At 40.4% G+C, this 60,948-nt stretch overlaps 2 protein-coding genes and 1 long non-coding RNA gene across 7 annotated transcripts; all 3 read right to left on the bottom strand.

Moving 5' to 3' along the window:
• Positions 1-727: 727 nt before the first annotated feature.
• LOC146590830 (DEP domain-containing mTOR-interacting protein-like) lies at positions 728-22,713 on the bottom strand. 2 transcript variants are annotated; one of them, XM_085313898.1, is made up of 9 exons: positions 22,356-22,713; positions 13,207-13,385; positions 9,561-9,684; positions 8,055-8,233; positions 7,211-7,396; positions 5,041-5,181; positions 4,641-4,711; positions 2,197-2,301; positions 728-1,009 (listed from the first exon to the last, which is right to left on the bottom strand). In XM_085313898.1, exons 1-9 carry the CDS (start codon positions 22,439-22,441, stop codon positions 884-886), a joined length of 1,197 nt encoding a protein of 398 aa, XP_085170024.1. In that variant the 5' UTR covers positions 22,442-22,713; the 3' UTR covers positions 728-883. The 2 variants fall into 2 exon arrangements, with proteins under 2 accessions (XP_085170024.1, XP_085170023.1); XM_085313897.1 differs by lacking the exons at positions 728-1,009; positions 2,197-2,301 and adding an exon at positions 2,682-2,985 and having other exon boundaries at positions 22,356-22,503.
• A 1,433-nt stretch (positions 22,714-24,146) lies between these two features.
• LOC146590829 (uncharacterized) lies at positions 24,147-31,965 on the bottom strand. The gene is made up of 3 exons (XR_014896952.1): positions 31,886-31,965; positions 28,192-28,386; positions 24,147-24,170 (listed from the first exon to the last, which is right to left on the bottom strand). It is a non-coding gene; the product is annotated as an uncharacterized LOC146590829 (long non-coding RNA).
• A 4,156-nt stretch (positions 31,966-36,121) lies between these two features.
• On the bottom strand, positions 36,122-59,609 carry ARFGAP1 (ARF GTPase activating protein 1). Of its 4 annotated transcripts, XM_085314177.1 has the most exons (14): positions 59,534-59,609; positions 59,030-59,170; positions 56,944-57,007; positions 55,824-55,933; positions 54,203-54,374; positions 53,207-53,307; positions 52,365-52,454; positions 51,560-51,656; positions 49,505-49,561; positions 48,470-48,502; positions 45,091-45,147; positions 42,980-43,039; positions 41,238-41,314; positions 36,122-40,767 (listed from the first exon to the last, which is right to left on the bottom strand). In XM_085314177.1, exons 3-14 carry the CDS (start codon positions 57,001-57,003, stop codon positions 40,413-40,415), a joined length of 1,269 nt encoding a protein of 422 aa, XP_085170303.1. In that variant the 5' UTR covers positions 57,004-57,007; positions 59,030-59,170; positions 59,534-59,609; the 3' UTR covers positions 36,122-40,412. The 4 variants fall into 4 exon arrangements, with proteins under 4 accessions (XP_085170303.1, XP_085170304.1, XP_085170306.1 ...); XM_085314178.1 differs by lacking the exon at positions 45,091-45,147; XM_085314180.1 differs by lacking the exons at positions 42,980-43,039; positions 45,091-45,147.
• Between the last annotated feature and the right edge of the window lie 1,339 nt (positions 59,610-60,948).

Genomic DNA, 60,948 nt, shown 5'->3' with positions numbered 1-60,948 from the left:
GTTATTCTATATTTAATTCACTTGCAGGGTAGGCTGCATATGAATATTCTGTATTGCCTTTAAATGACGTGATTCTGGGAGCAGATGGCTCAGGAGGGCAAGTTTTGGGTGGCTTTCACTTGTATCTGTTTCATTCCACTTGGATTTTCCAGTATCTAGTGATGCAGTTGGGACAGACAGTATTTAGGGTCTCTGCTTTCCCCCACTGCCTGCTGTCACTAGGTTGGTAGCAGCCAAAAGTCTTCCAGACCTCTCCCTTGTTCCATGCAAAACTGGCCAATGATTTTAAGCAGTTGTTTGGCAGGGGGAAGGAGAGGGGATGACACAGATTACAATCACAGATGTCTGATCTCTTCAAGAAACTCAACTAGGAAATGTAACCACTCCTAACTGTAATTGTGGGTGAGCCAAGAGTGGACTTTCTTTACAAAAAAAGATAATTCATCATTGCATGCATTTCCTTCTTCTCTCAAGACAATTCACAGTACGACTTATTGGACCATCTCTTGGCACTCGTTGCTCACTTCCTCAATACCAAACTTCTTGGTACTTACCAGCTTGTACCGCCTGACTTGCAGCTTGGCTGAGTGAAAGAATCATTTGTTCTAAAGACTTTGTTTTGAGATGTGCTCAACTCTCTCACTGGCATTAAAAAGAAGCTGTTAGAGTTCAGACCCTCTCAAAATCAGGTAAAGCCAAATATCTCACCACCATCGACATCCAAAACTTGTCCATTAGAACATATTTATTTGAAGATATGTTAAAATGCCCGGCTAATATTTCAGAATGAAAGGTCATGCTTGGTCCCTCCCCAGAGTCCATCCTTGCTTTGCCAAGTGTCCTGCTTTTTTCTAAATAGTGATGGGATGAGAGACTCCTCCATTCATTCAATGGCTTCCATGACTTCCATGACAAGAGTTCGCGGTCCTGTCATGATGAGGCTGCTGATGGTCTGATAGTCCAAATGCAAAACGTACATGCCATTCACAGAGAAAACAAACTGACACACCTGCAAGGGAGATGAAGGGCTGGTTACCTTGAACTGATGCATGCAGGCAACTACTGCTCATGACTAACTACAGCCAGACTTTGTAAAGCAAATAACTTTCTACAAAAATCCTACAAACGAGAAAGCATTACTACTCTATGAGCAACAGTAATAATCACTGTGCTATAATCATTGTATCATAAGAAAAGGACCAAGGGGATTTAAACAGTGAGCTAGCAGAAAGTAAAAAGATTCACTTATGAACAGTGGTTCATTTCACAGATGGAAATGAGACACAGTATTAACATTTGGCAATTTGGTAGCAAATGAGATTAGTAGGGGAGAGATGAACTAGGCTCCTGAGTAAATGAAACAAATTCACCCATCTCCTTCCAAAGCTGCCTGAAGCACAGTCAAACTCTTCCTCTGAAGAAATCCATTATTTTAAATATCCAAGTGATTTTAGAGTTATACTAGCTTGTTGAAATTACTCCCTCCCTGCTAGGGTTTTTACAGTAGAACTGTGAAACTACTATTTCCTTCATTCACTCCTAAAACTAGGCCTGCAGCTCAACACACAGCCCATATATGCTTGAATAGTTGGTCTAAAATGATATTCAAGACCTCAGCTCATTTCAACTGAGCTGGAAATACTGGAGATTACTAGAGGAATCAAATCGAGAGGAAATTATTGATCCAAAGTTATTCAGCTTTCCTGAACATAAAGAACAGTTCTGCACAGAGCAATGTTGTTAATAGTAGGCAAATACAAAATACATTACCATCGCAGAAGCAGTAAGAACAAATAATTCATGATAAAGATCTGCTCCTTTCCTGCTTTACTTCAGTTATATATAGTTACTAGAGCTGAACTGGGAATTCCCTGCTTTCAGTACCTAAAATAGTTTCGACAGCTCTAAAGTTTGCCACAGGACAGCTTAGTTTTGACTATTTTAGCTGCCCAGTCTCTGAACTGCTCGGGCAAAAGTCAAACCCCGCCCATGGAACAGAAACACACAGTACACTGCCTGCAGGACAGCATGTCTTCACCCTGCCTCTCACAATGTTATCGAAGTTTCCTGAACTAACACAAGCAGATTTTTCTCTGTTGCAGGTGGCAGGATTAGCACAGAGGATGCTTTCAACTTGAAAAGCTCAAGTAGAACGTAAATCTTCTCTCATTTTAAGTTACCATGATCAAGAAGTACCTTCATCCCTGCAGCAGCAGCAGGTCCTCCTGGGTCCACAGCTTGGATATGGCAAGGTCTTCCTCCTCGGACCACAAACCCCCAGCCCACAGCATCCCCCACAATCTACAAGCAGAATAAAATGGCTTTAAAAACAAAGGAATGGGCTTTGTTTTCTTCACGTGGAAGAGGTTCTGCTGTACTGAAGCTAAGGTTAACTGATCAGCTTAAACACTTCCACAAGTGAATGGCTCACCTTACCACAGAGCAATGACATGCTACCAAATTCCAATTGTAGTACCTGGATAGATGAGATGTAACAGTTCTAGTGGTGTGGAGAATTCTCCTCAAGATCCTAGTCTCTGTGATGAGTGGGAGAGAAAAAAGGGTTTACCTCAAGGCTCCTCTGACCATTAAGAAAAAAAAGGACCTTTATGTCCTGCTTCCAGCTCTGTTAGCAATAGTCAGTGTCACCCAACAGTTCTTTCTCAGCCTCTCAGGTGGAGGAAGACATACTTGGGCACTAGTGAGCTTTCCATCTCCAGTAATCTCCAGTTACAAATCTCTTGACAGTTCTCAGCATGGCAACTAGGCTCTAATTCCTCCCGGGAATCTTGTCTTCAAGGAGAGTTCTTCTGTCTCTGCTTTTATTCTGGTGGACCTTTTCATTCACCTGTGTCAATGTGGTGTTTCAGAGAGCATCCTTGGCAATTAAACATCCCTTCCATTTTCTCGTGTGTGTCATGCTCAGCTGTAGATAGTTCTTGCTTTCATTTTTTGAGGTTGTGAAACTTTTCAAACAGGCAACATCTGCAAATCCAACCATGTCAACCATTGCTTTCCCCTTCTGGATTGTTTATTTCTCTATCTGCAAGTATCATTAACACTTCTCCTTGCTTTGTTCAGTGTCTTGCTACGTTTGGGCAAAATATATATTTTTAAGAAATATTTAATCCTCCACTTACCATATAATCCTACACTACCATCATTTGGAAGAGTACGATGGAATATTCCTAGGCTGTATGTCATATGAGATGCAGAATTACTTGCTATCTGAAAAGCTGTTTTCTGGTTAATATGCCATGCCAGTAAGTATAGAAGAATGAAGCATAAGCAACATGAAGTTAAATGCAGGACATGTACTAAGAACATGTTGAGGACATTTCTAGAGAACACACACAGAGTGTTTGCCTTTTTACTGGCACAGGACAGCATTTCCAGGATAGAATTATCTACTCCTTCAACTTTTCCCACTCTGTTCTCAGCTTGTCAGAGCAGTTTACTGTAATATGTTGTCCATCTGATGTGACTTAAAGAGAAAACAAATTCTCAAAGCACTCTGTGTATTACCCATATAAACAAACAAAAGCAACTGCACAGCTAAGCGGAAGGAAATGAGCCATGAAAAGCACAGCCTGGCAGAGTTGAAGGGCAAGGCAAGAGCATTCTGCAGGAGAATGAATGGCATGTCCTCATACATCTCACACCCATCATCTGCTCGTTTTTCCCATCATCAGTTTCTACGGCAGAGTTAATCTGGGGACCTGATCCACAGCCCTTCCCTTCTATAACCTCACTTGGATCAAACTAGGAAGGCAAGACAGCCATCACACTCCCTAAGTTGGCTTTACAGAATTTCCCCTAATGGAGCTAGATAGGAAAGGTCCGAGAAGTAGGAAGTGTGTCAATTCTCGACAAGTGATCATTTACACAAAAATAAACAAGCATAACAGGACCTACAGGGCAGCACACATGAGCTCTGCTTTGACTGACTGCAACTATCAGGTTCTATATCTCTATAAATAATTCGAAGAACAAAAGCCCAAAACTAAGGTTTTCGTTAGCATCCTGGAGATTTTGCAGTGTATTTATTTTGTTCACACACACACACACACACACACACACAAAAAAAAAAGTAAGATATAGCCATTATGAGAAAGAGCAGAGTGGCCCTCAAATGTTCCCCATTCACTTCTGTTCCATACAACCATTTTCCACACAACTCTACGTTTTCATAAACCTAGTGACACCTTCCACATCTAGTCTGTAGCATGAAGCCAAAAAAATGCATAAGACAGTGCAGAAAGGTGACATCTTTGTGACTGAGAGAATAAGGGATATCAAAGTCTCAACTGTCACAAGGTTTGACTGAATCTTCAGTTTGCATGGAGCTGGGTGAAATATAAATGGGACTTTTCCTGCCCAGGAAACAATTCCTTTCCTGATTCTACCTCTTTAATATACACCACACTAAAACAGAGGCTGCAGAGAGTGAACACCAGTTTCACTCTCAAGAATATCTGAAGACATCAACCCGCTGAAACTCGCAATGTTAGTGTGATGATGTGACATGCAATCAAAGTTTCAACGAACAGAGGTCACAGTAGCAGATACAAAGCTATCAAAGAGTGGTCAGAGAGTTCAGTACTATTAGATTAGCAATACTGCTCATACTGATCACTTACAGTTAGTGTTTTCTTGATGTAGGGGGCCCCAGGGGACAGAAGCTCTTCATTGGTAACTGGTCTCTTTAACACTAGAGAGGAAGGTGACAGATCCTATCAGAATCAAGGGTTTCATACAGTAAAGTGCTTAATAGGAAGCATGGGGATTACGATAGGCTGAGGAACAGATGTTAGAAGCAGCTACAATTACTACACACAGAAATCTTTGAATTCATCTCAATTTTTTTCCAAGATAATTACACAACTTTTCAAATCAAGCCCCAGAGGAGAGGCTGACCCTCCCCTCTTGCATACTACCAAGTAAATGGTGGATAGGTTTGTAGTTAAGGCCAGAGCCAGCCCATACCCTAGGGATGTAGATATATCTTACACAATAACATGGCAATGCAAAAGCTCTGACCTGATTTTGGGTTGCACTCAGCCACAGGAGGAAAAACCAATGTAGGAGTAGCACTGAAGTAGGGATTGGAGTTTCCAGCCAGGGAAGTGACGCTGCTCCTTCGAACTGCTGAGACAATTTTAATCTCCTTGGTGGGCTGGACTGAAAGAGACAAAAAAAAAAATCTAAGAAAGGAATAAAGTAGCCTAACACAATAGAATTACTCCATCAGTCTGGCCCACATCTGAAGGGTAAACACACACTGAAGGTGGCAGTTGAACACAGACAGCATAAAACCAGCTTTAAAGAAGAGATTTCCGAGGTAAAAAACAATGTAGTGTGGCATAGTGGAATTCTAAATACAAAATTGCTGTCATGTTTTGAGGTTAGAGGAGTTTTGCATATATTAGAAAATGGTCTGTGTCTGCTGAAATTGTTCTTTGCTGTCCTTGGAAAGACAAGAATCAGATTTTCTAGCTCTTAAAGGCAGACACACACCCCTATACACGCACATCCCTATATTTGTTCATTTTCAGTTTCCTCTCCTGCTTATTTCTGCCTAAGTGTTGATTTTTTTTTTCTCATTTAAAAGCTGAACTGGAGGCATTCCCATGCCAGTCTGGCATTACTGTCTCCTGACAGCCCACATCAGTCTATGGGAATTTGAGGTATGTGGGACAACTGGATCAGGACCAAGAGTCGAGATAAAGTCCTGCTTCAAAATACAAATTCCTTCACCTCCTGGAAAAGAAATAATCATAGAATTAATAAGTTTGGAAGGGATCTCTGGAGATCATCTAGTGCAACCTCCCTGCTCAGCACGGTCACCTAAAGCATGTTGGACAGGGTTGCATCCGGGCAGGCCTTGAAGATCTCCAGAGAAGGAGACTCCACAACCTCTCTGGGCAACCTGGTCCAGTGCTCTGTCACTCTCACAGGGAAGAAATTCCCCCTCGCGTTCAGGCAGAACTTCCTGTGTTTCAATTTCTGCCCATTGCCTCTTGTCCTGTCACACAGGACAACTGAAAAGAGTTTGGTCCTGTCCCCCTGACACCCTCCCTTCAGGTACTTGTACAAATTGATAAGATCCCCCCCTCAAGTCTTCTCTTCCCCAGGCTGAAGAGGCCCAGCTCTCGCAGCACTTCCTCATAGGGCGGATGCTCCAGCCCTCTGATCATCTTCGCAGCCCTACGCTGGACTCTCTCCAGTAGCTTCATGCCTCTCTTGTACTAGGGAGCCCAGAACTGGACACAGTACTTGAGATGAGGCCTCACCAGGGCTGAGGAGAGGGACAGGATCACCTCCCTTGACCTGCTGGCAACACTCTTCCTACTGCACCCCAGGACACCATTGGCCTTCCTGGCCACAAGGGCACATTGCTGGCTCATGGTCAACTTGTCATCCACCAGCACTCCCAGCTGCTTCTCTGCAGAGCTGCTCTCCAGCAGGTCAGCCCCCAGCTTGTCCTGGTACCTAGGGTTATTTTTCYCTAGGTGCAGGACTCTGCACTTGCCCTTGTTGAACCTCATAAGGTTCCTCTCTGCCCAACTCTCCAGCCTGTCCAGGTCTCTCTGAATGGCAGCACAGCCCTCAGGTGTGTCAGCCACTCCTCCCAGCTTGGTATCATCAGCAAACTTGCTGAGGAAGCACTCCATCCCCTCATCCTGGTCATTGATGAATAAGATGAACAGGATGGGACCCAGGACTGAGGCCTGGGGGACACCACTAGCCACAGACCTCCAACTGGACTCCACGCCATTAGTGACGACTCTGAGCCCTGCCTTTCAGCCAGTTCTCAATCCACCTCACTGTCTACTCATCTAAGCCACACTTCCTGAGCGCATCTAGGAGGATGTTATGGGAGACAGTGTCAAAAGCCTTGCTGAAGTCACGGTACACAACATCCACTGCTCTCCCCTCATCCACCCAGCCAGTCATTCCATCATATCATTTATATATGGCAGGGAGCTTATAACTATTAGAAATAGTAATACTAGAGACCTGAGAAGTTATTTTCCTGAGATGGGCAACTGAGGAAGAAACTACCACTGCATCATAATATCCACCACAAACCAATCCTTGGGATGAGTAGTTACTTCGTAGTATGCCTAAAATAGGCATTCTAGGCTCCGTTTTACTCTGGTCACGACAGGCTTGCTTTCGCACCCTTCCACAAATATACCCACGTTACCGGAAAGAAAGCTGGTGTTGCCTTGGTCTGGGTTGAGCTTGCGAAGACAGAAGGGACTGTCCGGGCTCTCGGACAGAGCACGAGAAGAGTTCTCATTGAGTAACTCTGTGAGACGACGCCTCCGGCGGAAGTTGATCCAGAATTGATAGAGGATGTTACTGTCAAAGAAGTGATGTCTGTTGGACACTGGGAGAGAACAGAAGAGGGGAGAGAGGCTGAGGATGTGTAAAAAAAAAATATATATTTTATATATATATATATATATATATATTCAGCAAATACACTGAGGGACCCAAATTAATTATTTTTAATGCCTTTATGCTGTATTTTAATCTTTCTGATTGTTTGAGGATGCCAGTCCCTTTGCTCTCCACAGGGAAATTGGAACAGCAAGCCAGGCTTTTCAGAGATACCATCTCCCAGAGGCAGGCCACTTTGAGTCACAGTCCTCAACTTGTGCCATACCCAAGGCAATACCTTTTGTACTGAAAATCCAATTCCTGCAGAAGGTTATCTCCAGCAAAGCAGAACTGAACATCACATCTTCACAAACAGCCTTCAAAACTAAGGGAGGATTCCCCCAGCCTGAGGCTTTGAAGAACTGCAGAGAAATAACTTCATCTCAAATTTCATCTCAAAGCCTTTGTAGGCGATGTCAGATTGCTCCCATTTCAAAGGTCACAAACTCCAAACATAGAACTAAATGGACCCATTACCATCTCCAAGTGGGCACTTGACCAGCACTTGTTGGATGACATGAATGAGGATTTGTTCCTAGCAAAGGCTTGGTAGCTATGCTCATCTTTTACTTTCCTTCTCTGCATCAGCTTGAACCTTCACTCACCATGCTGAATGATCCCATGCTCCAGAAGTGCACGGCCCAGCTCCACAGCTTCCTTTCGGTTTGCTGTTTCTCCTTCCTGAATGAGCCAGTCAATCATTTCACAGCCCAAGAATGTCCTCTGGTACTTCACAGAGTTTTCCTCTCTCACCTTCAGAATTGAATCTTCAAGACTGATCAGCCTGGTACAGAGGTGAAACATGGCTCCAGTGACCCTTAGAAACCCTGTCTACTTACACAAGGAGCTCAGCGGGAGCTGAAACCAGCCAAAACAAGACCAAGAGAAGCAGGCAAACTGTTCCAGACAAAATATTTCTGTCTAGAATCAGGGGGAAGGGAGGGGAAAATGCACAGATGCACGTTTCTATGCTAATCAGGTAGTTTTGTATATCTTTATCACAAAGGAGGAAGCAATTTCAGCAAAATCAGTTCAGCTGGAACCTCAATTAAAGACTGCAGGTGAAAAGCCAAATAAGCAACTAAATGTATGTCTAAATGTCAGATAATTCAAATTGATGGAGAAGATGCATTTCAGTAAGGATAAGCACATTGTTTGCTACATATGTGAAAGCTAAATCCAGTACATCCACGAGAGGGTGCAGCAACCTCAGTCATGAGAAGAGCCAAATGCTCTTCTCCACTGCCCAATTTCTTCTGCCATAGCTGTGCAAAAGCAAAATACAAATGATGCACTTCTGCCAGAATGGTAGGGAGACAGCAAAAATCACCCATCTGTTTGCCTGAAGAAGGAATTCTCCCTCAGTACTAATTTGTGAATCTGACTTCCAGTCTGTTAAGGATCAAGAAAATATTAGGAGGCTGTTAAAGAAGACAGGTCCAGAGAGAGCTTTGAAGTTGAACTCAGTCTAAGGAAAGGACTTATCAGGTGTGTTAGGATCATCTGGATTTAGAATCAGAATCGATCAAGAAGAATAAAACATTTCTCATTAATGCCTAGGTACACAGAAATTTCTTTAGTGTACAAGAATTGATATTTCCACTGGAAATTTTGCAGATAGACTAAGTGAAGCATAGGGATCCAGGTCCAGAAGGACCTTGAAAATCCTATATCCTGCTGATTTCAGTGGGATATAACTCCTAGAGTGCTGGTGGAAAATTCACTCAGCCAGGGAGTTTGCGGGAGAGGTAAGAACACACTAGATGTGCTTGTCCCAACCAGCACTTTAACTGCGAACGAGATCACAGTACTTCCTTGTACTAAATCCCGGAACTAGCAGTTGCGCAGGAGCCCTTTAAAATATCAGTGAGTTCAGATTCCAGCTTTTCTCCCTCTCTAAGCTCCAAAAAGCCCTATTTTTCTGTTGCTGTGACAAGACTTAGGAAACAGTATATCCTGATGCTAAAGCATGAGGTATAAAACGAAAGGAAGAAAGAGGCTGGCTGTAGTGGTGATTCTCAGGTGCAAAGCATCAGCAGCAAGTGGAACCAGCAGACTGCACTTCCAAAGCCTTTGCTAAGAATTATTTTGCAATGAAAGGACTCACATACTTCTCATAAAGACTCTGTCCTCTCATGAACACCTTCACATCCTTATTGAGAGGGAAGGTCCCATCATCCTTGCGGAAACGGTACAGCAGCTTGGCATCCTTGTAGTCTGAGTGCTCGTCGCAAACTGAAAGGAGTCCAGAGCAGGCACATCAGTAATATACGGTGCAAACATCACAGCCTAGATTTCAGCCCATAACAGGCAGACAACAGAGCTACACAGAGCACAGACTCATCAGTTTTAGTTATCTCTAAGTTAAAATCTACGGAGGCTTGTGTGTGATGCCCTTCTCTAGGCCTCTCGCACCATGCTGCTGAAGCCATCTGTGCATGAACCAGTCCACACTGGAACTAGCATTTGAGCCTTCGGTGCCCAAATTAGGTGCTTACAAATGCCTGCAGCCCAGCTGGTGGGAGAAATCACTCCCACTGTATAGAATTCCTTAGGGAAGCTTGAATCCGAGTCTACCCTTTGATCCATTAAAATTTTTTTTTTTTAATATTTTTTTAGTCTAGACAAAAAGGAAACAAACAGAACTGCCACTGCCATGCATAAGCAAACTTCAGGGGGTGGACCTCCAACAGGGCATCCAAAACCCCATTAGATCACCGTTGTCCTTGTTGAAAATACTTGTATATAAAATGTCATAATGACATCAACTTTTCCACATTGTTTTGTGCCAATCTTGCCTAATTTATTTGTATGGCAGGCTGATCTCTAGAGAGAGATTGTTTTAAAGCTAGATGCATACAACTGGAATAATTCAATCAATATGAAAAGCCTAATTTTTACAATTATCTTGGGAATGAGAGCACAGTCTATGGATGCATGGCTGTTAAGTATATGCAATATTTCACGGGCAAATATTTGAGATACAGTTTTGAGATTAAACTTGTCTGCAATAGATTCTTAGACTAAACCTCCCCTAAAAATCATAGTCCAGTTATCAAATGGGTCTTGCCTTTCTTCAGGTTCACCTACTTGAAGTGAGAAAAGTGCTATTTCCTGCTTAGTTTCAGGGGTTAAAAAAGAGTAAAGTAAGAATATGCCCAGAAAACAAAAAAAAATAGTCAAAGAGGGGGAAAAAGAGAGATTTCCTCACTAAAATACTGTGCATTTAAAAAAAAGACAAAAGACATTCTTGTGATAATTTTAAGTAATAGCTGTTCATTTCTTCTGAACCGAATGACACTGCAAAGCTTCATTTACTTTTTGGTAACCAGCTCAATGTCCGTAACTATCAGATTATCTGGAGTTCAAAATTCTTCCTGAACACTCCTCATAGTGCCAAATCAGGACATTGAAAAACACAGGACTCATCAGACAATCATGTAGCTTCAGACCATTGCTTTAAAAGGTGAAAGTTTTCATGTTCTTAACTGAAAGGAATAATGAATCAGATGCCATTTACAGTTGGTTGATTGTTGGGAACTGAGCAGAGTACCTTACAGGACTGAGTCCTTGGAAAGCCAAACGATTTTTGTTACTTGAAGACCAATTTCAACATGTTTCCAGCATGTTAATAGAGTAACAGCTCAAACCACATCAGATCATTAAGAATCAGCACAGACAATGATTTTCGTGAGATAATTAGTGCCTTCTAGATCCCAGCAAAGAAGAGTGCAAACACTTTAGACAGCCAATTGCAAAGCACTTAGCACAGTGCTGTGGTTAGCAGGCAGGCCTGTTACCATAGAATTAATGAAAATTAATGGTCATAAGACAAGTTAGAAAGTCAGCTTCTGTGTTCTGCAAGGAATTATCACAGAAATAGGAGGGACGTGCCCATGATAAGCAATCAAAACAGCACTGGTACTCAGTGCTGCATAGGTTTAATCAACTAATGGATTTATTTGAACCTAACAGCCTAGCTGTGAAGAAATCACTGAAAAAGATGGAAAAATAATCAGTTTTAAGAGTTAATGGTTAACCAAGAACTAACTGCTTCAGCTTTATTCTTTTGCGATAAAGCACAGCAGCAAAGCTTATTTTTATTCAAGGTACCTTAATGTAAAAGGCATTAATCTCAGCAAGCAGCAGATGGCAACTGAGAATGTTTGCATTGCAGTGGGCAAAGACAGCTATTTCTGGGCTCTGTAGAAGGGGGAGGAAAATCAGATTGAATGTCATCTGCTTATATCTCCTCAGCTGCATCCTCTTGCAATAAACTACCAACTCCAGCTTACCACATTTCTTGTCCTGAAGACTTGGAAGCAGGTTTGCAAGAGAGCTCAGCCAAGGAGAGTAAGCAGGTTTCTTCTCCAAGCTCAGCCACTCCTAGTCACAAACCTTCCCAGGGAGGGCAATGGTCTCCCAGATCTGTTGGAAAGACTAGGACTTCATTCTTCCTTAATGGGAGCCTACTTGGGCCTGAAATCCCAGGGAGAGGAAGTTCTTCACAGATTTGAAGTACTCCTACTTCCTGTCCTAAACATACAGTTCCTTATCAGCAAGCACTAAAGCACGTTAGAGTCTTTATGTTTTAGATAACTATTCAACAATCCTTTTGGTCATTTACTCTCCATATAAACTTAGAGTAACATAAAGCTTCCCTTCCAACAGTACCCAGAAAAGCTGGGTCCCCCACCATGCCACTGACATGTAGTTCTTTAAGGTAAAGGCCTTTCTATGCACAGCAAACAAAAACAAAACAAAAAAAACCAGAAAATTATTTTCTTCTTTTATTAGCAAAAATGTTTTTGTGCAAAGCCCTGATATGTCTACAGAAAACCATAATTCAGATAAAACTGTAGAAATCTTCATTGAAACTGAAAACCTTCCTATTTAAGAACCTTTGCTCTTGGCCTGTCAGTGGGAGATGTGTTGTCAAAGGCAGAAAAGGTCAAGGCAGGGAAACAGTCCCAGACTTGGTTAAACACCTGGTCTTCTAAGCACGGCCCTGTATGGATATGGACAACTGTCATGCAATAAATGGTGTTTTCTCCATATCAGCATCACACAGGAATCGAGAGAACAGGAAGACTTCAGCAGAGGCTGTCTGAATCTGACTCAAAAAGTCTTTAAAATGGCATCACACACAATTTCTAAGGGAGACATTCCTGCAGGATACTTTGGCCTCAAGTCTAAAAGGATTGGATTACCTTTTGCACTGATTGGCATGGATTCCACACCCCTACTTCTCCCACCCCAACATATACTGAGAAACCAGGGGCGCTGTGCAGATATGGTAAAAAATAAACTTTGATGCACACACGAAGTATCCACTATCATTCAGCTTCCATTTCTGCATGATGCAAACATGGGCTAAGACAAGCATCTGCAAAAATATCCACCACTCTATTTAGGTGGCTGCATTTGCTGTAGGGAATACAGGTCAGGTATTACTGAACTTGCTTTCAAATAAGAGACACTTAAGATGTCTTTTTACCAGTACACAGCCCTACTCTCTTCTCTGTGGCACAGGGAATTAAGACATCCTCCAAAGTATTACAACCTAACAGAGATTCAATTCTGCGTGGCCTCACTTGCCTGTAATCTTCTAGCTCCTCTGGGAGCCCGCACCGTGTGAGGGTCATAAAACAGGGACTTAACTGCTCCCATTTCCTGGGCTGACTGACAAACACTGTGACCAGATATTCAGGTGTCCTCTCTGGGGAGACTTAAAAAGTAGCTAAAAAATCCACAAACCATGATGGATGATGTAATGGTCCATTAGCTTCTGCATTAGGCGGATACCCGTCTCTCTGTCAGGTGCTTCTTTGTGGTCAATCAGCCAGTCTGTGAGCTCCTTTGCCACAAAGCAGTTTGGGTATGTTCGGAGGTGGTAACGTCTGTCCTTAATGAGCTTCCCATCATGGAGGCGAAGCCTAGAGTGAAAGAACACCTTTGAACATAGCTGGAGTTACAGGGACATTAGAGTCTAACAGCTCAGTATCTACCCAGCCTGGAGAAACCACTCCTGTTTTGGGACTTCTGGCAAGTGCTCAGAGACTTATAAGCTTAGCTAAACCTTTTTGCTTTGCAAAACTGCATCAGTCAATTCTAAGGAGCCTCTCTTCAAAATTCCCCTCTCTCCTACTATCACTATACAGCTTTTGTAATTGTCAGCAGCAGACTTGGTCTGAATCTTACTAAAAAAGCCTCTAAAAAAACACAGCAGCTAACTGGAGCTTGTGAAAAAGGGCCAAAAAAGGTTTTATTTTTTTAAAAAAAAATGTTATTGGCACAGTTCTCTACCTAGCTCTCTTCTCCCCATAACTATGTAAGAGTAGCTTCCCCCAGGACAAAGGCTGAAGTCTTAGTCATAGCTCAGGGTGGGAACATAAATGGGAGTATTTGTTGTTTCTGTACGTAGCCAACAAAGAGGAACATCAGGCTAATTCCATGCTGCGTTCCTGTACCCACTTATATACAGCGCACAGTATCGGACTAGTCCTGCTCACGTGTATTAGTGCTGGCCAGTGAACGCACACCAGACGTCTCGCTCACAGAAAGCATGGCCTTCAACCCCATGGCTACTCCTGACGCTTTCTGGTTCACGCTGGGATAGACTGGGACGGAGTTTATTAGAACATATCTGCAAGAGCCCTATTCCGCAAACCCTGATGACTCTGATGGGAAGATATAGCTGAATAAAGATTACTCAGGTGAGAATGGCTTTTACTTTTAAAAGGATCTTAACACGAGCAAACTGCAAAGCACAGACATCTTATGTATTCAGGCCAAAGCTCACCAAATTTGGCATGAGATCTAACTAGCAGCCAAATGTGTGCCCTGTAGTCATTACTGTTTTCAAAATACTAACCCTGGAAAATGCCCAGTGCATGCAGCAGATTCAGAGAGGAGATGTTTAATTAATATCCCCTCCCTAACTCTTTTTTTTTCCACATTTCAAATTACTCATTTCAAGTCACAGTTTTGCCTTGGGCCAGTATATTTTAAAAAGGCATTAATCACTGGATCATTTCTTTATTTAATGCTTCAGGTTCTTTTGTCCTGTCTAGTATTTTTGACAAAACTATCTGTATTGCACATCATACATGATGTTGTCTGTTGGACAATGCTTTCAGGAACCATACAAGAATTTCTAAATATCCTGAAATCTAACAGAAAACAATGGATTATTCTATATTATAGGATTAAGGAATAGTAGGTTCTCAGAAGTCATAAAGTTAAGACCCTTGGCTGGTGAAGAATATTTTTTCACTGATCATTGCAAATAATGTTCCAGTTATTATGAGCAAATATAATTCTTAACAAAGATTTTCAAGGACATATGTATATTGCTGTATGTATGACCTTCCAGGTAACATACAAAAAAAAAAAAGATCACATTAGAATTTTTCAGTGCAGAGAAATAAGGAAAGCAATTTGAAAAACTAAACCAAAAATTTCAGGTACACCCAGTTCCTGAGCATCTTTAGAAAGAGACATCCTGCTTTCAACTGGCCTGCCTCAAATTCTCAAGTTCAGAGAACTTGAGAATTTATTTTTTTTTAATTTATTTTTATTTTTTCCACTTTGTTTAACCAAAAGTACTCCATTGCTGTTGAGTGTCTGCAGAAGTCTATAAACACTGTATATGTAACATATATACACATATATATGTTGTAACATATATACATATATGTATGTATGTATATATCTTCACCCACAATGACACAGAGCATAATCACACAAGGCCTGAATAAAAACTGGCTTGAAAAAAAACTGTTTCCACCACACTTTCTTTCCATTTTTCAGACTACTGGAGAAAACGTACATAACTTATGAATAAGGGGAAAAAAGATTTTCAACAAATGAATACCATTAAAAAACTAGGAATCTTAAATATTTTAAAAATCTATTACATATTCTGCAAGCTACTCCATCATAAACAATTATCAAGACAAGAACTTAAGCAGTATTTGAGCGTCTCTGGAGCAGCAACGTCCTGGCACTTCATGCTGTTTTCATGTGAAAGTTTGCCATTTTGCCCTCAGAATCAGTGCAGAAGGCACCAGAAGATGTACTACTCAGTGTCCCTGTGTCCTTGCTAATTTTCCTCTCCTTTACTGTTTCCTATCAACAAAGGAGAAACAAAAATGTTGTCCTTCACATACAGAAGGACATAAACCCAACTGCGTCTTCGAACAGCTCAGCTGACTCCCTATAAACCAACCAAAAAATTATGTTGGAAAAACAAAGCTAATGAAACTGGCTGGTTTACAGTCGTGCTTCCAGATAAAAATTGTTACGGAAGGATGTGTAACGGAATATGATGACTTTTCTAAACGCCAAAACCTTCCCTGTGTACATTTTACCTCTTCAAAAGGAAAAATAAAGAGAACGGAGTAATACAAGGATAAAATGCTTGCTGGAACATGAGAATCGACTGTTACGAAACACTCCTCTCGTTCGGCGGTCTGCGTGCTGCTTTCACATGCATTTGCTTTGGACAGGCTGCTTTGGGTAACCAAACTGTTTCTTTGTCAAGGTTGCTAAAAAGGCATTATTATTCATTCTCTGTAACCTTGTGGAAAGGCAAATATGCAGCAGTGTAAGTAGAAAAAAAAAAAATCACGGGATTCAGCATGTAGGTCACTTTAGTTGTTACAAATACTACATAGAATTTGTCATGGATTGGAAGTCAGATTGATTTTCTATTCCTAATCTGAGATGTTCCCTCTCTTGGATCCAGCTTTTTCCTGTTTGCTGTGTCCCTTCCCTGGTTTGTATTTCCCCCTATTTAGGTGAAACTATGTCCCAAATGCTACAGACAGCATTACTGGGAGGCTTGTTCTGTTGACCGAGCTTGGTGCAGGCTCAAGCGTCTGCTTCAACATATTCAATTTTTAGAGAGGATGCCACAACAAGGGAATTTTCCTATGCTGGTTTAAAGTACTGTAATTCTCTGCATTTGTCCTTCTCACACAGAGTGGCTCCAGACATACTTTCCATTCAAATCTGTCAACAGGTCTTTTTCAATCTCCTCTAGGTTTTCACAAATACAAGCTCTATTTTTATTATTGTTCCTTGCCAAAGTTGAAATATTCTTTGTTATCTTCCTAAAAAAATAGATTTTTTTTAACAGATCTTTCCTTTGCATTTTTGAACATGTTGACTATTCACTTCATCTCCTGATACTTCTTAGCAATTGTTTCTATTCCAGGTAGTTATTTTTATGAAAACAGTATACCTGACTAGAATCAAGCCTTCCCTAATGATTTTTGGTCAGCCACTGAATGACTGTAAAGGAGGTGAAATTATTAATTATCTAAATAAATGCAAGGTGTTACCCAGAAATCATTTTTTCTGCTATATTTCCCTTCCAATTGCACTTGCCTTAATTAGATTTTGTATATTGCATCAAAAGGCTTTTGTACCGTTTCACAGGATTATTTCCAGTGAAAAATTAATTATACTATTCTGTAAGCCAAGGTGTGGATTAGCTCATTTGAACTTTTTTGCAATGGATTTCTGGCTGTATTACTGCAGGTGCTACATTCCTGGAGAAAAAGGAAAGCATTGTGTCTTTTTTTGGCATCCCTGTAACTAATGACATAAAATCAGTAGAGGTAAGACTTGAAATATTTTTCCTTCAGTACAATGGCTTGGCATTTCCCTTCTGCCAGGCATGTGAATATTTATCACAGCTACTTTCAGACATGAAAACAGCCCTACTCTTTCTCTCCATTCAAATTCTAGGTTGAGATAGCTACCCTCTACTACACAGGCTGGCAGCATACTTCTGCTGTGAAGAGAGTCTCTGAAGTGCCTGAGAGCTGTCTTCCCTCTGAAAGGACTTTCACAAGTAACAGGCCAAGCTGTACTCTTGGCACGAGCCTCCCCTGCCTCTTCCCAAAGGCAGTCACTCTTCCAAGGGTATTTCGGAAGTCCACCACTGGAGCAACCCAAGCAGCTCCTCTCCTGAGGATTCACATTTCATGTGCTCCTACAACAGAGAGTCTGAATCCGGGGTGGACATAGAAGCGAGAGGCTTTCTTGTAATGGAAAAGGTGCTAGTTTTCCTGTGTTACTGGACAGTCAGAGCAATTCCTTGAGCTGCAGTCACTGGGCACAGACCATATGTCTGTGTGAAGTAGGAATGCCTCCACAGGGGTGGTGGCGAATAGCTCTTCCGAGCTTCCCTTCACCTCCTACCCATGTAAACAGACTTTGGGCATCTCAAATGTCAAGGTGGATCTTTCAAGGCTATTAATTTCAGTTCACATACCCGCAGCAATCAAATACAAATGAACAGCCTTGAAAAGATACTTCAGAAGAATCTTTTTTATTCCTATCTTTAAATGATCCATAAAATGCAGGAATCGCCACAACGGCATCTCTGCAAAATTGCTGCTAGAGGCACAATGTGGGCCATACAGCAGAGTGAGCACTGCAAGCAGTAAAACCCCATTTGCTACGCTCCATGTTTGCAAAAGCACAGGTGCATTCCGGAGAGAAGGGGAAAGCTTGGTATGACTGTATCAGCCCTGCCAAAGTGGTACAGAAGTGTTTTATTTCCACTCATTTAAATGTACACAGAGGAGCACGGGACCTGAATCTAAAAAAAAAAAAAAAAGGAGAGAGAGAGAAGAGAGAGAAGAGAGAGAGAGAAAATCCCTGCAAGTACAAGTCTACTTTCTAGTCTCCACTTTCATCAGCGCTGAAAACTTACTAATGGGCTAAAAACCAGACAAGACCACTCCGATCATTTAGTCTGATCTTCTGAACATAGCCTAGAGATTCTACCTGCTGACTCCCACATCAAGTTGTGTTACACGATTCTTCCAGAAAGACATCTTCACTTCATTGAAGGATCTGAATTCAACAGAGAGCTACCAAAACCTTCTGTGGGCCCAGTATTTTGGCCAGGCATATAACCTTTAGCAGTTCGACTAGATATCTTTAAGTGAGTCCAATTTTCAGAGCATCACAACATTAGCACTTAATGTTAGCATTTAACAGTGTCTTAATCTGGGTATCCAAATAAATCATTCATTACCTTTGAACATCTTGTACAGTACTTGAACTCACAATTGTTTTCCTCATAGGGGAAAACCTTCCATCTTCCCTCTCACTTCTTTGGGAAATAAATCCACTGAGTGTATTTTACATCTAAGAGTGATTAATGCTTTTAATGCAGTTATTAAAGAACTGCTGGTCCACTTGACCATGAAAAACACCTGGGAGAGAGATTGTATGAGGACTCATCTATACTTGAAGAAACTCAGATTATAATAGCGTGAATTTAAAGTACAGTAGTTGTTCCAGAATAGCTCTGTGCACATAAGCCATTTGTTGCTACAAGACTAACTGGACTCCTACAAAATGCCACCCAGGAACCCAGTTCCTGCCCTCTGCTGCACACACACAACATCTAGTACACCTAGAGAGATTTTCGCGCAAGAGTGTGTGCCTGGAACAAAAAGAGTAACAGCAGAAGATGTAAGGAATGAGAGTCTGACACAACTGCTCTGTCAAACACAATATCAAGATAGCAGTGGAAATCTTAATCTTTCTGATGAGGAGAGACCAACGGCCAAATTCCTCTTTTCCCTCTTTGTGGGCTGGAAAGCAGCATCCCTGTGGAAGCTGTGGGGCCCTCACAGACTCTGTGTACAGCATCCAGTATCCTCTTGATCTATTTAGGATCAGTTTCGTTCCTGGTCATCCCCACGAACCTTTCCCTTACCCCTCCATTGTGCAGTTATTTCTGGCTCAGAAAGCTGTCCCAACACTGAACAGACTCATCCCTCTGGCCAAACCAAACTGAGAGGGATTTGCAAACTTCCTTGGAAGCCAAAGAATCGTGAGGATGGAGCAAAGGTTTGTTTTGTTAAACAAAACAGTGGGGAGGAGGCAGGGCAGGAAGTGGAAAGTAGAGAAAACAAGTGTTTGGGATTTTATATAGATACAGCAGCATTATTTGCTGATCAAGGCTTACAGAATTCACATTCGAAAAGCCAGGCAGCTCCCAGAATGACTGCAAGGCTCCTTTATTGCTTATGTGGGCATAAGCTGCAGAGCACAATGCAGACATTTCGTTCTGCTTCCCTCTGCTATTGCCTGAGGCAAGGTCCTCCAGCCTCCCTGCCTCAGTTTCCCCATCCCTACCTATCGGACACCCAGAGCCCTGGGAAGCTTCGTATCATCTCTGAAACACAGCTGCTCTCTACATGTCAAACTGAAGTTCCTGGAAGTGCAAGAGACAGAGACAGGCTCAAACACTCAGCACCCTGTATTCTGGCTTCAGGTAATTCTCATTTCAGCTGGACTAGCTGCAACAGAAAGAAGGAGGGGAGCCAGCAGGTTAGTGGAGTCTCTCTCTTCACCTTCCTCCCCAGGCTTTTAAACTCTTTGCTATCCAGCAGCTGTCTTTCCAGTCTTTCTATGCTGAGAAGAGGCTCTTGCCTAGCTTAACGGAGAAGGATGTGACTGCTCCTTGCCAAGGCACCAGCAGAAAGATTATTGATCCCACTCACCTCTCCACCACTGTGAGCACTGGACACCTTAGGGTCTTTCACTGGCATTCAGATCTGTCACCCACAAAACACAGCTGAGGAAAAGAGCAGTTGTACTGGATGAAATCCACCTGCTGTTCTCTAGGCAAGTGTTCAAGAGCAGGTCAGAGGTGTGATGCAATCCAGACTGCCCAAGGGCAGAACAGGTTTGCTCTCTACAATCAAGTGTTGGCAAAACAGCATGTGTCTGCCAGCGTTGTTGTTTTTAGTGTATGTTAACCTCTGAGGTGAGAGCTTGTCTCCACATTCCTGATCATGGCTTGTGCTTCCTCCTACCCCTCTACCATGCTGCTCAGAGAAGTAACTTGCACCAAGCTCATCATAACATAAAAGATTGGAGAGGACGAGGCAATTCAAAATGCACTCTCACTGCAATTGGCTCAGCCCAAAAACCATCTGAGATTCTGTGAGCTCCCTAACTCAGACAAGGATTCTCCAAGGAACTCTAGTTTGGGGGGGGGGGAGATGAGTGCACCAAAAAGTTTGTCTGCTTGTTTCAAGTTCTCTCCAAGATCATCTCAGTCACTCTAACAGAAAAATATTCCCTTCCTGCACAAATGTTTTCTTCCTTTAGGATTTCAGCATCCTTTTTAAAGGTTCACGGCACATTCAGGCTGGCAGCAAGGAGTTAAGTTTCCAGACAAATATTTGGAGGAAAAAAAAAAGGATTCATAGTATCAATTATCCAAAGAGTGTAACATTTGTACTGTGTCTTTTCCTTGCTTCTAAGAACTAGAGCATTGTGCAGTATAGGAGAATAGTTCTATTCAACAAACAGATTTATTGTATCCCTTTCTCCTCTTTACAGTCACACAACTGCCAGACTGATAGGCAATCTGATATGCTGGTTTCCTGTAAAAAGACCTAGGAAGGCACAGCATTCCCCTTGCACGAATCTGACTGCAGCTTTAACACATGGGTGGATAATCTTATTGTCTCTCTGAGTACCTGACCCCTCTTCTTTAGCCCACGCTATTAGACCATTTATAAACTGCAATCACTTGGGATAGGCAAATCAGAAAAAAATATATATATGGATAAGCCTGCTCTGCCCATAGGATAGAAAAAGTAATAACTTTACCCCTCAATTATTGAAATGAAGCAACTCACTCCAAGATCAACAGCTGCTTTTCCCTATAAAAAAACTAAGCTCATTTTCTAAACTTGGTTTATAATTTGGGCTGCAAATCTTGCAAAAGCAGAAAGGTTTGATGCAGTCCTCCACTCCCTAACAGCAGTTCTCCTAGTTGTTACCTAAGGAAAGGATTTAATTTCTGGAGCCAGGACAGCAGTATTGGGGAAAGATAACAGACTGGAAATGCAGCTGACTGTCACTACACATTTAAAATCCAGTCACTTTGGACATGGGCAGTATTTGCAAGATGGAGCCCTAATCCTTATTTGAAAGTTATAAATCCTTAATATGATACAAATAAATAAAGCTGAGGCTAATATGACTCACTGAGGATGGACAACATAGATACACAAGGCTAATTTTACAGATTTTGCATTAGCAATCTTACATTCTGGGTTGTTTAAATTATTCAAGGATGCATTTCCCAGCTTTTACCTGCATTTTGAAATGAAGCAGCATGGACCCAGATGCAAACAACCAAACTGTGCTGAAGAGCTAGAAAAGCCTACAATCAGATACCTAGAAGTAGTTTTGCTTTTCCAACCTCAGATCCACAAGGAAAAGGGAAATGTTTCCTCAGTCATGCAGGTTTTTTTTGTATAGTAGAATATATTTTCATTGTCATAAGAAAAAATCTTTTAAGTTACTCAAGAATTGTGATAACAAAAAAGCAAATTTTCACAAGTGACTTTTGAAAGAGAGGACCCTACATTTTGCTATGTGAAACGATTCAGGAACTTGGCACCCGTGGGACGGCCTCCTGAATCACCTTTGAAAGTCCAACCATGCACCAAAACTGCATACAGGCAGTACTGCCCCCATGCAGCTGAGAACCGGGCACCTCGCCACATCCAGGTCCAAGTTTGAGACAAGATGTAAGGGGAGCAGAAAACTTGTTTGCTTCTAAAAACATCTGCTGTCTGAGATACCTGCAGGTGGAGGGCAGGTGAGCCCCAGTCGCGCTGAGAGGAGCAGAACAAGGCAACAAGGGAAAGGAACTGGTGGGAGAGAGGAGAGTCAGCTGCCAAAGGGGAGGAGGAGTTGCTACCAACTGGGACAAAAGTGCTTGCTTAAGATAATATTTTGAGCCTCCTGCTAATGGGAAGCAGTCAAGAGTCCCAAGGACTAACACTGAGCACACCCCTGCCTCAGCCTAGAGGACAGGAGGAGCGCATCTGAGTCCCGTTGCCTCCTACCTCAGTTGTTCTCCAGCAATCATCACTTCTGCCCTGTGGTGCCTCTCTGTTGCCTTCTTCTTCAGGCTGTTGCTCAGGCTCTCCATGCCAGGCTGGAAGCAGATGGTGTTGGGAAGATGTGCTTTGGGTAGCAGGGAGTGCTGGGAGACTCGGCACACTCCAGGGGATGCAGGTTTCAAAGATGCTCGCCCCCACCTCGGTCCCTCTGCCCGGCTGGCAAGGTGCAGGTAGGCAGTATGAAGTTGCTGGCTCCGGGCTCCCTGCCTCTCCTTTCCCTTCTGTTGTCTGGAGGAGGAGCCTGCTGCAATCTGATCCTGGCTTTGCTGGTTTCTCACAGGCACATCTCCAGCAAGGCTTCTGCTGAAAGCCTACAATTTCTTCCTAGGGGAGGGAGAGCTCCCACTACCCTCAGGTCTCCTAGGCCCCCTCTCAGCTCCTGCAGGGTGGCAAAGCTGGGTTTTCAGCAAGCTGGAGATGGTATCCTTTCTGCTTGCTGCGTGCAAATGAGACATGACTCCAGTAAGCTCTGTGGAAACACAGTTGAGTGGTTTGATTAGCGGCAAGATGGACAAAGCCAACATGTCCCTCATGCTGTTACTTTCCCACAAAGGTTTCAAGAAGTGCCTTTTCTCATGCACAGTGTTGACATGGGGACTGGCTCCCACCTCTTCCCTAACAGCCTTCTTCCCAGAGTGGGCTGCATCTAACACCATGGCCAATACTTGCTAAAAAAGGGCTCAGAACAGCTTGGCCTCTTTCTCATTTTAACAACTCCCACAGAAGTCAGATGGAAGAGCATAGGTTGTAGGAGAAAAGAATCTAGAGCCAACCTACATCCCTACTACCTGCAGAAAAAGCCTGCCTGGTAGAGACCCTCTTCTCCCTAGAAATCTAAAGCCTTATCCTATCATTCCCAACAGAAAATAAAAAACCAAACTGTACCAGCATCCAGATAGGTGCTTTAGCCATGCCTCTGGCAGGAAACAAAGTCAATCAGTCTATACATAAAATATGCATGCAGCAATGCAGCTGTTAAGGCACAGGTACCATGCAAACAGTGCAGAAGCCTGACTCAGAGGATGCCCCTGAATGCAGGAATAAAAGTTGCTGTTATTTCACATTAGCTAGCACAGGTGAGAGCTTCACTGTTGATTCAATCATCTGTGTTTGTACTGGAAAGGCCACTGGAGTATGACCAGAACTGCGTATCAGCAGCTCTTTCACTGTATAAAGACATAATTCTCTGCTCAGAGCCAGCAATCAAACCTATTGAGGCTTCTGTTCTCAAATTAACCAGTATCACTGAAATCAACTGCTTTGCAGCTAGGGAAGGCTTAAAACCTGAGCACAGTTCCTAGCAGTTCGGCAGGTTGCAAGTCCCGAGTCAGTTTTGTGCACAGAGCTGGCATCAGAGAGATTTAGCATAACCAAAACAAAACCACAGAATTTACCAAGTATCTTTTAAGTACTCAAGAAGGAATCTTAAGGTCAAGTACAGCTTTCACCATACCATCCCAAGTCTCCTACTAACTTCAGCTGTTAGCAGATATGTGGTTTTCCACTGTCTAGTTCTGCAGTACTTAACAGCCCAGCTTTAGACCTTCAGTACAGTCCTAAGCCTTTCAAATGACCTACGCCCAGAGTCAGAACTTAGTAGAGTTCACACTGACACAGGAAGTATATACACAATAAAAATAATGCAATTATTCAAATATTGATACGCAATATTCCTTCATCCTTCATTTCCTTCATTTGCACTTTTCACTTACCATCTAACTTCTACTGCAGCCTCACAAAATCCACAGGAGCTGTATCCTAAAATAGAAGTTAGAGGCTTAAATACAACTGTAGATCTGGGTCTTGTGAAGACTTACTACCACTAAATTTGTGCTCACTGATACCAAATACATGCAGCACCAGGACCTAATTAGCAAGACCTGGCACTGATGAATTTGGGACTTTGCTGCTGCCAAACTGTTCGCCTGTATGATGCTCCTAGCTTTGGGTGTTAAAATCTGACACCTTCCTCAGCTACCATTAACCATTTCTATTATTCAAGACATGTTTTTTACAGGCCAGCCTGGAAGTGATAATGTTCAGTAATGAAATAGGCAGAGGAACTACAATATGGAGCTGGTTAATAATATCTACTGTTGCCATTGTATGCATATGTAATTATATTCTTATTAGTTAAATTCAGAGTGAAAAAATACAGGCTGGTAAAGAGTACCAAAACCCACAGATGCAAAGGAGGGGAGAAAACTCTAACAAAACACAACACAGAGAAGATGGGGTTCAGGGAAGGGAAGGAAATCATATTAGCTAAGAAGGTTCTTTGCTTCAATTAGAAGCCTAATAAAGCAGCAGTAAACTAGATACTGTGTTTAATCATCAGCCTTAGCAGCAGTTCATCAGCCAGGAGCTAGTTAGCCAATATCCCAAGTCTGTATGAAGGCTGATGAACATGAAAAAGAGTAGTAGTCTCTGATTAGAGCAGAGAATACAGCACAACAGAGAAGGGATGGTCAACCAGGAAAGCTGCTTCTTAGTCCATTTGTACTGCTCTCATCAAGTTAACAGTGCCTTAGAGCCAACTTTGGGCTAGTGCCTGGTGAAAACTCCCCAGCAGCCACCAGTTAGGATTACTCTGCAGCACTCACTGCTACAGAGTAATAGAGGATGAGGAATAGGGACTCTGGTTAGTTTGCATGATCTTTGCTATATCCTATGGGGCTACTGAATTATTAAGGTGAACCCATAAAATTCTCATTTTATTAATAAACAAAAGCTATGACTTTATCAATAATGAGTGATCTCTTATTTTACTCCTCAGTGAGGGACAAGCAAGCAAGGGAGGATAGTCTGAGGAAGGGTACTGAGAAACCACTTGAGTCCAGGTGTCCCCTATAGCAGTTATTCAGTGAGGTCTAATCCTCTCTGGGAATCTGGCTTCAGCTAAAATACATTTCATCATGTCTCAGAGTTGCACAGCTTTGTTTCACCAAAGCTCAGATTTTGATACTCTGCCCTGCTAAGTAACACCTTTCTCTTAAAAATAAAAATAAATAAAAATAAATGAATAAATAAAAATTTAACATGTGAAGGAAGTAAGCGGTCTATGGAGTTAGGAATAACCCAGCTGAACAAGGGAATCTGCATCCGGCCTCAAACCACCTTCCTTTCCTCCTGTGGTTTCAGTCTTGTGTTACTAACACAATTTGCTGTATTGTTTCCTGGGCTAGCAGGAATCCCTGCTGGTTATTAAAGGAAACAAGGAGTTTATTTACCCTAAAACTCTCTTACGTTGGTATAACAACAGCAATGCCAAAGCACTGTACAAAGGAATTTTAACACAAATGAGACTCGGCTGTCAGTTTGTTAAGCAGAACAGTAACTCTGTCTTCAGGCTCCCTATCACTAAATGCCATCTAATTTCCTCTTTAAAATACCTGAAGGATATAGAGCCCAAAAGAAGAAGAAATCTAAGGTAAGGAACATGCTAACACAAGACCAATGGGCCTATAAAAAATTAGTCTAGGAAGGAGGTTGCTGACCACCCGAGAGGCAGGAGGCTCTGGCGCGATCCTCTACAGCGCTAGCAGAAGCACACAGCCGAGCTGGTTTTAAAACAGAGCCTGATCTGTTTGCAGCAGATACTCTGTGACTCAGTGTCCTTGAGGGCAGGGGGCTGCACACAAGCAAATCCTTCCAGGCTTATATTCCCCCTATACCATAATACTGCTAAATCAAACAAGTTCGGGTTAGCATTTCAAGAAGCCTTATATGCTGCAGTGAGGGCCAAGATCTGAAATCAAAGAGAGAGCTGTGTGCCTTCTGCACTGAAAGAGCAGTGAGCTGGCATGTGGAACCACATGTTCTTGGCTCTCCCAAATGAGCTCCGTGTCTTAAATTACTACTCGCCGTCTGTGGTTATTGGATGGCATGTGAACAGAGAAGGACCAGCTTTTACAGAATGCCTCCTGTCATGGCTGAGCTGACCCTGAACTGTCCATTCCACTCCCCTAGCATCTTCCTTACCTTTCCTGACCTCTACCCATCAAAAAAAAAAAAAAAAAAAAAAAAAAATCATTGCAATGCTCTTTCACTCTTTTTGTCACCAAGTCATAAGAAGTGAGATTTAAGACGGCAATTTGATTCCTATAATGTGGATGGTGAAAAGACTTCAGAGAGGAAGATAGGCCCCTATCTTTGGAGGGGGTTGGGATGCAGGGGACAGTAATACCTAGCTGTTGATAAGGTCACTGACAGACACTGCTAATTCTTGCCAACCCAGATGGGGATTTTCACATTGTGCCAGGAGAGACTTAACTCTTGCAAGCCTGCTGTTCTGTAGGTGCCAAGGCACATCTTTATAACAACTACATTTCATGCAGCTTTTTCCTCAGAGTAGAGTTTGCAAAATCACTTTGCTGAGGGGTCCAAACACTGCTGAACCTTCCCTTTGGAAAGCTGCCTTCCCAACACCAGCTCCACATGCTCCCTGGCAGAAGGCTGAGGGCCCAGTTGCATTCTCTTCTGCCCTGCTTGGACGGCTGCTCATTCTGTTGAGTTCCAAAGATATCCTCTAGGTTTTCTCCCCCACAGAGGAGTCCTACATCAGGCTTTCACAGGTTTGCAAAAAAATTTATTCCACCAGGCCTATATCCTTTCCATCGTTTGGAATGCAAGCAGTGGCCTTCCTCCAGAGAGTACTACTATCTGTCTGGAGAGAGACAGGCATCTGACACTGAGAGGAATTTCATTATTCCTGTACAAACATTTGGGGAGTGCATGTGGAAAGATGTTGACAGGTATCATCCATCTCCAGCTGACCCAAGCACTCACCTTATTCTGAGCACAGGGGAAGAACGTAGGAGAAAACATTTCTGTACATGCAGAGACAGAAGCTCAGCAAGAAGGAACTGACACAGGGTAAAGGAACCCCTGCAGCACGTTTTTCCTCCAGCCAGCACCTCTGGTGGCCCTCTTTGGCCAAGAGGGAGCAATAGAAATGCAGCTAGCAGACTGAACAAATTTGAAGACAGTCAGTGTCAAGTCCAAGTCAAACAGCTGCTGCAGTCTGGCTGTGCAAAGAACTGCAGCAATAGACTGTATCAGCAAGGCTTCTTCTATCCAGGCACCTCACAGAGCGTCCTGGCTCTGCTTGTCTTGCTCATCATGCCACATCATCAACCTAGGAAAACAGGCTCCCCTTGTGCACATAGGCAGGCTTAGCTGACTGCCCTTTCCCCAGCCTGAGGGCAGCTTTCAGGCTGTCTCCTGAAGGGATCGACTTCAACATTGCTGATGCATCTATTCTAATCTCAGGGAAAGAACCTTTAAAGTGCTCTTAAGGCAGGGCATAGCTTGCCACTGCCCAGCGCTGGGACATCCTTCATTGGTAACATGATGCTCTGGTGTGATTGTTGTGTATATTGTTGTGAAAAGTTTCCTCAGAATTGCTTATCCCATCACTTCCACTCATCACAGCATGTGAGTAGTGTAGCCAGCTCCCTACACCTTGCCTACATACACAGGAGACAGCATGTTGCTCAGCTAAACCTGTATTCAACCTCAGGACATCAAAGCTCAAGCTCAGCTCTCATTCTTAAGCACCCAGAGCCATCCAACCCATGGAGCTATCACAGTTCGCTTCTTTTCTCCCAGCCCTTAGCTAGTTTGTAGTTTGACCAGCAACAGTACCTGTAGCCAGCTGGCTTTCCCACATCCACTGTGCACAGTGGGATGCTTTTTATGGTAGAAACAATAGCATACACCAGAAAGGTGTAAGGCTAACACTATATCATTACAAGCACAAAGGACTGAGAGGACTCACCAGCCATCTTACTAAACTCCCAAGTTAGTTCTCATTTATGCCATTTCTCTGATCTGTACCATAATCATGTGCTAACAGTGTGGAAGTGCAGAAGTGACCAGGATTCCCCCTTTGCTTTCCTCTTGGGTCTGGTATTCTTCACTCCAACTAATGAGAAACTGCTGGTGTTTTATTCATCAGATTTTATATGCCTTCCTGGAAAAAAAAAATTAAAACAAAAGACTATTTCAAGTATAGCTCCAAGGCTGAGAGTGAATATTTTGCTGTTATAGTAACAATGTAAAGGATTGCAGTTCTTGCCAACTTTGTTCATGAAAAAACAGGTGGGGAAAAAAGCTTATTGCTTCTATAAATAACCTTGTAAAATGTACCATTTAAGCTAGACATCAATGGTCTTACTTAAGTCACAAAAACAAAGAAGTGAAGCTACTAAAACATACTCTCTCTCCTAATCAATTCCTGAGAGTACTTGACTGGTAAGCAGAGGGAAGGCACAGTGCTCCAGCTCCCAATAAAGCTAGAGATGCCTAGGTCTGCTGAGGATCACGGATACTCAGGGAGCTGTCCTGCCTGTCTCCCACTACTGGAGACAGCTAAAGAGGAACTCCTGGCTTTTGTTCTTCCTTGAGAGGAAAAACAGAAACCACCATGACTCCTCTTCAATGATCCATTGCATCTCCAGAGGTGGAAAGCACCATGCAGTTCTGATTCTTCATCCAAAAAGACAAGGAGACACAACTGGAAAGAGCATCCCAAGAGAAACTGAGGATGATCAGAGACCTGAAACATCTATATGGACGAGGGACAGACAAATAGACTAGAACTTGTCAGGAGAGGAAAGAGTCATTATAAAAATCACACCTGTTACAGAAAAGGTGACTATGTAATAGGCATTCTCTCAACAAAAGAACCAGGGCAGAGCCCATAAAATGAGTGAGCAGGCTTGAAACAAACTACAGGTTTTCCCCCTTTACTAATATAAAATTGAATTGTGTGATTTATCACCACAAGATATTAAGGCTCAAAATCTAAATGAATTCACAAATGGATTATGTAAATTCATAGAGGAGAAGTCTAGCTACTGAACACAATAATCCATATGCTGCTTCCATTTGGGGAAATCTCTGATTCTTGATGTCTGGAAGCTGAAAGAATGTTAGTGAAAAGGTTACTCACTGTTTCTTATCCTTTTTCCCTGGCTTCTGCTATTAGCCACATAATAGAAAGGATCCAGGCCTGAAAGAACTTTCAGTGTCTGTTAGCATACTAGTTTAAATGTCATGATTTTATGCATTTACACATGGCACTTGGATTGGAGAAAGGGGAAGGAAGGAGCCCCAAGTATCTCATTAATTCAAGAGAAAATGAATGTCAAATCAAAGCCAAACATGCCCCATGCTCACAGCACAGAGATCTTACTTAACCTCAGGAGTGTCCTTTACAGTTTTGACATGTGGCACTGGAGGGTACATACCCAGCAAGCTGCTGTTAAACTCTACCCCAGAGATGGCAGCATTTCAGGACTGGGAAAAACGATCCCTGGATGTGTCTTCCCCACTTCCTATATATGCAGGGATTAGTTAGACTTAATTAGTTATCAGCTAGATCCACAGATGAAAGGTGTTATTCATAGGCAGTACAGTTTCGGAGTCCAAGGCTACAGTGAATATGCATACATGACCACAGAGTCATTTCATCCAGGTTTCCTCTCCAGAGGAACTGAAGTGTCTGATTTTTCTCTGTTTCAATAGACTAGAAAGTAGTTTGTCTCATTAAGTGTTCAGAAAAGATAGAGGGGCCTCTGGCTACAGCAAGATCTCTTGTTTTTTAACTCCCCGCATTGTTACAACATCAAGCAGAAGTTTTAGCATCCGCTGATACTTGTTTCAAGCAGGGCTGAAGAAAGCAAAGGAGGGAATTAGAGCTTGTTTTTAAATTATACATTTATAAGTTGTCAAAAGGGGGGGAAACTGCTTGTAAAGTATTTCTTTTATGCAGCAGTACAGCAGAAATGAGCACAGAGGACACCATAATCTGTCAAAGTCATCTTTGATATTGAGTGCAAAGTTTGCCTTAGTCCTTTACCTAAACTTCATCCTCCACATGGCAGGTCAGGGTTTGCATGCAGAGCAGGCAGGCAGAGAACTGCAGAAATATTCCATGCAGCGAGCCTGGCAGCATCCTGAGATTAAGCTTTTTTCCTGCTCCAAGCTGGCACATGCAATACCAGCAGCTGGCAGTCAGCCATCCCTTCCCCCACTCCCACAACTGATTTTGATTCAGCTTAGCAAAAAAGCAGTTCACAGCCAACATCAACACAATAAAATCCCTGATTTTGTCAGGCCTGGGCTTCCTCTTCAGCATGAAAGAGTGCCCCACACCAGCTCGCAGCAAGCTTTTCTTGCCAGAGACCATTTTCCCTAGGGGTAATTCTTTGTCCTGAGCAAGGTGTGTTTAACCTAGCCTGGAGTCCTGCCAGCAGGGCCGGGCAGTAGAAGGCAGGGCATTGTTTGGAAGTCAAGCTCTCCCTGCTGCTTTCTGAAGGAAGTTTGTATCTGGATATGAAGCTCACAATCCACTCCCAGGCTAGGCACCATTTAACTCATTGATGTCTGCCCCAGAATAACAAATACTGGAAGCCAGCTCCCAGCACATGCCTCCATACTGTGCAACAGTAGAAGAGCATTTAACATATCAGATCAGCAATACTAGAGTCATCTTGCATGAGCATCTCTCAATCAACAGTGCTCAGGGAAACGTAGCTAGGGGAACAGTCTTACAGCTATTAAAGCCAGCCTTAATGCTGAGGAAGCAGCAGGAACTGTGTTGCACTGCAGGCTAAGAGTGATCCTATCACATCTCATGTAAAAGAACTGTCAGCTGCTACTACTACTGCTACAGCAGGCCTGTATCAGAAGCAACGGAGAGGAGAGCTCTGTCCCTGGTTCTCTGTCACAAAAGCCTAGTACTTCCTTGTCATGAAAAAGGGCTGTTGCAGTGTTTTAACAGCAAAGGACCTATGTTAACAGGGGTTAACAAAACAGCCTGGATACCTGTTATTACCTAAACTTGAAACAGGCTTTATCCAGCTGAGTACATTGAGCCAGAAAGATAGGAGAGCCAAAATCACAACATAAGTAGTAAAACCAAAGGTGTAAGTGTGTGTGATTGAGGACAGGGAATTCACATCACACAAGCTTAACACAGCATGTAAGTCAAAGGCAGAGGACAGGATGGTACCATGGATAAGCAGATACACAAGCAGAAGCAAGTTTCTAACCCTGCATCCAGCTATTCAAACCTTCATTTAAGCTGGTTTCCTTCAACAGCTATATACAGTAAAATAATTCCCTCTAGAGGAAGGATGGAGAAGTGAGACTATTCAACCAGCAACCGTTAACTCTGATTTCAAGCTCCCAAAAAAGGGCATCTTCTGTGACAGCTTGTACATTGCTGCAGTCCTTTATCTCAACCTGTGCAAAGTAAGATGGTATGCACTTGATATGAAGATGTTTCAGTCCAAGGAATGCACTCTATGGAGCCTCGCTAGCGTTAAGATTACAAATGCAAATAGAAAATGACCCAGAGAAAATTCACTAGTTCTAAGCTACTGCCATGAGGAGGCTATTCACAGCACGATTATTTCCCAGTTGCACTGATATTCAAACACACTTCACCTTAACGCATCACCTACAGTTTTCTTACTTCATCTCCCATTCCTCTGACAGCAGTGGCCAAGTGTAGCAGAACGGTTTCACCTCCGATCCCTTGAGGATTCTGGAAAGAGATTGTTCACAAATGATAAAAGGCAGATGAACCTCTGGACTGCATCACAAGCAGTGCCCAGTGTATGTGGTCTTTTATAGGTGAAGGAAGCTCTACATAAACAGCATCATGCAAAAGACAGGCTTTTAAGAGATGTGGAAAAAAAGTCTATTTTGCAGCAGTTAACTAGTTTGGATATTGCTAATAGTCTAGGCTACACAAAAAAGTATTCCACTTTTTTGACGTATTTTGTGCTCCATACCAAAGTTCTGTGACCAGCTTAGAAACACACCTTGATATTGTCAAGCTTAAGGGACCTTCCAGAGGTTTGAGGGTCAAATTCTCTATTATCCATACTGCTGTAACAGCTGGGTTGAATGGGAAGTGCTGTATGTATGTAGAATAAACAGTCAACTTGCAAAACAAGCTATGTAAGCATCTTTAATAGAAGCAGTCCTTTCAGTGATCAACGGGGAACAGCACTGCACAGCTTTGGATCTAGTGAAGAAAGGAGGACTGCATTTGGGTACAGGACAAAGGTGAGGGCACACAGGAAGAATGTTGACGAACAGCAGTGCAGGGGACTGAACATGAATATTCTCTACGTAATCTTGGGCCATATCCCATAGCATGTCAGCGAGCGTGAAAGAGAGCTTTCAAAACTCCCTCCTAAAACTCCAAGGAATTATCATTGAAATTAGCACATCCCTCCGAAGAGCTTTCTTTTTAATAAGACAACATCTCCTTCTGGAAGACCATTTTAATGGAATGTTTCCAACCAACTCCACTACTACCTCCCAAACTGCAGAAAAGGCAGTTTGAATTAAAACACAGAGTAATTGCTTATTTACCAAGGCAGGGGAGACATTTCACTGCAACACTGTTTTGCTTTCAAGACTTTTCATCTTTTCTAAAGCAATCTTGGTATTTCTTTGTACTTGAAAGAATAAGAGCTTGAGTCAAGCTTCATATCAGTTGAATTGCATATTACCTATAAACATCTTATGTAATGAAGCTGTATCGAACTTTGGTGGTTATGACTACAAGGTATTAAGAGTAGTGTCAGTGTTGTAACCATCATATCATTTAGACTTGGTCTGAGTAGGGTTAGATAGCATCTCAGAAATAATACAATGTAGAGCATTAAGACATCATCATATTTATGACTGCCTGTTGAACTGATTCTGTTTCCACTAAATCTTGTGGTTAGGCTCACACCAATTTCAACAGAAAAGTCTGGTCAAAGCTGGGGGTTAACAGAAAGCCCTGTCCAGGTGGATTGAATTTGAAATTCAAGTCCACTGCATTGTACTGATGTCCATGACAGAAGTGACAGCTGATTGCTAGAGTCAATAGAAATTTGTCAAGATAAGAGTAAAAAATAGCAATTCACTCTAACTATAGCGTATAATGGGCTTACATACAGTAAACAAACACAAAGATTTCTGTAAGGAGAAAAATAATTCCAAGTTTGACCTTGATCACAACATCCCTCACGTGGTCTGGTATAACTTTTCACATATATTAAACATACTTCTCAGAAGAGTAGGAATAAACTGCATATACTTGCCTTATATAGTCAAGATTAAACACTTACATAAAAGACAATCTGAGCAGTCTAGTGAAGAACTGCAGATACTAAGCAGCAACACTTCAATCAGAAGTGGACAAAATATTCTTTTCAGAGACACATTCCAATCTTCGTGTTTCTGGACAAGAGCCAATTTATGTATTATAAAATCCATCAGCCTCAAAGCTGAATAGCCTTTCAGAGGGAATATAGTTTGGCAGAGCTTAAAGGGAAAGACTGGTATAGGAACTGTGAAAAGCTGATAGCACTGGATTTTCCTGTTTAAGCAGCAAGCACAGTCCTAGTGAGGCACAACTGTAGTCTTGGCAGTCCTTGTAATCACCACAGCCTGAGAGAATCAGTCTCCCCCACCTGCACTCAATGACTGCAAGCACAAGTAATTTTCTCCTGATGAGGTTTCTTTGGTATTTATTTCATCCCCTCCATTTATGGCCAGTTTAAATGTGGCCATTCTAGAAGCAGTGAAATTCAGAGCCTGGAGGAAGAGTGCAATGTGAGGATTGAAAGGAAAAAAAAAAGAAAAAAAAAAGATAGAACTTCATCTTGTTTAAAAGAATTATCAGTGAATTGCTCAAGAGAGGAAGGTGACGTATATTATTGCTTCTTTTCCTGTGTTCTTGATGACATAGAGCTTCTTGCTGGAAGAGCACCAACAGCTGGAGCTAAAGCAGACAAGGCAACATGTCTTGGCCTACTTACAGATTAGTGACTTAGAGGATAATGAATGGTTGTTCTGCGTTTGTGTTGGAATTGCTTCCGAACAGGATACCTTTACTCCATATCAATTTCCTTTCAAGACTTTCAGTTTTCACACAGTTGCCACATCCAGTCATCCTTTGTCAAAGCAGCAGAAAAGGGAAGAGTCACTGGGGTACCTGTGTACTAGTGTAAGCCAGAGCAGTTTGGGGAAAATATGGAAGTCAACCAGCTCTGGGTTGACCTCTCAAAATGAAGAGCTCATGTTGAAGAAACTACTGACATAACTACAGTGTATAAAAGGGAACCTCCAACTTTATAGTTAGTAGCTTGGGACTTCATCTCAGGAAAGCAGTCATGCTAATATAGTCTGCCACTAATTCAGCACATCCAGGATGCTTCCCAACTGTCTGTTCTCAAAAAATATAGAATGCAAAACCACTTGATTCCTTAAAAAAAATAAATGGGCTGTGAACTCAAGACGACCCAAGTAGCCTTCTTCTGAGCCTGTGTCTGCTATGAAAGCATATATAAACAGCTATATAATGGTAAAGGAGCTTGAAAATGAATTTGCTCGTGCAATTGGGATCACAGCACAAAAAGATGGTTGAGAAGGGACAAAGAAAAGTTACCCAGTAGAAGCGTGATATGTTTTCCCTCAAGTCAGTGACTATGGTATTTTCTGATCTACACACTATCAGCTTTTGCCGATTGTGCTCAGTTTGAAACTCCAGACATATATTATTGCTTTTCATGGTATTTTCTATGTTTCTAGGTAACTGGTCTCCATATGCTTTCAGAAGCAAGTGCCCCCAAAACCTCAATCTAAAATCAGCATATTCTCTTTGATGTAATTCCTGCTAAAGGCTTTGTATCCAATACACACAGGAAACCTTACCACAGGATGTTATGTCAAGAACAGACAGTGCATCAGTGGAACAATGCTAGTTTAGTTACCCAAACATCCACTTTTCTGTGTGAAAAATAATATAGTTACTTGTACAAAACAAGCAAAGTTCAATCCTGCTGACTGATAATATAGTAAAGAGATTTTAAACTTACATAAAGTTCAGTGCAATGATGAGTCATCTACAGTACCCACTACCCAATTGGCTAATTAAAGAAATTGGAATCTGATTATGAAGAATCACCACCAGCCAAAGTACTCAAAGGAACTTCCTGGATGGGAAAAATCCTTTTAAAATTTTGCTTTGTCATGGTGGTAAGTGCCTTTGCAGATAAACTAATAAAATCCAGTGGTATATAAATCTGTGTACAACTACCTTGATTTCTGTTTTATTGTTTAGTTTAAATAAAGGGGCAACCAATATTGTCTTAAACTGTTCCTAATCTAAATAAATCTTAAATTGGTATTTAAAGTTAGACTATGAAATGGAAAGACAGAATACCTGCTCTCAGTTCTGTCATCAACACTGGCAGCTTCCCTTCTCCTTCATCACTGGCAGAGAAGAGTTCACAACATAACCCCTGATCTTCAGGGAAGAATGTGTACGACATCAGGACATATATTTATACTGTTCGACTGCCCTGCAATGTTATGTTAACGATCAATATGTCAGTTACTCTCCAGGATGACAATTTTCACATTGATACTGTAGTGATACTTTCCTACTTTCTTAACAATGAAGCATCCCATTTGACTTATTCTATGATCCAACTATACTGAGAACTACGCTACTTCATTTCTTAGAGAGACCAGTTCCACTGAACCAATGGAGCCAGTTCTAGTCATCCCTCCAACCAAAGGTCATGTTAAGCCACACTGTCTCATTCTAGGCAAGTTAGACTGATGCAAATTGATTATTTTTCCTAGTTTTTAAAATTAACTGAAGTCTCTCGAAAAACAGCTAAACGCAATTCTGCTCTGTATCTCTTTGCTTTATTTCAATGCTCTTTTAAGAGATGACACTGCCATTCAAGGTCGGTACCACTCTACAGAACAATGAAGAGCACTCACTGAAATTGCCATTCCTGTGAATTTCACATAAAACACATCAGGAAAATTAAAGATACAGTACTCCACACTGACTACTGGCATGAAAATTAAAAAGGGTTTTAAGAGGTCACTCTAAGTCATTACTGTAAAGTTCTAACAGCCATTACAGTGTTTCTTGATTTCTGTTTAAATAACTGCCTCCTTGACATAGTTACTGGAATTTAATTGTCAAAGCAAGGTAAAAACTGAAATACTGTGGTTGACTGCTATTCTCAAAGACCACCACTGTATCTTTACATATATATCCTGGATTAAATAACAAAGGCTTTACCTATACTTGTTAAATTATTGCACAGATTATTACACTGATAAATACATTATGAACCCATGGAATGTTACATAGTTTGGACTGAAAAAAAATAAAAGCAGCAGCATTATACTTGAAATCTCAACCATGAGAGAGAGTTGTCCAAACACTTCTTGAAATGTAATAGTTATTAACAGGCTTCAAGACAAAAATGAAATATTTTAAAATAACCCCCAACTCCTAGAATTAGGCTCTGTTCCTGGCTTGGGAACACTCACCAAGACCTTCTGTCCTTTGCAAGTGGCACTTAATTTGAATGTCTTGAAGTTTCTCTGATTTCAGATTATTGGCAGGAATCCAGCTGCTCGGTATCTTCTAAAGTTGAAGCCATACAAAGGAATAAAATAAAGTTTGAAACACTATGAAATTTGAAACAAATGTTACAATGTCCAATTGTCATTGCAAAATACCAGGTGTCATCTCACCTACAGCCCTCTCTCCCAACAATCTGACCTGCTTGTATGACCTTTAAAAGTGTCCATGAAAGATGCAGGATTGAATGGAAAGTGGAACCCTATTCATCGTCCACACAAGTGAAGTATAGGGACATTAGAGCCACCAGACGCTGACTCAAATCCACCACCAAGCCATATCTTTAGGGAGGCAGCCTCAGCTCTGCCAAGCTATAATCAGTACCTATCAACAGTGCTCACAATTGAGCCAAAAAAAAGAAAGGACAGGAGATGTTTTAAAGAAGTCCAGTTCATAATGAAAATTGACTCCCAAATATTCCCTCCACACATCCAACTTGATTGTATGCCTTCTACCAAACTGCTTTCCAAAGCAGAAAATTCCTAGTCACCTCCTCTTTGAAAGAGTAAAATCAAAACAGAGCCTTTGCAACAGAAAATGCCCTCATTCCATCATCTCCTCTGGAAGACATGGTAGATTATTCAGATTCAAACAAGTAAAAAAATTTTGATTCATCTGTTAAACTGAGACCAGTCAGCATGTTAGCTTTGTCACTGTAGCTTTGATTTCTGCCAGCTCTTTATATTGTCTTTTAGTATTTTCCACTAACACCTTTCTGTTCTAGAAGTTGTAGCCTAGCTTTTTATTCTACAGCATTATGTAGAAAAGGCAACTTCTCTGTCACTATCTACTCAACTGGAAGGAAAAAAAAAAAAAAAAAAAGAAAATCAATATTCCAAAGCTTTGCCTTCGTAGGACTCTGGTTGTTTAATTCTGAACAAAATTTCAAAACAAAACAAAACAAAACGACACTTGACAAATAAACAAATGGCTTATGCCATTTGTAGCTGCAACTGATACCAGTTTTCTCCTAGGCAAAACACACAACCGAGGAGAACATATTCATACACATCACAGTACTGTTGATTGAATGGACTGAAATAAAGCTCATCCTTCTACAAGCTATTGCAGGAGGTTTATGAAAGAGAAACTGTAACAAATTTGTACGCAGGAAGCTGAATCAGCTTCACCTCACCTGACAGACATGAGCAGTCAGACAATGCAACCGGCTAGATGCATCACGCTGTCACCACTACTGCAACACTCCACAAAGATTAACTGTCAGTCAAGGACTTGGCAGTGCCAGTTCACATAAATTACACACAGCATGGCCTTCAAAGTACATGCATTACAGTTTCATACTGGGCAGCAGACAAACTACAAGAATAAGGCAACAGAAGTGTATGCATAGAAATACAAAGTTACATGTGTGACATGCAATTAAGCTATGACAAAAGTATCTCTGGAACAGAAGAAAACATAGAACAAAATTCTTCTTTTATGGTCAGGCTGTAAACCTCTTTTCCAAGAGTAGCACAGGTTGCCTTGAAAACTTAGATCTCTCCTGCCTTTGTCTCTTCCGTAGGTTCATCGTGTCAGCAAGGATGCTTTGCGCATCTGGCATGGCTCAGCCTAGACTGGTGCTTGGGTCACGAGCAGTACTGGCTCCAGCAGCTGCACTAGATTCAGAGATCTTTTTATAAGGAGAAGGAGAAAAAAAAAACAAAACAAAAAAAAAACCCACAAAACTACCTTTTGCTGTAGAGGGCTAGAGAAGCCTAGAAAATTTTTTTGACCATCTGAAAGATCATATGAATAGAAATATAGCAGTGGATCTGCAAGATTAGAATTCAGGTATATAAATAGAGATGTTCTTACTTAGACTACAACTCTTTAAAAACTGCTACTTTAAAAACTACTTATTTCATAATTTACCTCCCCCTTCCCCTTCTTTTTCTTTTTTGGCTGCTAAATACAATTACATGGCCTCTTGACTTTCGACTGTTACTATAAACTTGAAAACCTCTGTGAAGAGACAAAGAAATGAAGCATTATTTGAGATAACTGACAACTGGAGCTGATCATTTGCTTGAACAGTTAAACAAAAGGTTTTCTGGACAGGTTCTAAGATCTACAGTGTCCACAGTAGAGAACTCCATACTGGTACCAAAGTAGACTACATAAAGACACCATGATTTAGTTTTCAAATATAGCTGAAAATAATCAGCTCATAACCCACTCCCCAAAACAGAATTAGTAAGCATACATAAGACATCTTTGCTGATAAAGGAGGAAGTCCAAATATTTCTACAAAAGTTATGGTGTATGTCATGCAAACCAGTTTGTGGGGTCAAAATTGTAACATGACTGAATCTCATTTCATTCCTTAATGCTGACAAGAAGTTTCTAAAAGTTTCCAAAAGCATGTTCCTTTTAATAAGATCCAGGAAGAAAATCTGGAGAAAGACATAACAGAAACAGAGATATAATGGACAAATTAATGATTAATTTAGAAAACATCTGCTTAATTTAAATTTGACTATTAAATCCAGACATTTACTTATCTGGAAATGGGCTTGCTGTCAGCCTTGCTCCTCGATGTTCTCACATTTTCCACCTATTTCATCTAACTGTATTTTTCTAATAAGTTCGTTTCATTGCCAAGTTGCCAAATAAATATCCAAAAGGCCATAAGCAGCAGCAAAGATGCATTTTTTTTTTTTATCAGAATAGATAAAATAGAAGAGTAGAAGGAAGAAAATTTGACAGAGAAAAGAGACTCTACCAATATTCAAATCAGGGGAGAAGTACAGAAAAGGAAGGAGAATATCACAGCTTTGCATTATATGTGTAGGAAAGCTGCACTGTGTAAACTTTTAACCAAACGAGTAAGAAGGACAAGCAGAGCCATTCTAAATATCCCTTGATAGCTCACACTGTCAAAACAATAAGTGTATACAAGTAACTGTCTAGCTCTAGATTCTTTATTAATTCTAGGGGAGAAAAGTTTTAAAAGTCTTCACACCTCAAAGTTTAAAAACACATATCCAATAAAAACCATCTTAAAGACCGTTTTGAACTGCCAGACTTAATGTGGTCCCAGCAATCTATAAGGCATTTGATCTAAAACGATGCAACTGCAACTTGCCTATTTAATGGCTATCTTTTTAAGATACACATTCCCCTTTGTTTGTATTAAACAATTCAGGTCATCTCAAATTATATGGAGATTGGATGAAGACCTATAAAACTACACATGCAAGGTTGTGCCATGAAAATGTGCTTGCACTTTTTTTTTTTTCCTGTAAACACCCCTGTTAGGAAAGTTACTGTACTCAGCTTCAATAGTGCAAGGAGATTATATTTATCATTATCCTTAAAAATGGGAGTCATCTTTATGTAATAACAAGATCCAGACACTAATTTTTTTCCTAAACTTGGAAAGAAGAAAGGAGAATGAATGGGAAGGCAGCACAAAAATAACAGATCAGTAAAGTCAACCAAGATAATCCAATTGTGTGTGAACCTGTCTCCCCTCAATCAGCCAGCATAGCCACCCTTCCCTAGCTGTGCAAAACAGGGTTAACAGAGTTCTACCAGTTTTGGTTATCCCACCCATCATCAGCTGAAGAAGCCTTTTTTGTTGCCTTAGGAGGTTTTTTGGTCTTGCTCTCCCCTCCTGCATTTTCCCAGTTAGTCTCCCAGTTTTCCCAGCTGTCGCTGTTACTGTTCTTGTTGTTGGAGACTGTTCCCGAACCCCATACATCCCAGCTATCGGAGCTCTTCTTCTCTGTGGAATTGTCCACATACGTCCAACTCTCACTGCTTGGAGATTTATGAGCTTTTGGTGGGTCCGAGTTGCCAAAGGTCTCCCAGAAGCTTTGATCTACAGCATTGTTCTGGTAGCCCTCCCCTCCACTGTTCTGGTAGCTGTCTCCTTCAGCTGGTCTTTTATAGAGAAAAAGAAAAAAAAAAGGGGGGAGGGGAAATCAGTTATGACATAAATGTCTATAAACAGAGAAAGTGATAATGCTGTTGTCCTTTGCTCAAACAGAAACTGAGGATAAAGGCAGAAAGACTAGAGGTATTGCTCAGAATGGCATATATTCTAAAACACAGACTTTGGACACATTCTAAAATATGAAGGAAGGGGCTTTTGGCATGAATTTAAAACCTAGGTGCAGTGCACTACTTGCTCTCGGTTTAACAACTGGCATAAACAAACTGTAATACCTAGCTAAGCTTTGTGTGCCCCTGTACTACATACAGAAGCACTGCTAGCAAAGTTTTCCTAATAGACAGAATCATTTCTTCATATTTAAAAATTATCTGCTACAACTATATTAAACGGAACATACAGGAGATGAAACTACGTGTTTAAAGGGACACAGAAGCCAATAACAAAAAAATATATATACCTTTCAGAATTATCATCTGGTTTGCCAGAAAAGAAAGTGGTGACGTCCCGCCATCCCTTACTTCCAACTCCCTGAACCTAGAGAAAAAGGACATACCATTCATATATACAGAACCAACATCTGCTCTAACAGTCTAAATAGCAAAAAACCACACCACATTCCTCCACTTGTTCAAATGAAGATAACATATTTCATCAAAATATTTCACTCATCAGGTATTAGTATTTTTGATGAGGAGTTACAAGGTTGATGTAATGAAAATACATTTGACAGCATCATGCTGCTGGAAGATGTGAAAAGTAGGTCAAATTCATTTTTTTCACCTACTGTTGTCAGTAAGAGCTTTGAATTCTGCCCTAAGCTTTCTTGACAAAAAGTGCTGGAACTACTCCTTACATAAATTGCACGCTGCAAAAATATTAGCAATTCATAATGGTAGTATTTCCCAGCTACTATGCACTACTATAAAAGTGGGACAGTTTGCAGAAACAGAATCCAGTACATCTAAATTTTTAGAACTTGTTTCAATTTGATTTACCCACTTCAGTGCATAAGTAGCAGGCGCTCAGAAACCAAGTAAGCTCCAATTCCACAGACTAGAGTATCCTTTCACTACTTTGAAAGCGAACTTGCACTGTCATGCGTTTCCTAACAAGTTTTATATGGATGCACAGTAAAAGTTAGAGGCCTCAGTCACTGATCAGTGTACAGGAGAAACTACTCAGTGATGGTTTTGTAAGCCAAAAGAAATTAAAGTGCACTAATACGAGAAACTCAAATTAGGAAGTTTGTCTAGATCTTTTAAATTATTAGAGCATAGTAATTTTCAAGAACTTAGGGACTATGTTAAGCAAGTTTCAAATTAATGATAGTATTGGTGTTTTGATGTTACCAAGTAGTATTTACACTTCTATTGTTTTACCAAACTACTTCCACCCATTTTCACTAGTTTTATTTCAGTGGTCATGTAACAGGTCAAAAGCTAAGTTCGAGAATAAATATGACTGCTAGAGGAATCCTTTTGGGGGTATGTTAGATTGGTGTTGCATTAGAAACACGAATTCTGAAGCGACATCAACAGAAGTCACTATTTTAAGTCACAGATACTAAGGATGGGTCCCAGAATTCAGACTTCAAGTTGTCAGGCTTTAAGCAAAAAAAAAAAATATTGTAAGAACTTACTTTATTCAAATATTTGCAACATTTAAGACATTAAGTGGGTACATGATATGGCTTCCCCTGCCAACTTTCACTGTGCTAGAAGGACAGATTCTCCCATGTAATACCACAGAAGTTACTCAAAACAGGCATTACGACTCTGCAGCACTCTAGACTTCGCAGCTGTAGAGAGCACTTACCACATTACCAAGCAACGATAGCAAAAGAAGAACAAAGAAAAAAAGGTGCAATACATTAGTAAGTTTAACAGTACAGATGTAATGCAAGCTGTCTCCATATTCTCTGGCAGGTATTTCTCTTTCGCGTTTGGGACGCCGACTCTTACAACTTTACAGCACGCCTTCAGTGTAGCCATTGTGAAATTGTATCATACCTGTATAGAGTTTTTCAATACCACAGCACAAGTACTGTACATTGAAAGCTACTTTGTCAAAACATAACTACGTTCAACACAAGTAGAGACAAAAGCTGGTTTGGGGTTTTCTTTCACTAAAAACACTTGATAAGAATATGGAGACTGGCTTGGCATTTGCCTCCTCAAAGGCAAGCAGGCCACTTCATACCTTGCTAGCCAACTGTGATACCCCCACGGTGACTTCCTCAAATATTTTTCCCTCTTTCACCTACATGAATCAAAGTATTAGTAATTCATCATAAAAAGAAGGATTGTAATAGCTTAAAATAAGCTTAGTTATGGTAAGAGCTAAAGATATTGTGGCAGCTTAAAACAATCTTATTTATGATAACAGCTAAGAATAAAAAGTGAAAAACCCAAAGTGAATCCAAATATATTTAATTTATTTAATTCAAAGTAACAAGGTTACCAAAATAAAATCCATATAGTCCATGGATCTCTAATGGAGTGAACCTCAGTACTCTGATGTTCACGGGAATTTTCTACTGAAATACACAGAGTCTGCGGAAGGCATCATTACATTAACACTAAGCATTAAAACTAAAGACATCAGCTCTTAAAAAAAATGGCTTTTATAAAGAATATGTTTTACTACATTAAAAAAATGTTTTGGGGAGGTTAAAAAAAGCAAAATTGAAAACTTACCAGATCTTACTATCTTTTATACATGCTTACATAGATATTAAAAAGGCCTTGAAATTTGGTGTCCTTCACCAACTAATAAATTACAGCCATTGCAAAGCAAGTGACATTATAGTCACATGTGCCAGGCCATCACTGAATACATAATTCTACATAAATGTTACATTCTGAAGTAACAGTACAACATCCTAAGAGAAATACTCTTTAAGTAGAGTACATTTTGTAGGACTATTTAATGAGAAATGTAAGTCAGCTCAAGAAAATGCACCCTAAAAATAATATATCTAAAGAGTCTAAAATAAGCCATGGATAATTCTAGGGAATAGGAAACCAATTAGACTTTTCCACTGTGATTTGAGATGCTATGGAAAGAAAGCTGAATTAACAAAGGTAATGCAAAGGAAATTATTTTCTGATGTACTTAAACCATACTTTTCAAATTGAAAATTAATCAATATCCCAAAGTGATGGCATTGCTTCTCTCATGAAAAGAATTAGTCTGCTTTATTAAAAATAATGTATTGGAAAAGATATGTAGGTAATTAGATTACCACATTCTCAGAAAGGCATCATCAAAATCTTGGAGTTGATCCAAAATTCTGGAAGCACAGAACAAATCCATGCCAAATGAGTAAGATGTAACAGTATGTACACATGTGTGCGCATGTGTTTAAATATATGAAACAAGAAGGTAACATTTGACACTATGGAGAATCTTTTTCTAAAATAGGTAGAATCAACTGTGATTAGTCACTTGGGAGGATCAGCTGTTTTACTTTTTTTTTTTTTTAATATGCCAACCATCAAGAAGTATTTATCCAAATTAATATAATGTGCACTTTCCACAGAGCACTGTTGAAAGTGCTATTAGCTACATGTTTGAGGTCATTAACAATTGTAAAAAGACCACCAAAAAAAAAAACATCTAAAAAATACTTCAAACTATTTCAGTTTCCTAGAAATAACACAGCAATTAGAATGACTAATCAGAATGTTGCTTTAGAGGATACTTTGCTTATGACTGCATGAAAACCTTGATATTAATGAACTACCATAAGATTTTAAAAGAATTCTAAAGGTTACAAGAACATATTATTTGTATTAGTAAATTGTCACTATTCATCTTAAACATATACTAGTGCTTCAACTTCTACTACCCCTCATGTAGCAGCAGATAATCTAATGGGGCTCAGAGAGGCTAAGCTGAACTAGGAGTACTGGCAGGCAGATGGGGGAAACACTTTTTTTTTTAGCAATGTCTTTGAGTATTACGTTCAAAATTTGTTTATGACTGACTTCTCTACCCATTTCAGATGCATCTTCATCCTGTCCACTTTTCCATTACTGAAAGGACCATATCTATGAAAGAATATCTAACAGAGAAAGAGTGTAAAAGGAAAGACTTGTGAACACAGGGAAGATTATTCAGGGAAAATAAGCCCAATTAACATTTCTTTGCTACCATATTAGCAGTGAATTATTTGATGTTTCCCCTCTGCTACTATGCTACTATATGAAAATAGAAGGGTGCATTGACAAGCCAGTTATGGGAGGAAACAATCACTCCCCAAGGAATCATAATCATGTTCTTTAATAATTTACTAGTTCCAAAGTTACCTTTTCCTGTGCAGGTTTGAGAACATTTTCATTTAATGTCTGACCTAACTCTGATGCCTATTTAAAAGTAAAACAAAAACAAAAGTCAGTTATTTTTTTTCTTATTTTTTTTAAAAGCCAACATTCTCTGCAGATGAGATATTGCTAAGATTCTCTTAGCAGTATCTCCAAAAACATATAAAGCCTTAAGCTTTGATTCAAACAAGCAGAATGAGCTGAAAGCATGTACAGTACAGTGCGGCAGAAAACATTAAAGGAAAATAAATCTAAAATCAGATGTGCATGGCCACAGGTTGTGGGAAATGTCCAGAGCCCAAGCAAAGTCTGACCTTCCACTGCAAGCAGAAGCAATGTTTCAATCAACAATAATCTGGAACACTGGCCCCTTGCTAATACTTGCAGCTTAATATTTGAGAAAACCAACCTCCTCTACCCTTACTTTTTCTAATTAATGGAAATACTCATAGAACGAGGTGTTTTCATTCCCAGTTTTTCACCAGTTCTTTTGTCTTGTAAGGCTGCTGATGTCATCTATTAATAACATTCTAGCCCTGTTTCTAGGCAATACACAAGAGTCAGTTGTGACAGAAGATTTTTGTAATTTTTTCAGGTTTGCAGGGAGAAAAAACAATGAAATTCAGATATTCCTAACAATCCAAAAAAAAAAAAAAAAGGATGCATAAGGGCATTGTACTTGAGAGGCAAACTTACAAAAATGCAAGTCCACAGTCTACATCACAAAATGATTTGTGTAAAAGAATCATATTGACAAGGACAGTGGGGTTTGAAAATGCTTCATGTGAAATCATCTTTCCCTACTACTGTAATAAGCCTCTAACAGTTGCCCTTCTTCAGAACTGGCAAGCGTATTCTACTGATTAATTTCTTAATCAGCCCACTGATTAGTCCGAAAGGGCTACCTAGTGCTTGCAAGACAAACACTATTCCCATTCACTAGCACAAGGGAGTAATGAAGTTCAGCTTCCCACAGGTTTGCGTCTTACAATCGACTACCCCTGGTTAGGGTGTGAGCCTCCACTGAAGTTCCTCATTGGGATGGTGCACATGTGTACATTTTTCCCCTCCAGATTCCCAGTTGTCTATTAAGCTTTTCCCTAAGCCACAGCCCTACTGGAATCTCCCCTCTACCCAACCACCCATTATCTCCAATGCTTCTACTCCTTAACAATTTGAAAGTTATTTGAGGAGACAAAGGCTAAAAGTAATCCCATTCCCACCTTATAAGAAACATGAAACATCACTTAAGGTTTTTTCCCATAGAAAGTCAGACTAAGTGTTAAGAAAAACAGGAAAGGGGATTGAATAGGATTTTCCAAAGATAGAAAATATCTCAATACAGTCTATTAAACTTGATAAATTAACTGCTTACATTATATAATAAAAAGTCTAATATGTTAAGTCTAATACTTGAGGTTTGCTAAGTGAAGTCATTGCTAGGATCAGCAAGAATTGTGATATAACCTCATTTAGTCAACCATATTGTTTATAAATATGAAAAAGGGAGATCTGGATAAAACTGTGTTCCCTTCTGAATTATTTCATATTTATTATTGTTGAAGGCCGAACAGCATATTACCCATGACTACAGACTCTACATAGTGAAGCATTTCTTACAGAGTCTGCCTGCAAACAAGACCTCAGTGTAATTCTTGGTACATAGCACTCCTGAATCAGACATGCGAAAAGGAGATCCAGAAACCATCAGTACTTAAGAAAAGCATGTGCAGAAGTACGGAGTGTTTTCTGACAGTGCAGAGCTTGGATATCTCTATCTAATTTAACTTATTTTAGTAAGTTTGAAGAAACATTATTGTACGAAACACACAACATTATTCTAAACAGATTTGACTTAATGCAAAAAAGAAAAGACAGCTCAAGAGCAAATGCACATATTTAGCACGAACAGTGACAAGGAGTCCATGCACGAAAAAATATGTGAGGGCGTTACCGGCTCTGGCTGCTGCTTGTAGCCCCAAAACTTTACCCAGACAGCAAAAGAGAAAGAGCAAGGAAGGTAGAAGCAGCTTTTAGCAAAAAACTGGAAGCATTTTTTTTCCAAGCAAGTTAAGGAGCATGAACCTTCTTGAATTTTAACATCTACTGACAAGAAATACAGTGAATACATTTGGTTGCTGGACATCAAATACACTTTTAATCAATATATTACATCAAAGAGATGTTAAACCTGTATTACAGAACAACAAATCAGGTGTTTCAGGAATAAAATTTAACAGTAACAGGACTTAAGATTCTAGATCAGCATGTTGCTGAGGTTCTTGTCAGTAGTTGTGGTAAGCTTTTACACTTAATACTGTATTTACATATGCACACAAATGCTGATTACTAAAGGAAGTACAGTTTTTCTAAAAGCTAAACTGTGGACAAAGTGAAAAAAAGACTTGCAGAACACTAAATTTTTCTTATGTAAGCCAAGCAGCAAATGTTCTAAAGCTTCTAAGCATCAAGTCTGTGTGCTTTCACAACACATTCTTGTTAATCTTGTTAATCAAACTGAAACAAGTTTGGCTTGCTATGTGGAATACTGATATCCTATGGCATACACCTTTTTGAACACCAACTCCTACAGCTTTGCCTATGTTTTGAGCAATACTATCCTATGCATATAAGGAAGCACTCCTGGCTAATTCTATACACAGAAGACAACCCAGTTCAAAGTAAAATTCCCTATACCATATATTAATACATATATATAAGTCCTCTCTCACTCAGAACATTGGTATGTGAAGAATCCTGTTGATAGATTACTACATTTAAATTTAAAAATTTTCAATGCAAGCAGATCTCACTAATGCCAGAGCTCAGTATTATTCAGGTCTGACTGTTTCTCTTTCAAGCTTAGTTTGAAAGAATACATTTTTGGAATTATCACTTCAAATACACAGAGGCAAATTAATTTAATATTAAGCAAATTACATTTATAATGTACTATTAAAATTTAGCAATGGAATGATGGCTTGCATTCCACAAGATAACCTAGAGAAGAAAGCTACTTCAGATGGACCACATTAAAGCTTCAAAAAAAATAAAATCACTAGCATATTTTATGGTCACAAACATGAATTAAAGCATTTAATTCTACTGCCTATCAAATACTCCCCTACAATTACGTAAACTACCACTATTTGCTTTCCGCTTATTATGCCCATTGCAGTTGATTGCAATCCCCATGGAAATAAAATCTAAATTCTTTCAGATGACATCCTAAAACATCATCATGCATCATGAGGGATAAACACACTGATCTCTTGATGATCAAATCTAAATCAACTGGTGCAACCAAATGCATAACATTTAAAGATAATTACTATCAATAAAGCACAGCTAAATCTATAATCACCTTTTGACTTGCTTGAGATCCAAATCTGGTAGCCTGTGAAAAGAAGCAAATATATTAAAATTTAAATTAATCAAAGGCTTTATTCCTAGTAAACATACACATTCAGAAATGCTGCACGACCCTCTTTAAGATTAATGCATCTTTGCTAGAATTTCACATTGAATGGGCAATATTCGTTAATTCCTTTGGTATTTCAGATCGTCCTGGGAAGCATCAATCTCAACTTACAACACAGGTAAGAAAGACTCCTCAATCCAGATCAGATCTAAATGAACCTACACAGATGAGTATCAAAATGTCCCATATAATGTATACTTAAGTATTTTTCTCAAGAGATAACTGTTATGTTCAAAAAAGATTGGAAGACTAAGTAGAACAAAAAAAAAATGTATCTTTCATACAGTTATTTATTTCCACTATCATCATAAAATATGAAAAATTTTTACTTCCTCTGGTTTCAGTCTGTAGTTACATGACTGTTACATGACAGTGTGTGCAAATTTCAGAACACACTGAGTAGGAAGACCATGCCCTAGTTTTTTGCACAATGTCCCTCCTAGCACAATCTCTGCCTAACAAACTTTCTGACTAACCAGAAGAAAAGTCACAGTTCAAGAGATGTCAAAGAAGAAAAAGCCATCAACAATTTGCCAGCTGATATTAAATTCTTGCTGAAAAATGCAGGTTAGCTTTACTTAGAGCATACAAATTTCAGTTTCAGAAATAATTCTTCTATTTATAAAGTCAGTATAGAAATGCCAGTTGAGTTCTTCCCTGATGCTTACAAGCAACAGACAAATTTACAGAAATGCCTATCCAGAAACACGAAGTAAGGCACAGGTAAGGAAACATAGGTAAGGCAGAGATACACGCTCACTGTGCCCATGTTTTATACGCCATAGGCAAAAACATACAAAAAAAGTTTAGTTTGCCTTGGTGATACTTTTAAACATACACCTCTATTAGATTTCAGATCACATTAAAAGTCTCCTCTAGTCTGCAAGAATTACACCAAAATATATTTTGTTTACTTACACCTTCTTTAGCAGCTGAGGCAATCTTGCTAGCTCCAGTTGTAAAACTGCTCCATCCCTTTAAAAGAAAGGAAGAATGCAGTACTCTGCACTGACTATTTACAATCATTATTCATAATGTTCATGAATGCATGTCAAATTAAGTAAAAATGCTCTGTAATACTTGTCCTGTAGTCATGAAAACTACCCGCTGGTGAGTAAAATTAGTCTCTTGCTGAACTGCAATATTGTAACAAATCTCCATTACTTGCCTGCACATACACCAAGCAACAAAACATTCCACACATTTATCTATTCTATCTAGACAGAAAAATGTTTTCCCTTCATCTTAAAAACAAACAAAAAAAGCCCCACCACCCAGCAAAACATACATTTTGGCTGTCCCTTTAAAGTCTCTTCATTATTAGTCCCTCCTCAGCCTGTTCTATGCTGAAACACTGAGTGATAATTATGTCATCAGTGTGTAAATGGCAGAGTGGTATTTCTTGTAGTTCTTACGTTAAGTGCAGTCTGAAAGGACACAAGACAAACAATTGAAATTATCTATTTTTTACAGAAAAGCTTGGATGGACTAGTCAGTGTGACTTCTGTAGAAAATGCTCCTTATGATATGTAGTAGCAGAATACTGACATGTATATGTAAATATAGCATATGGGGCAAAGATGATCACACATTGTAGAAGGAAATTCATCCTAGTGAGGAAAACTATGTGTGCAAGTAAATTTCACCATGTCTTTAAATTACACTGTAGTATGTATTTGTGGTCACAAGAGAGCATTTTAATCATAAGTTTCAATGAGATCATATATTCAAACAATGGTTGACAGTAACTTAGACAAGTGTCATCTTGCCTTTACCGTCTTAGCAGTACATTATGGTTGCGGTTTCTAATCTTAATTTTCTGGCCCACAATCAATGGAAAACCTAGAAAAGGTTCAGCAGCACCATACAGGCTAAGCATCTTCCTTGTAGGACCATTTGGAATAGAATTCAATGACTCAGGAATTTTTTTTTTTCCTATTACGTTCTAGTGAATTATGTAAAACCATAAAATGGAGTCTGGTGTGGATATTCAGTTGTATTCTACTACACCACAGGAGTCAGGACTTCTGGGTGAAATATTTAAAAGTTGTGTGTCAGTAACAAAAACAAACAAACAAAAAAAACAAACGCAAGCAGTATTTCTGATGTGTCTCCCTGCTGTGTTGGAATACAGTATTGCAAAGGGTTCCATGGGTAAATGAGTCCTTTCCTTGATATCACAAGCATTTTTAAACCCTTTAATTTTACCAGGTACATTTGGAAAACAGATTTTTGTTCACCACCAATTCGTCCCAAAAGTCTGTTCCAAAGCCTACTCTAATTTAAAGATAAGTATGACCCATAGTATCCAAATCATATGCTGAGTCTCCAGAAGACTATAGTAGAAATCCTTGCTGTATATTCAAAGTGACTCTGAATACCAAACGTTGTTTTGCACGGCTACTTCGCAGCATACCACAGCAGCAAGATGCACCTGACTAGCTCTGTGTTCTCACTTTCCTTCAATAAAGTACTTTTCAGTACCTCTACTTCAAACATTGACAACTGTTCAACCATATGCCAATATCTCTTCATGTCTGGCCACAAGTACTTACAACTTTTTCATCATTGCTCAGTACTGCTGCCACCCATATAAGCACATATTTCAGCTATTTTCTACTGAACCCACCTAATATGATTAATCACTGCATTATCAACCCAACTATTTTCATCACATGACTATTTTTTTTATTCAAGTCCCATTAGGTATTAGATCTTAATTCATTGCTATATATCAGTTCATAGATATGAAGAAATGAAGATACCAGACATACTGCTTAAATTTCTTTCAAACTTCTCCCTTAAGTCTTCCAGTATCTTTCTCACTCCTTGAGAATACCACTATTACTCTATATTCACTTTGTACCTATCTGCAGTCTATAGTTTGTATTCTCAAGTCATATTCCAAGAAAATAGCACAAAATAGAAGAAAACAGCACTTCAGGTCGCAGAAAGCTCAGAGCGTTTCCTTACCGAGTACAGTGACGACATAGCATTATTCAGGAAGTCATCTTCCTTTTTTGGAGGGGTTACTGTGTTCCCAAACCCCACATAGCGATTCTCTTGGCCACTACCATAAGAAAATGAATAGCATCTGTATTTGTATGCATTCATTAAAACTAAAAATGCAAAGCATGAAACAACAATTGTTTAACAGCCTTTAAAATACACTTGGGAAAAAAAGCCTCGTAGTGCTGATATCTGCATAGACACTGAATTCCTGAAGTACTTAGCATCCAAAAATATAAACCCACCAATTTTATGAAAATATAACACTATCAAGGGTTCACTAGTGAATCCTTACAAAGGAAAGTGTAAACTAACATTGTCTAAATCATTCTCTAGTGGTTTAACAGATCACTCATATCAGAAATCTGAAGTAGGTCTCAAAGAAGTGATGTATGAAAACATGAGTAGGAAATGGACAGAGAAGAAATCAGTGTTAGTGTTATAAATACTCCAGTTTAACCCAATACACTCTATACACTAAAAACTTGTTAGTTCAGAGCTCACCACAGTAACATTTTGATTTACAATAACTTTTTTCAAATACTATTCAAATATTTCCTTTTTACACAAATGCAATAAAAGGCATCTTCCATCATCTTCTCCCTTAACACATTACCAATTTTTTTTTCCAACAGTAAACAAGACATAACTGTTTACCTAGGCTGAGTGAATCAGGATCACGCTCACGTAGCTGTAGCATAACATCCTGGTCTATGCTATGCTTGGGGATGAGGCACACAAAATGTTAATGTAATAAATATTACGTTACCCTTGATAGGAGTTAACATCATCATTTAACCAGTCTTCAAAAGCTTTGTCAGATGAGGCAGTTGCATTCTGAGATTGTCCAGCAGAACTACTGAAATGAAAGATTTAAAATAAACTATGTAAAGCAAAAACTAAGTGAGCACTGCAGCTTGTCAAATATCATCAGAAAGAGGTGCAAAATTGATTATTTCTTTGGTCTATCAAATAGGGAACTCTAATGTAACCACTAAAAGCCACTAGGGTATTGAATGAATAAAGCAACAGCAGACCCAGTGTTACTCAGACTACAGTTAGCCGACTGAACTTGCTGGATGATGGCCAGGCACAGAGCACTTGTTTGTCTGATTTACAATTGTTTTTTTCAGTTAGCTCAATTCTTAATTGCAGAAGAAAATAAATAAGCATGCAAAAGCAGAAAAACAAGACTGCTGCATTCTAATTTTGATGCCCTATTAGCAACTAAATCCATACAGAAAAGACTGCTACTTCCAGTTTGTGACTGATTACCAAGCAACAGCACTGTAGTTAAGGTAAGTCTGTGACACACTAAAATGACTGACAAGACTAAACTCAGTTGCATTACAAGGCAAAAGCAAAAAGATGATCGAGTTTGCTTTCTGCTCTTGCTCACTTGTCTCTATCACAATTTTTAAGATTCAGGAAAGGCCAAGAAAGAGGGACTGATTACAGAAATTAAAACCCTGCTACCTCAGATTCCTTATCTTCAGCAAATAAAATGCTTGTTAAAGCAACATTATCAACAAAATGAAAATAGAAGACATTCCAACATCAGTGTTTGATCCTGCTATTGTTATGTCAATATTAGGTAGTAAGAATACATACCGATGAGCTGAAGAGAGAGACATTTTAGGCTGTGGTGGAGTCCAGTTCTTTGCAGGAGAAGTTTCAAGGGACCACTCCTTGCCTTCAGCTACAGTAGCTACCTAACAGTGGTACGAAAAAGATCAGAATGTCAGGGGTCCAGATTTTCACACATATTATAAACTGTTCCTGTAAAACAAGTTGATTTTTCAGTTCACTGCCAGTTATGCAGTTAACTCATTTTCACACACACACACAAAATAAAAAAAATGTTGAATCTGAGACTAATATCTTCTCTTCCCCAGGCTAAAGAGGCCCAGCTCTCACAGCCGCTCCTCAGAGGGCGGATGCTCCAGCCCTCCGATCATCTTTATAGCCCTGTGCTGGACTCTCTCCAGTAGCTCCATGTCTCTCTTGTACTGGGGAGCCCAGAACTGGACACAGTACTCGATATGAGGCCTCACCAGGGCTGAGGAGAGGGGCAGGATCACCTCCCTCAACTTGCTGGCAACACTCTTCCTAATGCACCCCAGGACACCATTGGCCTTCCTGGCCACAAGGGCACATTGCTGGCTCATGGTCAACTTGTCATCTACCAGCACTCCCAGCTGCTTCTCTGCAGAGCTGCTCTCCAGCAGGTCAGCCCCCAGCTTGTACTGGTGCCTGGGGTTATTTTTCTCTAGATGCAGGACTCTGCACTTGCTCTTGTTGAACCTCTGAGGTTCCTCTCTGCCCAACTCTCCAGCCTGTCCAGGTCTCTCTGAATGGCAGCACAGCCCTCAAGTGTATCAGGCACAGAAAAAAAAGAGTTGAAAAGAGAAGCTCTAAGACTCACCCCTTCCAATTACTGCACAAGTTCAAAAAGGTTGGGTGGGGGGTTTGGCCTTTTTTTTTTTTTTTTTTTTTTGTGTGTGTGTGTGTTGGGGCGGGGGGAGGGAGGTTAGTGCTTATGAAGTACTTCGGAGATTTTCAAATAGAAAGGAATGAGGACATTCATGGCTATACAACTAGATTTACCTGATCTCTAAAAAGAGCTGCAGCTCTGCTGTTGTATTTCTCTTGCATCGACCAGCAGGGATCATAGTCATCTTGAGACTCCAAGAACTCTCGAAATTTGCTGTTACCTCCAGCCTTCATTTTCTCCAGCTCGATATCCTTCCATTTATCCATAGTTACAGAGCGTACAAAGCTGAAAATCAGTTAAAAAAGATTCACAGCTTGTTATGCTATATCCTTCTACAACAGCAGGAACTGATATTATTGCAACTTATCTCAAAGACTGAGGGTATGGAAATGTTAGAATCACTCTCAAAGTATAGAAAGAAAGAGTCTCATAACACAAAGGTCAAATCCTCACTGAAACAGTCTAAAATCATGCCTATATAGGTAATTAAAGATGGCCACCAGAAGGCAACTGACAGAAAAAAACAGCTTTCTTCTACAAGCTTAGAAAATGATTTAACCCATTATACAAAAGAAAGCTTTTCCCAACCTGTTTTATTCTGTAATTTTTTTCATGTTCTCTATTTCGCACAGTTACACTTAGGGAATCTGTAAGGATACCTTGTGTCCCTCCTCACTCCATGCCTCTGCTATCAGGTACCTGACAGCTCACCTGTCTTAAGGAGCTACACTGCAGTATCTACCATGACCTCATCCCAAGGCATTTACGATCGCAGTTAATATCTCAGCTCTGTTTCAAGCTATAAATTTTTGCTACTGCTCATTAAAGTACATTAAAAAAAAGTGCCTTATTGTTAATGTTTCAATATATGATCGCACACACAAAAAAGAAATCCTCCTCAGCAAGGCTCTGTAAAAACTTGTATCTTGACTGATTTCTATCTTTTTGTCCCTAAATCATTACCATTCATCACATCTTCCTTTCTCTCACATAACACATGGAATAGCTCCACTAAACTCATTTCTCACGCAATTTCAACTCACTAAGGAACTTCAAAATACCCCTTAAAAAGCAAAGCACATACTTCTGAATGGCCTCCTTGCTTTGATGATCTCCCTCCTGGACTTTCTTTCCCTTTCTCATTTGAGTAACTGTCCCATGTTCTGCCCCTATTATAGACCGTGGAGTCTCTGGAACACATAACAGTTCTTATTCCATAATTTCCTGGCTCAGTTGAGTATGTTTCTTGGAAAAAATAAGAGCTATCATTTATATTACAAAAAAAAAATCTCTAGAAGTGAATAAAACTGTTTTATACACATATGACAAAAATATATTGTAATCGTACTGTAACTTTTTTGCTCAAATCTTAAATTGCTCTAGTACTACTGGTTTCTATCAATAAAATTATACACTTAAAAAAAAAGTATATTAACGAAGGAGGACTAAACTAGTGCAGTGCTTTACAGATTCTGTAGTACAACTCTGACTATGAAGGAAGAGATCTCATTTCCTGAACTAAGAACAATATAGCTACACCAAAGCAGCACGTGCCCAATTTAATCACAAAGAGTACCCAGAGAGTTAAATACACTTTGGAAAGAAGCACAAAGCAAAATTGCCTATGAAATGCTGAAATTGAGACATTCTATACCTCTCCAGAACAATAGATTTTGTTCATAGCCACAATATACCCCCAGGTAACCCAATGCAGTGTTTGCCAGAAAGGCTGACCTGAGATGAACTCCCAAGCCTCGATGTTTTCCCGAGCATTCAAGACAGATCCAAATTCCATAGGTCACACTCACCCACTGGGGGTTAAATGCACCACATTCAAAACAGACCTGTGAGAGAAAAACAATTATCTCTAACATTCAAGCATTGCTTATCTATGTGAAGCCTTTAAAATACAACTCAAAAAGTCAAATCTTCAAGATGCTGCATGCGGAAAATAAATTCAGAATAGAGGATTCTCAGTATTTGAAAAAGTCCTTCCCTGAAAATCCAAGCTTCCTTTAAATATTTATAGTTCATGGAAAGAAATATTTGTTAACCTGCCTGACTCAGACTGCAAAACTATTTTACTGAATCAGGCACCAAAAAACAGTAAGGAAATAAAGACAAGTGAACTCAAATTAGTCAGCAAAGAAGTCATCTTGATTTTATTTTCAGATTGTTTTGAAGGAGGAAAAAATAGCCAAATATAACCAAACAGACTTCCTGAAGATACAACATCAAATTTTTGAATGTGTATTCAGCTGTACTACAGTTTGGTAGTAAAATGAAAAGATGATAGCAAATCAAAACGGAGTTTTTCTTAAAAATCGTTACTGCTCATAGATCACAAAATCTTACATTCTTATGATTGGAATCACACTTTAGTATTACATATTGTGGGTGTAACCCACAAAAATAATTTCAAACGGGGTTGCAAATAATTTTTGGAGGTGCCCACAGATATCAATGCATCAATAAAAATTAAAATGAGCTTGTCTGTGGACTATTACATTTAAGGTGAAGTACAAAGAAACTTCTTTAAATAAACCATTTTATACTAAGTTATGCCCAAGACATCACTTGTTCGACAAACTGTTAGGGCTTACAGCATTACTAAAATCTCTGAAGACCTGTGGCAAATATGCAACCACGCACTGTAATACAAATACGAATAAAAGTTACTGAAACTACCACAAATTCGAGATTCCAAATTTGTACGTTACCATTAGTTAGCCATACCAGTGCTATAAGCAGATTAGCTCTAGCGGACAGTAACGTACGTCTGCAGCAGGCAAAAAAATATACATATATATATAATGCTACAAAACTAATTTAAACAAGATCATAAATTTCTCACATTGTTCTCATCTTGTGCTCTGACTTCCTTAAGAACTTTCCTAGTCCTTGGACTTGCCATGGTTCTACAAAAAGGAAGAAAAATAAAAGCACAAAACTAAAACATTTTGTAAGATTTGATATTGATAATATATATTCAGTACTAAATAAGGATGATCTCTACAAAAAAACGTTTACAATTTAAACAACTGAGTCACAATTAACTGCAGGAAAAACTCTTACCACAACCTTATTTTTCCATTTGATTTGTACATTTTGACAGGTAGTCATCCTACCTCACACACTGGCAAGGTATAATTAAAAAGCAGAGAGGCTAAACATGGAGATTCTTTTACACTAAGGTATCAGAACAGACACTCACTGATACTGCTTCCCAACCCATCTGCTATCTTTGCTGAAATAGCTTTATAATTCTTTGTAATTCCATGGGTCATACGTATACAACTGAATAGACCTAACCAAGGAATAGTAGCTACTCTTAGAGTGCGGAATAGACTGCTAGAAGTGCACTTTATTAGAAGATACAAAAAAAAAAATTGTTTTTCCGTAACTCTTGAGTTTCCTTGTTAGTTAAATTCCATGAAAATAGCACACTTATTGGGATCTATTACACAAAATAGAATTCAAATTCTGATAAAGTTGGTCTGGTTGGCAGACCAGATCATCTTCTCATCAACTTTTAATTTTATATAGCTTACTCATATCCATGCGAGGAAGAAGACAGCACTACGAATAAAGTGTGTTTCTAAACAGAAACCATAACAAACACACTTGCACAAATCAAAGTCCAGCCTTTGATTCTACTTTGTGTCACTAGTAGGGTAAGAAAATCTCCCTCCTAACTTAGGATAGAAATTAGGAAAGTAGACAACTTAATCAGCTGGTAGACAATTAAATATATTTCCGGCCTTCTGCTTTGCCATTTTTGTTAGACTCTCTTTGTTAATTCCCCTTTCACAAGGTTGTATTTTGATAACAACTTATAACTCTTGAGTATACCACAGGTCCCTCTTTGGCTAGCCATTTGTTCTCCTTATTACTCTTGTTTTTTAAAGCACTATTATCATTTTTCCTCCATTTCCTCAAGTTGGTAAAACTGGTTTTCATTTAGAATAATGAATAAGAGATTGATTACACTGTGAAGTCCTCGCAGGCTCAATGGCAAACACTTATTACTAGAGCTGAACAGGAAAGCTTTTTTCCCATTCTAATTCAGCAAGAGCCAAAAATTTTCAGTATTTTGTTGAGCAGAAAAACCCATCCAACAACACCAATACCCAGACTATTTTAGAGTTTATAAGAATGTGAATTTGGAATCTTTGACTCAAAGCTGACAGAACAGGCAATTGCCTTTGAATTCTCCTTAACTGCCACAGTGGCCACAGCCACTGTTTGCTCAGAACTATGTATTCTTCCTTACCAAGGAAGTTTATACACTACTTTAGCAATCTTACCATGACAAGACAGCTGAAAAACTTCCAATAATAGATTTCATTTTAACAAACTGGCTTTTCTGGATGAAAAGCTGCCATCAAATGACTTTTAGCTGACTATAATCTGAACATACGCCCTATTCCAGAAGGGCTAACTTCCCTAACTAAACCACCAAGTGTTTCTGATGAAAACGCAGAGCTCCAGCCACACTGCTTCATCCAAGAAAAGGAGCAGGAAACCCAGGTCACCAGCTTCCCACCTTTCTCTCTGCTCCTCTTCCACCCCCTCTGTGACAAATCATTTGGAAATGAAGGGGGGTGAGCTATAAAAGGCCTTTGATCCTCTGATGTAGCAGCAAATTCATATAGCCAACCTGTAATGAGTTCTGCAGGTCAATATACAAAGATCAGCTGTGCAAAATGATCTGCACGATTTCACGCACCTGAAGTACCCCTAGGGGGGTCTCACCAACACAAAAAGGCTTCTGAGGCCCTGTTATTCGAAGAAAAGTTTTGAACAAAATGCTGCCATCCCTCTGCACGGAGCAAGCGCGATCCACATCAAAATACATTTCATATTTTTAAAAGAAGGTCATGCTCAACCCCCTCTTAAAGTCTGATGCTTTTCTATACTAAGAAGCAGAACCAACTTACCAGGAACTTCCCTAAGGATGAGAGACTAGCAATTTTCTTCCAGAAAACCCGTGAAACTAAGATGCTCGGCTCTCAGGTGGGTCCTGGAGAAGGACTTCAAAACATGGCCGGACTCAGGGGCAACACCTCAGCTTCTCCTTTCTAGGGGAGGAAAAGAAAAGAGGGAGAGAGAGAAAATGAGAAAATAGAAGGGGGAAAGGCGCTGTAAGCACAAGCGAGGGCAGACCACGTCCCCGCTGGCTGTCCCCACCCCCATGCCACCTGGGCACACGCTCCCCCCGCACATCCCGCCTGCTTTTAAGGGATTTTCCTTTATAAAAGCAGAAGCCGGGAGAGGGGTCTGGTCGGGCCGAGGTAGAGCTGCCCGCGCCCCGCGAGGAGGGGTGAGGGCCGCCGCCTCCCCGCCCCCGAGGCTGGGCAGAGGGGAGGCAGCGCCGGAGCTGAGGGGGGATCCGCGCCCCAGCAGGTGCGAGGGAGCCCGCCGGGCACAGCCCGGTAACGCACCGGCCGCGCTGGCGGTGCCGCGGCTCCCGGACCCGCCCGGCCCCTCAGCGCGCAGCCGCTGCCCCCGCCGCGGCCGGCGACGTTGCAGGGCCGCGAGGCATTGTGGGCGCCGCCGTTAACCCGCTGGCGCCCGGCGGGAGGGCTGAGGGGGCCGCGCCGAGGTGCGGCGGGAGGCTGAGGGACGTGGCGGGGCGGCGGCGGGAGGCGAGGCAGGCCGCGGCCACGCTGACCGGCTCCGCTGTGTTTCAGCCCCGTAGGGAGATGCGGCCCTGTCCCGGCAGAGCCAGGAGCAGGGGGGACGCGGGCGCACGGTGACAGAGTGAGAGGAAAATCCTCCCCCTCGGGTCAGAGCTGGAGAGAGGCAGGTCGGTACGCGCAGCGCGGCCCCTGCGAGCGCCGGGGCCCGCGGAGCCGTGGCCCTGGGCCGAAAGAAGCCGGGCTCAGGGCCGGGGAAAGGCCCCACGACCGGGGGGTTCCTCCTGCGTGTCCTCTCGGGGGGCGTGGCACGGAAATAGGGGCGAAAAAGCAAAAACTTGCTTCTTAGAAAGCAATTAGGAGGAAATTGTTTTATATGGAAGTCGTATCCATGTGTTTTAAACAAAAGGTTTTCAGACGTGCTGTTGAAAGCATAATTAAACTGCTGCTGGTTCAAGTTTTTTATTTCAAAAACCTGCTTTTGGTAAGTGAAATCTGTAAGAATGTGGAATTATCAAACACTGAGAGAGGAAAAATGAGTGTTGCAAACCAAGCAAAACTGAACCTCAGCTGTGAACTTCTATCAACTATTCTCACTTACTCAGTAACTGACCCTCGATATTTTAGCTCTGGACTTCTCTGAGCAGATGTTGCTTATAAAACTGAATTATATCAAATTATGGGGCTGAGCACTGTAAGTCTCTTTCACACGTTTAGTCCGCAAGTAGTTTCTGTGAACTGTCAGGCTAGGCACCTGAGACTGCTTAAATGATGTTAGGTTGTGAGATCGGGCTCTTGGAGGGATTGGTCTACAGGGAGCAGTATGAAACTATAGACCTCATTTCATTTGATATCAGAGGATGATTTCCATTAATTGCTATCCAACAATACTCTCTAAAGGTGGAGGTATATTAGATGATATGAAAAGAGCCTGTGGAACTGCTTTGTGATGGTTGGAGCCAAATGTCAGGAGAGCACATTTATACTGTCTGTAATTTCTTTTTAATCATCATCTGTAGATGCTTCAGAGCAATCCTTTAACATTTACACATGAATCCCACAGAGACAATATGCTGTTCCTGTTCAGTGCAACTCCTATTCTGGCTTTCGTACTTAATAAGTAGGCTATTATCTTACTATCAGTGCATGGGAGATTAACAGAAGCAATTCTCATTATCATTAATGGTAGCTACATACATAACCCCCTTAAATCAACAAGA

This window comes from Rhea americana, unplaced genomic scaffold (assembly GCF_003343005.1).
Source record: "Rhea americana isolate MKP2758 unplaced genomic scaffold, rheAme1 scaffold_4, whole genome shotgun sequence".
NCBI lineage: Eukaryota > Metazoa > Chordata > Aves > Rheiformes > Rheidae > Rhea > Rhea americana.
The sequence above is the reverse complement of the archived record's forward strand: the minus strand, read 5'-3'. Positions and strand labels throughout refer to the sequence as shown.

What these genes read in the sequence shown, in the direction of transcription:
- LOC146590830 (XM_085313898.1), bottom strand. Translation starts at nt 22,441, where the DNA reads ATGGAGAGCCTGAGCAACAGCCTGAAGAAGAAGGCAACAGAGAGGCAC. An exon ending in GGACAGAGTCTTTATGAGAA is followed by an intron (nt 8,234 to 9,560) that starts GTATGTGAGTCC and finishes CCTCTGTACCAG; the next exon opens with GCTGATCAGTCTTGAAGATT. An exon ending in CTGCTGCTGCAGGGATGAAG is followed by an intron (nt 1,010 to 2,196) that starts GTACTTCTTGAT and finishes TCTCCCTTGCAG; the next exon opens with GTGTGTCAGTTTGTTTTCTC.
- ARFGAP1 (XM_085314177.1), bottom strand. Translation starts at nt 57,003, where the DNA reads ATGGCAAGTCCAAGGACTAGGAAAGTTCTTAAGGAAGTCAGAGCACAA. An exon ending in GATGTTAACTCCTATCAAGG is followed by an intron (nt 51,657 to 52,364) that starts GTAACGTAATAT and finishes TTCTTATGGTAG; the next exon opens with TGGCCAAGAGAATCGCTATG. An exon ending in TATCACAGTTGGCTAGCAAG is followed by an intron (nt 41,315 to 42,979) that starts GTATGAAGTGGC and finishes CTTTTTCTCTAG; the next exon opens with GTTCAGGGAGTTGGAAGTAA.